Source organism: Suncus etruscus, chromosome 13 (assembly GCF_024139225.1).
Source record: "Suncus etruscus isolate mSunEtr1 chromosome 13, mSunEtr1.pri.cur, whole genome shotgun sequence".
NCBI classification, from domain to species: Eukaryota; Metazoa; Chordata; class Mammalia; order Eulipotyphla; family Soricidae; genus Suncus; species Suncus etruscus.
In genome coordinates, this window is record NC_064860.1 from 32,052,861 (window position 1) to 32,124,949 (window position 72,089).

At 40.1% G+C, this 72,089-nt stretch overlaps 2 protein-coding genes across 2 annotated transcripts; both read right to left on the minus strand.

The window, feature by feature from the left end:
* Positions 1–17,433: 17,433 nt before the first annotated feature.
* PLA1A (phospholipase A1 member A) lies at positions 17,434–44,044 on the minus strand. Its single transcript, XM_049785911.1, has 11 exons — positions 43,927–44,044; positions 39,617–39,818; positions 35,986–36,163; positions 35,394–35,502; positions 33,986–34,087; positions 29,925–30,014; positions 26,972–27,139; positions 25,691–25,780; positions 21,381–21,489; positions 18,929–19,093; positions 17,434–17,960 (listed from the first exon to the last, which is right to left on the minus strand). The coding sequence occupies exons 1-11, from the start codon at positions 43,997–43,999 to the stop codon at positions 17,876–17,878; spliced, it is 1,371 nt and encodes a 456-aa protein (XP_049641868.1). The 5' UTR covers positions 44,000–44,044; the 3' UTR covers positions 17,434–17,875.
* Positions 44,045–52,577: 8,533 nt separating this feature from the next.
* On the minus strand, positions 52,578–66,127 carry ADPRH (ADP-ribosylarginine hydrolase). The gene is made up of 3 exons (XM_049785924.1): positions 65,815–66,127; positions 54,581–54,941; positions 52,578–53,202 (listed from the first exon to the last, which is right to left on the minus strand). The coding sequence occupies exons 1-3, from the start codon at positions 66,125–66,127 to the stop codon at positions 52,788–52,790; spliced, it is 1,089 nt and encodes a 362-aa protein (XP_049641881.1). The 3' UTR covers positions 52,578–52,787.
* Between the last annotated feature and the right edge of the window lie 5,962 nt (positions 66,128–72,089).

Sequence of the window (72,089 nt, forward strand, 5' to 3'; positions counted from 1 at the left end):
GTGTTTTTCTCCATTTTATATTCACACATTTCTATTTTAATTTACGTATTTCCTTTGCTCTTTCTTTTCTTTCAATTTTTTGTCCACAACCTATGGTGCTCAAGGTCCACTTGTGTTCACAAAAGATATACTTTAGCTCATTTAGCTAAAACTCCAGTCCAAATTTCAGTTGATTTTAAATTTAGTCTATGTTAATGAGATTTTTTTTTTCTTGTTTGCGGATCATTTCTTTCTGTGTTCAAGACTTACTCCTGACTTTTAACTCAGGGATTACTCCTGGCAGTGCATGGGCTAGGAATTGAACCAGACTTGGCCTTATGTAAGGCAAGAACCTAACCCATGTATTATCTCCAGAGCTCCAGTAAAGGGATATTGTTAAGCCTAGGATTCTTTGCAGAATTGTATTTCTTTTCTTTTTTTTTAATTTTTAGTTATGAGAACAAAGATGCAAAGAAACAAAGATGCAAACATAGTTCTCAGAAGAAGTCATTTTGCTGATATCTTAACTTTGAACTTTCAGCCAAAGAATATTAAGATAAATAAAAACAGAATCTATGTACAATTGCTTTGTCCCTCAAGTCCCCAGATTGTAATACATTATAATATTTCTTAGCAGCAGACAAGGCAATCTAAAGCCATAAAACTTTTCTTTTTCGGGCCATTTTGATGCTCAGGGGTTACTCCTGGCTAAGTGCTCAGAAATCGCCCCCGGCTTGGGGGGACCATATGGGATGCCAGGGGATCGAACTGCGGTCTTTCCTTGGCTAGCGCTTGCAAGGCAGACACCTTACCTCTAGTGCCACCTCGTCAGCCCCTAAAGCCATAAAACTTATGAAACTCCTTAGATATTAGAGGCATAGTATTTTTTTTTACATTTCCATGTACATGCATATTAGTTTAAGTTAACCTCAAAAGTTTAAGTGGTTTTTTTTAAGGATTAGAGTCAAAGGATCACAGTAAAAATGGTGTTAGAGTGGCAATTGTTGTTTGCATAGGCCCACCAAAATATGAGGGGCATGGAAAGGAATAACCTTGGCCTAAATACAAGGAGACCCTACCCCTGAAGTTTCCTGGCATAAGACCAACTGTAGGCTCCAGGCAAGCTAGATCGTCCAATCCAAGACATTGTCTGTAGTGCCAACACACTTTTATTTTTCACATAGTCTCTGTTGTTGGTATCATGTTTCTGTATTAAAGATCCTGGAATCTGTATATCCTACATTGAAGTCAGGATGTGGAGTGTCCTCTAGTTTCACCTCACAATTAAAGGGCAATGCAGAGAGCCCTGTCCTGTAAGCAGGTCACTGTTGTTGTTAAGTCTTCTCAGTGTTAAGGGAAGTCTCTTTTGAGCAGGTTGATGTCTGACCAGTGGTAGGGTCTTCTGTGGTAGAGGATTGCTTCCAGGTGATGTTATAGACAAACTTGGATGTTTCGTGGATGGCTTCCCTGGTTCAGGGGTAAATGGAAAATGCCCTTTCTTCTGAGGTCTGTGCCAGGTTGTTATGTCAATGTTCAGGGTGTAAGGTCCCTTTGCACTACAAGATTTGTGTGTTCCCACCTCTATTAGATAAGATCTTATTTGTATGTATAGTATTTTCCCATTTTAATGTGCCTGTGCAAAAAAGGAACAATGCCACGTGGCATTATTGGCACATATGGGGGCCATAAGAACAAGTCCAACAATCCCCATGACATGGTTCAATCAACAGCATTAAACTGGGGGACTCTTTCACCAAAATTCCTTATTGAACAGCTCGCAAAGAGAAGATAAAAAGTGGTTAGAATCGTCACTGTATAAGAGAATATTTAGTAAGACTTATAGCTGTCAGAGAAGAAAACACATAAAATATTCAAAAGAAATACGTGTCCATTTTATGTCTTTTGAAATAGTTGGGGGTTGTTACACACAATGCACGGTTTTGTCTGTGATTAGGATTGTGCAGTACTGAAGTTAAAAAGAGTAATGTGGGTTAGTGATGTTTAGGGGGGTGAGAGAGTTAAGGAGTAAAAATGAGCTTCGTAGGGGTGTGGGAAAAAGCAGAATACAAAATGGACATTTTGGATACGCAAAACATAAGGATAGGGAATACTCTTAATACATGCAGTGCATGTGGGGGCTAGTGCCCCCTCGCGGTTTTCCACATGTAGACTGGTCAGAAATTGAAAGTGACAAACTTAGTGTGCAACCGAGAAAATCTCAGCACACCCCAAGTTAGGACCCACCATTTCTGGCAACCTGGGCTGGAACCCAGAGAAGGCCTGGAGGCCGGGGGCAGAAAAGAGGACGGCTGGGGGCCTATCAAGGTTCCCAGCGCACCCAAGTTAGGGAGAAGGCCTTCCACATGGGGTCTCCCCAAACCCCATGCCGGCTAGAGCTAGCCTCTAGATCAAGAAAGGATTGATAGAGAGCAAGAATTGTATTTCTACTTATTTTTATCTGGGGGGTTTGAGGACCATTCTCAGTGTATTTTGGAGTTACTCCTGGCTCTGTGCTCAAGGATCATTCCTGTGGGTGTTCAGGGGACCATACATAGTGCCAATAATCAAACCCCCTAAACCATCTCTCTGGCCCTGGAATTGTGTATTAGATATCCAATACACCATTAAACTCCTAGGGTTTTCACTGTACTGCATAAGCATAGTCCTTTTTGGCAGATAGCAATATACCTGCCAAACCAATTTACCAACTTTAGTTTCTTTAGTAGAGTGGGAACTCATTTACCATTTTCTCTGCTTCTTCAGTTACCAAGATTTAAAATATTTTAAGATACTGTTTATCTTAGCACATTATTAATATGTGATCACTTCTGCCTCCAAGATCACAACATAACTTATGACACTGAACCAGCTCTTATCCTTCACACCAATCCACTGTAAGACCAACTAAAAACTGGAATTATATTTGAATGGAGCATGGCTTTTACAGTTCAACTGATAGTGAGAGTGGACTCACAATTAAACACGGCTTCTTTCACCAGGCAGCACAATATGGTGCACTCACTACAGGGTTTTCCAGATAGACTTTTAACCTGCACATACTAAAATGCTTATTTTTTATTTTTGGGTTTTTGGGTCACACCTGGCAGCAGTCAGGGGTTATTCCTAACTCTGCTCTCAGAAATCGAACTGGCAGGTTCGGGAGCCATATGGGATACGGAAATCAAACCCGGATCTGCCTTCCCTCCCACTGTGCTATCTCTTCAGCCCTCCACTCTAAAATGTTTACATTTAGGGAGGCTAGCGTACAGTGGGCAGGGTGCTTGCCTTTCATGTTGCTGACCTGGGTTTGATCCTGACATCTCATATGGTCCCCTGAGCCCACCAGAATTCCTGAGAGCAGAGTCAGTACTGCAAGGTGTGGCTCAAAACAAAAACAAACCAAAAAATTCCAAAATATCCACATTTAATTCAGTGGTCATTCTCTGCCACATATCATTTCATTCCTTACTTGTAAGACATACTCTCAGTAAATACAAGCCTGGAGTGGTCCTTGTTAAGCATTTGAAAGTAGAGGGAAATATGGCCATTTTGTTTGTTTTCAAGTTCTGAAAACTATGGTTTGAAAGAAAAAAGTATATTGCTACCTTTCTCTTTTATTTAATTAAGAAATGAGAAATAGGGGCCAGAGCAATAGCATAGCAGTAGGTCATTTACCTTGCACATGGCCAACACTAGACGGACCCTGGTTCGATTCCTGACAACCTATATGGTCCCCTAAGCCTGCCAGGAACAACTTCTGAGCACAGTGTCAGGAGTAATCCCTGAGCATTGCCAGACATGGCCCAGAAAACGAAACAAGAAAAGAGGGACCAGAGAGATAGCACAGCAGTACGGCATTTGCCTTAAATGCACTCGATTCAGGACAGACGTTGTTTTGAATTCTGGCATCCCATATGGTCCCCTGTGCAATGTCTGAGTGCAGAGCCAGGGGTAATTCCTGAGCACTGCCTGGTGTGACCTCTCTCCCACAAAAAAACAAAACCAAAACCAAAAACAGAAATGAGAAATAGATGATAAGATTAAAGGTGAATGGACCAGGCATAGTATTTGGCATTTAGTACCGCTGCCTATTTCAGCACTATAAAGGGTAATAGGATTATGAGTCATCATGGGTCAGATAAAACATCATTTTTCTCTCTATAATTTTTTATGTTGATTTGGGAGGCCATGCCCAATGGAACCCAGGGTTTACTCCTGATTGTTTTCTCAGAGATTACTCCTAGTAGTGCCTAGGGGACCATGTGTGGTGCTGGGGATTGAATCAGGGTTAATGGCATGCAAGGCAAGGGAGTTAACTGCTGTACTTTCTCTCTGGCCCTCTATGAATTTAGAAAAACAACTCATTCCGTGTTAGGAAGTGTATATATATATATTGTTTTTGTGTTTTCATGTATAAATGGAAAGGACTGGGTAAATCCTGACTAGTCTTAATATTCTAGAGTAAAACCATTCAAAATTCAACACCCACACCATGTCAGGCATTGGATCCAGGTGTTTACAATGTTTTATAAACTATGTAAAGACCCTATGAAGTGCTCTGCAAGTATGCTGACATTCTTTTTTCTTTTCACAGCTTCTAGAATTCCTCTCCAGAGCTATTTTCAAATTATGACCAGCACTCTTGGTTCCAGCCCACAATCATGGACTCTGAGGATCAATTTTTTTTTTGTTGTTCTTTTCTCTGGTCACATTAATGGTCACAGTAATGTCAATGTCTGTACAGCTGGCTTCTCCACAGAAAGGCTCCCAGTTCCAGCACTGCAGCTATTCCATGGGTGCTGGGTAACTTTTAGGAAGTCCCCTCACCAACTACCCTTCCAGAAGAAGGCCATGAAAAGTACAAAAGCACTATTTTATCTTTTTTAAACTGCAGAATCTTGGGCAAGTTGCATAGCTTCTCCCAGCCTCATCTGTAAAGTGGGGATTAGGAAAAAATTCCTCTCACAGGGTCTTTGATAGGATCAAATGAGCTGCTTTAGGTAAAGCACCTGGGAGATGGCATGGCACTGGGTAAATGCTTAGTAAATCTTCTGGTCTTTCCCCTATGTTGAACTATCTGAAAGGATCCCTAAAATCAACAATACAAGATGTTTTCACTGTTTTTCTTAAATGTTATAAAATTAATTGTAATTAATTAATTAATTATATTTTTCCATGGAAAAAATACAGCTTTCCTCAAAGTTAATCTTGCCTTACAAAGTTCTTGTTCAATTTATGACTAGTTGTAAATAATAGTTTTTAGAGGTATCTTCTCAACCTTCATTAAAAATCTGTTTTAAAAAAATTGTTGAATATTTTCAAGTGGTTTATAAAGTACAGTGCATATTATATTTTGCTTTCTCCCTAAATACAGCAAGACTTACTCCAGCTACCTATTGTTGTGCAACGTTTATTGTGATGAATAGCTACAAAAAATTAATTTTGCTCTTGAAAGCCAGTCTGGAATGACTCAGCAAGCTGTTTACACTCAAGGTTTTTCTTGCTCTTGGCCTTCAGATAGCAGCTACAGCCAGAACACTGTCAAATGCTGCTTCAGAAAGTCTTCCAGGTCTGGTCTGGAAAGACTTGAGTATCTGAGGATCGGCCCAACAGGGGAACATAGGCATTTCTTTTTATCTCTTAAAAGTTTGTCCATTTCTGTTGCTGTACAATACTCTGTACTATTACTATGCTACAGTTAACTCATTCAACTATTGATGGTTATGTGGGTAATATCTAGCTTGGGACAAAAAGGAATTATGCTCTGAGGACCATTCTTGAACCTATTTTTTGGTGCACGCGCGCGCACACACTCACACACACACACACACACACACACACACACACATTCCTCGGGTATATACCCTGGACTGAAATTACACAGGCATTGGGTATGTTTATATATTACCAAAGCAAATAATTTTGCTAACTTATTGTAACAATAATATTACCTACTAGTTGTTCATAGCAGTGGTGTTACTTCTCATTCTCCCCAGTTGTTAACATTATTATTTTTTCTTTTCATTTCACTTTAATACATCATTGTGGTTTTACTTTCCATTTTCCTGGTGGATTATAAGGTTGAGTAACTTTTGGTGTTTTTATTAGCTGTCAAGTTCTCATATTGTGAAGAGTATTCTAGTCTTTGTCCATTGCTCTGTTTTTTGCATACTGACTTAAAGGATTAAAGTTTAAAATCCTGGGCTGGAGAAAGTTAATTTAATAGGCTGAGTGAAAATTTTGTGTGAAGAAAGCCTGAGGGGCCGGGCGGTGGCGCTGGAGGTAAGGTGCCTGCCTTGCCTGCGCTAGCGTAGGAGGACCGCGGTTTGATCCCCCGGCGTCCCATATGGTCCCCCAAGAAGCCAGGAGCAACTTCTGAGCACATAGCCAGGTATGTGTGTGGCCCAAACCCCCCCCCCCAAAAAAAAAGAAAGCCTGGGTTTGAGTCCCCGCACTGTATGGGAGCATAGTCAGGAATAATGTTCAAACACTGCTTGACTTGACTCCCAAAATCAGATAAAATAAAATAAGGTTCTTTTTTTTTGGGGGGGGGGTCACACCCAGCAGCACTCAGGGGTTACTTTTGGCTCTGTGCTCAGAAATTGATCCTGGCAGGCAGAAGGAACCATATGGGATGCCGGGATTTGAACCACCGTCCATCCTGGATCAGTTACTTGCAAGGCAAACGCCTTACCGCTGTGCTATCTGTCTGGCCCCAAAATAAGGTTCTTTTGCTTAGATATAGTCAATTATATTTTCCCCGTGTAGTTCTTTGTTTCCTCAAATTAGCATTTTTAATAGCATAAAATTTTTTGGAATGTATTTTTATAACACTTTGATTCACAAAGTAATAAAAATTAGTAATTTAACTCCAGTAATTTATTAGTTTTTTGCTTTATAAGTACTGCTAGTGTACCATATTTAGAAATATTTTGCAGATTTAAGGGTGAATGGATGTGACATCTATCTGTCATCCCATTTACTATCAGGGCTAATTCGGCTGACTGGCTGCCTAGGTGGGTATCTCCTTCCTCCCTCACCAGTTCTTGTGCATTCCTCCTAAAAAGTATGTGCTTTAAGGAAGAAGACCACCTTCCCCAATAAAGATGGGATGTTTTTAGGTGGAGCTGGAGGGGTGGCACAGCGGTAGGGCGTTTGCCTTGCATGCAGTGAACTTAGGACGGACCGCAGTTCGATCCCCTGGTGTCCTATATGGTCCCGAAGCCAGGAGCAATTTCTTAGTGCATAGCCAGGAGTAACCCCTGAGCATCACTGAGTGTGGCCCCCAAATCCAAAATAATAATATAATAATAATAATTATATAATAATTAAAAAAGATATATGAATAGTTGTGGTCTCTTGTTAGAACCTCCAAGAAATATTTACTTTTCCTGAAGATGTACCTCCATGCTACCATATAGACATTTTACAATTGATTATTTTCAATGGTTTACTAATTATTTACAATTGACCATGATTTGACTTTGTATATACTATGAGGCAAGGGTAAATTTAGATATTTTCTAGACTAACCATTACTGACTAAAATGATGACAGTATCCACACTAATGTTCAGTGTCTCCTTAGTGATAAATCAAATGTCCATATACCTATATTTGGTTTTGGATCTTCTACTCAGTTGCACTAGTCTGTTTTGAATCGTCTAGAATACTGTCCATGGACAGTATAACCTGGAAGTAACTATGTAACTGTGTATGTTTTGATACATAGTGGTCTTTAAGAATATACATTTATTCTTTAAGTGTTGGTTATCCTTAGCCCTTTCCTTTATATTTCAAAGTGAATATTATAATCAGTTTGTTAGGTCCCACAAAGTATAATTTTCTCAGGGCTGGAGAGATAGCATGGAGGTGGGGCATTTGCCTTGCATGCAGAAGGACAGTGGTTCAAATCCCAGCATCTCATATGGTTCCCTGAACCTGCCAGGAGCGATTTCTGGGCATAGAGTCAGGAGTAACCCCTGAGCGCTGCTGGGTGTGACCCCCCAAAATATATATATAACTTTATGGATATTTCTTTCAAATTATATTTACACTACAGAGCATATTAATAAAGAATTGATATTTTGAGTGGGAGGGATAGACTTTAGGGGTGAAGTTTTGCATGTGGTTGCAACAGCTGCAAGCTTGGTTCAAATTCCTGGCACCACATATGGTCTCCTAAGCACCATGAGGATTCACTCCTGAACACAGAGACAAGAATAACTTCTAAGACTACTAGGTATGGTTCCCAAATCCATATACTTTTGATATCAATATTTTATATTACCTTATCATGGATTTTCAATTCACAAGCATAGTATGGTACTTTATTAAAACTTTACTAATATTTTTAGAAAAAGTTTTATTTAACTAACATTAGATTTACAAGACTGTCTTTTGTGTGTGTGTGTGTGTGTGTGTGTGTGTGTGTGTGTGTGTGTGCGCGGGGGGCGTGCGTGTTTGGGCCACACCCGGTGACGCTGAGAGGTTACTCTTGGCTATGCGCTCAAAATCACTCTTGGCTTGGGGGACATATGGGACGCCAGCGGATCAAACCACACAGTTCGTCCTAGGCTAGCGCAGGCAAGGCAGATGCCTTACCGCTTGCATCACCGCTCCGGCCTAAGACTGTCATTTTAAGAGTACAATTTGGGGATTGCCCACATCCAACAATGCTTGGGATTTATTCCCTACACTGTGTTCTAGGATCACTCCTTACAGGGTTCAGAAGACCACATGAAGCTGTGTCTGCTCTGGGTTAGCTCCATACTCACTCTGTTCTTGAAAGAGAAATAAACCAAGCCATAGAAAAATTATGGTTATACCAGTCATATAGTTGAAAGCTGGCAATCTTGGGAGGAGAGCACAGGCCAATGACATCCATCATCCAAACTGCCATTTTGCTATGGCACTGCTTCACCACACCTCTATGTTTCTCCGTAGATACCAATCTGACCAAAAGCCAGGTATGCCGATATTTAAGCGAATATTACTAGGACTTTTTGGAGTGAGTACAGCCAACCTTCCTCCTGCCTTCTCATACTTCTGGGAGAACTGTCAGTCAAAAATATTCCCCACAAAAGTTGCAGTATAAGTAATAGTGTTTTGAATTCCTGAACAGACAACTTCATTTGTTTAATACTGTCATCCCCATAAGATGACAATTTAGATGCCAAAGTATAGCTGAAGGCACTTAATCTCTAGAAACAAATGAAATAACAGAATGGCCAGCTAGCATCAAGAGCTAACTAAACTCTGCTAATGTTTTAATGACCTCAATGATTTTCACAGATTTGCTTGTCACTGTGCTTCTCCCCACGCACTCTCCTCACTTTCTTCTATTATCTTTTTATTATTTTTTTCTTTCTATTCTTTTTACAATAATTTTGTTTTCACTTAACTGGAAACAAATGTTTTACAGTCAACTACATCAACTATGTGATACATGTTCTTTAAATAAAGTAATTAAAAAAGACCAGATGAAATGCCAAGGATCAAATACAGTGTCCAGCACCCCTTATGCTATACTTAAGTGTCAGGGGTTAAAAAAAAAGCCAAAATATATATTTTGATGTACTACTTCAAAATATATGTTGCCATACCACATTCGCTACCTAAGTACTAGTCAGTATCCCTCCACGCACAGACCATTGGACCTTGTCTCCCTCATCCCGCTGGCAACATCAGTTCTACAATCATAGTTCTAGGGTGTTTTTCTGTTTGGCTTTGTCTATTCCCTTGCTTGCTTCTCTATATCCTTGTACAACTGAGGTTATCTGCTATTTGTATTTTTTCCTCTGATCTATTTTATTTAGCACAACTTCTCTAGTTTCAGCACTTTGTTTTCTTTATCCTCTCTTGTAGCATTTTGTAGTTTTCCTGGTGGTTGTTCTTGCACAACTTTTAGTAGATTTATTCCTGGATATATGATGAAATGAATGCTATTGTTAATGCTATTTAATATTTTTTTACTTTCTATTTTTTATTCCTGGTAGATAAAAATAAAATTTTTGTATCATCAGCTTCCATGCAGTAGTCTTGTAAGTGCAGTAATATAAAATTCTAATCAGTAATTTGAAATCTTTAGTATTTTCATGTTTGATTATGGTAATGGTAAATCGTGACAGGTTTTAAATTTTTTATATTATTTATATATAATATATTATATTATTTATATGTTATTTTATATTATTATTTTTTCCTCATTTCTTTGTTGCCTTGTTGCACTGAGTAGATCTGATAGTTTAGGATAAATAGAAGGGATGATGAAGACATTCTTCTCACCTATTTCATTTTAAGAAAAACAGTTCAATATTTTATTGTTAAGTATCATGCCTACCAGATTAAAGAATTTTTATTCCTAATTTACTAGATTTTTGAAATCATGAATAGTATTATATTTTGTCAAATTATTTTTATTCACTTTGAGTTTCATTTTTCTTCTATTTTGTTAATGAGTTATATCAATAGTTATGTGAATGTTGAAATAATATTGCATTCTTGGAATAAATGCAATTCTATGATATCTTTTTCTCTTTATAAATTTCTGAACTTCATTGACAAACATTTTGTTTAGGATGTTTGCATCTACATAATAGGATTGTGAATTCTTGATACCAAGTTTATGCTGATATTGTAAAAAAGGCTTGAGAGTATTCTTCCCTTTTCTTGTGGCGCCTATTCTTTGATAGGGATTTTATCTATCCTTTCCCTTTCCTCTATTATATTGTCATGACAGTTGAGGGAGGGCTCTGCTGCACACACACACTGAATTCTTAGGAAGTGTAGCTCCATAAATATCCATACATGGGGAACTTGTATAGATGGAACAAAGGCAGGAGAATATTTGTGGCCATTCAAGTGGCATGTCAATTGTGAAGTTGCCAAAGGTGGGATGCCTGATGGTGAAGGAAATAGAGAGGTAGCAATGACAGGACACCCTCACAAGAACAGCTGGAGAGGGAGACTGAATATGTCTTGATGCCTCTGCATCAACTCATTGTGTTCATTACCTGCTCTTCTGTCCCCTTCCAGAAAAATCTCAGGGACTAAAGTAGAATGAGAAATGTTCCCAGCAATTTCACTTTTAATGATTATTGATTTCATGCACAGAGACAAGGCAAATCTCTCACTTAAAATTTTTTCTGAATATAAAAAAATTTTTTTCTGGATACAGTAAAAGTATTGCAAACCATGGTGCCTAAAATGAAAGAAGGAGTGTCTACCATAGAGGCAGACTTGTGGGGGGAAGGGGGACAGAAGGTCACATGAAGGAAACTGGGGACACAAATGCAGAAATGAACACTGGTGAAGGAATTGTGTTGGAACACTATGTGACTGAAACTCAACCATCAACTTTTTAACTCTTTATCTCACAGTGATTCAATTTAAAAAAATAATAAATAAATAAATTTTTAAAGAAATTTCCTTGGAGTTCATGGGACTTTCTTTCATTTCTGGTTCACTTTTCTGTTCTTTTCCTTGCACGAAGACCTTTTCTGCATCGCCAAGAGGTGACTGGACTTGCACTTCTGATATCAGCCTTTAGTGCTGCACTCTCTTCTCTCCTAGCTTGTACAAATATGCCTTTTCACCCCACTTAGTCTTCCCTGAACCACTGACAGCATTTATCTGTCCTCCTCTTCGGGATTTTCAAGTCCGCTGGGACAACCTTTCAACTCTCATCTCAGTCACTGGAGGCCTTCCCTAGATTCTTGTGTTCTAGGCGTATTCTTATTGGGTCCCAGTCCCACCCAAGCAGCCACTTTACTAGCTGATGTTTAGTTGCTAAATATTCTATTTTTGTGAAATTCGACTACTGCCATTTATCTATGGGTACATCAACACTTGGGATTTTAGAGTTTCAGTTCTACTTTCTAGCATTCTCTTGCCTTGATGATTTTGTCAAGTTAGAAGAACACTTTCTATTTTACTCTTGGGTATCTAAGGGAAAAGTCCCTTCTGTCTACTTTTCTCCAACCTCCAACCTCCACTCATTTCCTGCCTCCCCCTATACCAGACCAGCTTTTCACTGGTTCCTCCCTGGAGTCAGAAAAGAAACACCAGCTAATCCTCTTACTTGGTTTCTTCTTTCCCTAACCTTGTTTCTTGTCACTTGATTCCTCTTTTTATTCACTATTTATCTTCTATATCCAGTATCTTTCCTTCATCCATAATTATAAAACTATTTGAATACCTGCACTTCATCACAAACAAAAAATGTATTTTTAAAAGGGCAATTGTATTGAGTTAGCTTAATCTATAAACTCTATTTAAGAAGTAAACCTACGGTGTCGGAGAGATAGCATGGAGGTAAGGCATTTGCCTTTCATGCAGAAGGACAGTGGTTTGAATCCCGGCATCCCATACGGTCCCCTGTGCCTGCCAGGGGCGATTTCTGAGCATAGAGCCAGGAGTAACCCCTGAGCGATGCCGGGTGTGACCCCCCCAAAAAAAACAAAAAAACAAAACAATAAAAGATGTAAACCTACCTGTCTGTATATGTTTATGAAATATATGTTTATGAGCTACATATGTGTGTGTTTCAGGAGGTCTTTATTTGTGTGTGGTAGGGCAAGAGAGTAAGCTATTGGAGGAAACCACCCTGCTAACAGAGTCTTGTGGGTAAAACAAGTTTAGTAAGGGAAGGTGCAAACATCCATCAGACCTGTAAATGTGTGGCAAAGCAGAAAACATTATGATAGTTATCTATAAGCTTAAGTAGAATTATGAGAACTATAAATTATGTGGCCTATAGTATTCTTATTGGAAAAATTAGATACTCCCTTATATTTAAGATTCTACATTGAGTGTGTAGATTGGTTGTTGATCTACATATATATCCATAATATATCCATATGCTCCTGGCTATGTAAATCCCTTGTTCTAAAATGTATGTTTTAACTTATGGAGAAGAACATACATGACAGGAATAAGGGAAAATTGGAGGATCACTACATTAAAATTATAGCCAGGCAGCCCTTATTCGGAGCTGCTTAGGCAATCTCCATGCCCAGATGAACCACTGTATTTCATTCTTTGTGACAACTCTTGTGGGATAGAGACAACAAAGGTGGCTGCACATATATATTCTAGTCAAAGAGCCCCACCACAACATATAAAAACACCACCACACTACATAGGTTGCAGTCAGAAAACAATGAAGATCCCACCATACCTAGTGAGTGAAGATAGTGATCTGAAGACTCAATTAACATCAGCCATCTCTATACTTCTCTGATCAGGACTTTAGAGAGGAAATGTCAAGGCTTTTCAAAGAAACCATGAAACAGACAGCTCATAAGACTCAAGAGGATCTGAAAGTAGAAAGTAGAACATTTCAAATAAAAATATAAGGCTAGAAAAACTTGGTAGGTGAAATGAAAAACTCACTGGAAAACCTCACTAGCAGAATAACAGCTACTGAGGACAGAATCAGTGAGCTGGATGATGAGCTGTATAACACATCCATTCAACATGAGAAATTGGAAGAGTCTTAAAATAAATGAATAGAAGATGAAAAGTATCCTTAAAATAAGTGAATAGTCAATAGACCTATAGGATAAATTTAACAGGAACAACATAAGAATCACTGGGGTCCCAGAGGGTCAGGTATAAAACCCCAATGTAGAAGCAGAAGTCAAAGACATCATTGATGAAAAATTCCCAGAGCAGAAGAATGCTTGCATCCACATTCTGAATGCCCAAAGAGTATCAGCTAAAAGAGATCAAAATAAAATCACTGCAAGGCATATCTGAATCACAATGATTAAAACCACAGATAGAGATAAAATACTGAAAGCAACAGATTGATGAGGGGAATTACATTCAAAGAAGCATCCTTAAGATTTACAACAGTTTTATCACAAGCAACCCTCCAGGCATAAATATAGTGAATAAAAAAATATGGGGCCGGAGAAATAGCATGGAGGTAGGGTGTTTGCCTTGCATGCAGAAGGACAGCGGTTCGAATCCCGACATTCCATATGGTCCCCCAAGCCTGCCAGGAGCGATTTGTGAGCATAGATCCAGGAGTAACCCCTGAGTGCTGCTGGGTGTGACCCAAAAACCAAAAATAAATAAATAAATAAATAAATAAATAGTGAATATAGTGGGGGAAAAAAGACTCAATGAAATAAATAACTTACCAAGAATACTCCACCCAATCAAACTTTTATTCAAGTTTGAAGGAAAAATACACAGCTTCACAATTAAACAATAGCTCAGGAAATTTACAGACTCAAAACCAACCTTAAAAGAAGTATTTGAAGAAATTCAGACTCCACAAACATAGCAAACTTATATAAAAGTATGGCAAAAAAAAATCCCATGAAAATCATCTCTTTTAATGTCAATGAACTAAATGCACTAATTAAGAGAAATAGAGTGGCAAATTGATCAGAAAAATTGAATCCAATTTTTTTTCTGCCTGTAGGAAACACATCTAAATAGTCAGAGCAAACACAGACTTAAAGTCAAAGGTTTGAAAACAATCCTTCAAGCAAACAATTTCCTTAAAAAAGGCTAGAGTAGGGGCTGGAGAGATAGCATGGAGGTAAGGCATTTGCCTTGCATTCAGAAGGATGATAGTTCGAATCCCAGTGTCCCATATGGTCCCCCAAGCTTGCCAGGAGCGATTTTTGAGCATAGAGCCAGGAGTAACCCCTGAACGCTGCTGGGTGTGACCCAAAAACTAAAAAAGAAGAAGAAAAAGGCTGAAGTATTCATACTAATATTAAATGACATTGCCTTCAGGCTTAGAAAGGTTATAAGAGACAGATAAATCATTTCTTAATCAACAAGAGATGTGTACATCATGAAGAAATCACACATCTAAGCATATATGCACCCAATAAGAGACCATCAAAGTACTTAAAACAACTGCTAAAAGACTTAAAGACATCAATATCAACACAATAGTATTAGGAGACTTCAACACTGCTCTGTCACCTCTTGATAGATCAAACAGGCTAAAACTCAGCAAGGATATATTGGCTTTGAAGGAAGATGCATTCCAGAGATGTATGAATGGCTTATTATACACAAGTCAATCAATATAATACACCTATAACAAAAGTAAAAGCATATATCATATGATCATAGCAACAGATGCAGAGAAAGCATTTGACAAGATCCAGTACCCATTCATGATAAAAAAAATCTCTCAACAAGATGGGAATTGAAGGAACCATCCTCAATATAGTCAAAGCCATATACCACAACCCTATGGCAAGCATTATACTCTATGGGTAACAACTAAAAATTTTTTTTCTAAGATCTGGCACAAGACAAGATTTCCCCCTATTATCAATTCTATTTAATATAGTACCATAAGTACAATTCTATTTAATATAGTACCAGGAAAAAAAGATATCAATATAGGAAAGGAAGAATTCAAGCTCTCACCATATGGTACATAGAGGGAAATGTAGACAGAACACTTCATGACACTGAAGCTAATGGCATCTTCAAGGAAGAAATACCACTGGCCAAACAAGTGAAAGCAAAGATAAAGATATGGAATTAAATTAAACTGAAAAGCTTCTGCAACTCAAAGGAAATGGTGACTAGGATACAAAAACTAACAATAAAATGAAAAAAGCTACTCCCCCAATATCAATCTGATAATAAACAAAATTTACCAGGCCCTGGTAGAATTCAGCAAGAAAAAATATTCTAACCCCATTCAAAAATGAGGAGATGAAATAAGCAGACATTTCTTCAAAGAAGAAATACAGATGGCCAAAAGACACATGAAAAAAAAAAAAAAGCTTCACATCACTAATCTTCAAAATTGCAAATCAAAACAACAATGAGATATTTCACAACATAGAGACTGGCACACATCACAAAGAACAAGAACAAGCAGTGTTGGCATGGATGCAGGGAGAAAGGAACTCTCATTCACTGCTGGTGGGAATGATGTCTTATCCAGCCTTTTGGAAAACAATATAAATATTATTCAAAAACCTAGAAATTGAGCTCCAATATAATCCAGCAATACCATTCCTAGGTATATACACTAAGAACACAAAAACACAATACATAAAAGCCCTCTGCATCCTTTTGTTCATCACAGCCCTATTTACAGTAGCCAGAATCTGGAAAAAACCCAAGTGCCCCAAAACAGATAAGTGGCTAAAGAAACTGTGGTACTTCTACACAATGGAATACTGTGCAGCCATTAAGAAAAAATTAAGTCATGAAATTTTCTTATACATGGATGGATATGGAGAGTATATGCTGAGTTAAATGAGTCAAAGAGAGAGGAATAGACATAGAATACTCTGACTCATTTGTAGAATATAAGGGGGGAGATGGGATGGTAATAATATTCAGAGACAATGGAGATGAGGGCCAGAAATAGTGTATAGTGGAGTTAGGGTAGATAAGGAACACTATGAAAATGATAGTTGCAATTGATCAGTCCAGATAATAACTGGGAATCAAACAGAGATAAAGTGATATGCACAATACCCCTTCATTAACAATAGTCAAATCATAATGTCTAAAAAGAAAAAAAAAGGAGGAGAGAGAGAAAGAGAGGATTAAAATGCCTGCATTAGAGGCAGGCAGGGGGGAAAGAAGGAGGGAATCTGGGAAATGTTCATGAGTCTTTGGGTAGTGTACACTGTAAAACTAAAATTCAATCACGAAAAACTTTGTAATCATGGTGGTTAAATAAAAGAAATAAAAGGATAGATAAAAATAACATGAATAAAAATAAATAAAAATTTAAAAAATCAAAGTTTTGGAGACACTGTCCCAAAGAAAATTCATCTGTCTTCTCCAAAGATGTCTCATCCCATATAACTTTCAGAGATCCAGAGATAGCACTGGTGGGGATAATAAATCACCTTCCGGGGCTGGAGAGATAGCTTGGAGGTAAGGCTTTTGCCTTGCATGCAGAAGGATGGTGGTTTGAATCCCAGCATCCCATATGATCCCCGAGCCTGCCAGGAGCGGTTTCTGAGCACAGAGCCAGGAGTAACCCCTGACTGCCACCAGGTGTGACCCAAAAACAAACAAACATACAAAAAGTCACCTTCCATCCCCTCTCTTTTTTATAAGCACTTTTTTATTTTAATGATATTTTAATTTTAATATAAAATTTAACACTGATTTATCAAATTGTATCACATTTTATATATTATAGAATTTTATTTTAATAAATCAATAGAAAATTCATGGTTGTTGACTGTGTATTGTTGGTTTGGTTTGGTTTTCACTTTGGATGCCTTGCTAGGGGGCCACACCAAGCAGCTTGGCGCCACCCTCTGCTCAGTTCTCAGGGGTTGCCCCCAGGTCATGTGATGTTGGAGATGAATCGGGTCCTTCTGAAAGCCAAGCCTGCACTCAGCCTGTTGCTGTTTCTCCAACTCTGGTTATTGGTAGTGGTTTTTTTGTTTGTTTGTTTGTTTTTGTGCCAGAGGTGCTTGGTACGCAAGGCTTACTTTTGGATTTGTACTGAGGAAATATTCCTGGCTGGGAACTAGGGGTCCATATAGGGTGCTGGCGATTGAACCCAAGTTGGCTGCATAAAAGGCAAGCGCCTTACCTCCTTACTATCTCTCTGGCCCTAATCTGGTTGCTGTTTTAAAAAGCACATTCTTTGTATCTATTTCTCCTGAATCCTGTGTACAGATGCCCAAGAATTCAGTAATAGGTGATTAAAAATGAATAGGAAACCTAAATGCTTTTTGTGTTACACTCTTCAAACTGACAATGGAGCTAAATCTTTGCAAACTGAGCTACCTTTTTCCTTTGAAACAGTTACTTAGGGAGGAAATCATGAATAATTTTACCTTCCTTCTAAGTGATAATGATACAGAATAAGTTGAAACCTCCATCTTTGAAATCCAGTAATATATGTCCTGCTCATGCTCATGCTTATACTAAACACAATTTATGTTCAGGTCACAAGTAGCAACCAGTCCTGCTTGTAATGTCACTGGCACAGGTAAACAAGTCATATGGTCACTGCAAGAGAAGAGCAAAGGAAGTGTCAATGGATAGGGCAGGATCTTTGGTTGGTCACGATTGATATATGCTTTGTGTTTCATGACATCAGGTAAGTGGAATTGACTCGTAGTAACGTACTATTCATATTATCTCTCTGGACCAAAATAGAGTTTCTTTTTTTCTTTTGCTTTTGGGCCACAAACTGAGGGGCATCCTCAGGCCTTATTCCTGGTGTTGTGCTCAGGTATTACTCTTGATGGGTTCTAGACCGTATATGATGCCAAGAATTGAACCTGGGTTGGCTACATACAAAGCAAGTGCCTTACCTAATATACTATGACTCTGGTCCCAAAATGGAGTTTCTTAAATTAAGAAAAAATGGGGGGTCTGGAAAGATTACAGTGAATCGGGTGCTTGCCTTGCATGTAGCTATCCCCAACACTCCATATGAACCATCTGAGTCCTCAGGAGCAATCTCTTAGCTTGAAACCAGGAATAAGCCCTGAGCACTGTTAAAGCCTCTTCTATCTACCCCACCCCACTACACACATATACACACACAACTACAAAACAAAACAAAACCAAAAAACGAGGATGAGCAACTAAAATCTATCTACCCTCTTTGACTTCCTACATCCCACTCCAAGATGGCTCTGTAAGGAAGTTCCAGAAAACCCTGGGAATTTGTTATTTTTTGTTTGTTTTTGTGGGTAACATTCATCAGTGTTTGGGGGGTGTATTTCTGGTTCTGTATTCTGCACTCTAAGGAATCACTTCTGGCATAGTCCTATATGAGGTGCCAGATATTAACCCCAGGCTGGGCACATGCACACCCTGCCCACTGTGTTATCACTCAGGTTCTAATGTTGGTTATCTTTGATTTGAAGATACTAGTCATGGGGATGAGTTTGCACACCAGGTAAAACCTATTCATTCTGGGCTTACTCTGATAAACATGTCTGTCTAGTGTGATTCCTAAAACTTACTTGTTATTGACAGGTAGAGGGGCAGTGCAGAACTTCCCAACAATGATATTCCAATCTTTTCTCCAAAGCCGGGTGGAAGATTGAAATTTGAGTTTCACTTGGTTTATCTGACATTGTGGGCTGGTATGAGATATGACTCCATTTCCCTGGAGTTGGTGTCTAGGTCTGCAACCAAATAAAATTTAAAGTTACCATAGCACCTTTGTTTCCCTAAGGTTCCCTTGGGTGTACTGGCTAGCTGTTAGGCATGCACACAGAAAATATGGAAGATGGGACTACAGTCCTTTGTATCACTTTCACTATCTCCTTTGCCCATTTCCCCACAGCTTTATGACTCAGGAATTATCTGTGGACCCAAGGAAATAATGCACCTCAATTTAGAACACCTATCTTGTAAGGTCATGTTCTCAGTGTTACACATGAGCTAAGAACAATCCTTCACTCAGCAGTTTGAGTCTGGGAACTCTGATTATGCCATCTCTGGTCCTGTAAGCAATTTCTACCATACCACATTGAGATGTGTGTATGTACATATGCATGATAGCAACTCAAAAAGGGTGTGACACCCCCTATCAGCAATGACCACAATTGAGATATTCTAGTATTATATAGTGAGAGAGCACCACTCCTGGTGAGTACCACAGTCAAAAGTTTTAGACTTCAAATGAAGAGTGTGAGCCCTGGTAAGCATGTATGCAAGTACCATCACAACTAAAGAAATGAGCACCTCAGTGAACCCTGTGATCTAATGTGTGAGCACTCCAATGCATTGTGCAGGCACCAGAGAGCACCCCAGCTAATATGGGAGTGCCACTGGCAGGTGTGTATACACAACTTCCAGCAATGGCAATAACAAAGGGAAAAGACCAAAATTTTAAGATATCCTCAAAATAGGGTGGCTTCAGGGACTGGAGAGAAAGCTCAAAGATCGGGGGCACTTAGGGTTTCTCCTGGGAATCAGTCTTCCAATATCATCTGACTTCACTACCTTCACAGGCAGGCTCCATCTCCTTTCTCCTCCCAGCACTTGCTACCAATGATACATTTTTCTGTGAGACCCTGTCACATTTGTGCTTTTCCCTTTCTCCTGAAAAATAGATTTGTCAAGCTCCTGTACCCACCTCTGCCAAAAAGACTTAAGCATCTGCAGGCAGCTGGTGGTGGGAAAGGGACACTGGGCAGGGATTCCAGACCAGCTGCATATCTGCCTGCTTCCAGCTCCTGCCAGAAGCCTCCCCTGTGAGTATAGCTCAGAGCAGTGCCAACAGTTTTGCTTTGTCTCTCTGGGTTTGGGACATGCATGGTTTTTCGGGGGCTTATCTTTGCACTGCTTCCCCAACATCCTTTTCAATTTTTCAGCTCTCCTTGACACAACTACAATTTGTTCTCTTTGTTAAAAATCCTCTCATTAGACTGCCTGGCATGAACTTATTCCTCCTCTGGACACTGTTTTGCAAGGATTAGGAACTAACCAAATGCTTTTTGAAAGAAACTCTGTTCCCTGCCAGATTACACTTCCTGCATTCCTGTCACCTCAAGTTTAGGTTTATCAACTGTAGCCCCAGTCAGAAGGGAAAAGCTCAGCACAGTCCTGAATATCAGGTTTACCCATTTGGCCTTGTGCTGATTGTTAACTGCTTTCTAGTTGTCATTTTGTGTAGGAATCCATCCACCCAGGACAACTCCTGGGTTTTCTTCACAGGAGTTTTCTCCCTCAGGCCTAGAAGCTAAAGTTCTGTTACTTGTAGGTGGTTCCTGCCTGGATTCTTGAGAAATATAGAATTTCCTACATAGCTTCATCCCCATGTTCTCACTCCTTATTATGCCACTCTGTTACTTTCTTACCTGATCTGTTTTATTGCACATATGCTTGAACCAGTATAGATCCCAACTCAGGATCAGTGGCTTAGCCTATGTCTGCTGGTACAGTATGATTCATAACCCCACCCCAATGGTCTGAGCACACCCACCAGCAACCACACAGTGCCCCAGAGCTGGATAAGCATGTATGTACATATACATAAGAAGGCAAGGCAACAAATTAATTCTTTTTGGGGGGGGCACACTTGGCAGAGCTTAGGGGTTACTCCTGGCTCTAGGCTCAGAAATCTCCCCTGGCAGGCCCAGGAGACCATATGGGATGTCAGTATTCGAACCACCGTCCTTCTGCATGAAAGGCAAACGCCTTACCTCCATGCTATCTCTCCAGCCCCAACAAATTAATTTTTAAGAAGACTGGCAAGGATAAGAGAGATAGTTCAGAGGTTAAGGCATTGCCTCTTAAGCAGTTAACCTAGGTTCAATCTCTGACACAGTATATGCCAAAAGTAACCCCTAAGCACAGAGTAAGAGTAAGTTCTGAGGATCACTAGTGTGGCCCAAATCCCCAAATTAATTAAAATGATAAACTTTATTTTAAAAGGTTGGCTAACCATATGAAACACTTACTTACATATTGATAGTGATCTTGACTGAGACATTGCTGCTAAGGAAGGTGACTTCGATGTTAGTGTCCTTGTTTCTTGGTTCCTGCAAGTGGAACTCCACCAGACTGTGATGCACTAAAATAAAATAAAATAAAATAAAATAATTAAAGAAAGCAGACCACAAGTGCCAGGGTCAGTGGATTCAAGGTGCCAAGAGCTCCAGAGAGCAGCTTTAGGACACTAAGCTTTGCTTCACAGAAATTGTGTCACTTGGAGTAGATTTTCTGTCAACAAGATCCTCAGACTACTCAATGGGGATAAAAAAAAACCTACAAATCACACAGAACTGAGAAGTAAATGGTTCATGATTGGCTAGAGCATGTGCCCTGAATACTTGAGATCCTGGATTCGATCCCCTAGTATAGTCTGGTACCCTAAGCATCTCCCAGTCTAACTCTGGCAACTCTCAGCACCACTGGATCTAATCAGCACCACATTGCTGGGCCCCAAAGTCACATTCTCAGACCTATTCAACTAGGCCAGCAACCAGAGGCTCCAGAGCCGCGTGCGAGTCTTTAGAAGCTTTTGACAGCAGGGTCGAAAGCAGGGGGCAGGGAGCGGCATCACTTAAATTTTTGTGTGTGTGTGTGGTTTTTGGGTCACACCCGGCAGTGCTCAGGGGTTATTCCTGGCTCCAGGCTCAGAAATTGCTCCTGGCAGGCACAGGGGACCCATATGGGACGCCGGGATTCGAACCGATGACCTCCTGCATGAAAGGCAAATGCCTTACCTCCATGCTATCTGTCTGGCCTCCACTTAAATATTTTAATTGACGGTTAATTTGCACAAATATCTGTTTTACACTGTTAAGTGAAAAAGTTCTTTTTTTCTTCTTCAGATGGACAGCTAACTGCATGATCCTGTATATAGCGTTAAGATAAGAAACAATGTATGCAGTGCAATATTTGTTTTAAATGTCGAGATGGTTTTGTGGCTCCCAGGTTTTTTTTTTTTTACCTTCAGAAACAAGTCCAAGTGACTCTTTATGTCTTAAAGGTTGCTGACTCCTGATCTAGGCTCTGTGTTACTGGGGGTGGCCCCTGACCTTTAAGCACTTCTTGGAAAACCCTCACAAAAATAAGCAGACAAATGAAAAAAATAACTAAATGATTATGTATAGTTTCTACACAGTGTTTGCACCAAGCATATGTTCAATATGTGATGTTATCTCAGTGGTGATTTTTGAAGGGAGGAGGCCATCCTCAAGGATGCTTGGGAGTTACTCCCAGTTTTATGCTCAAGGGTTGCTCCCTGCATGCTCAGGCTGGGAATTGAGCCCAGGCCTTCTGCATGGAAAACAAAGCATATTGCAACTCTTGCAACCTACTCTCCTGACCCAGCCTTTCTTTATTAAGGGGTAATGTTCTGGGGTGTTCTGAAATGACTTCCGTCTTGAAGCGCTTTCACAGACTTGTTGGGAGACTGGCACATACATAGCTATAGAGACAGGCTTCCCCTTCATCTGCTTGCAGGCTTTCTTGGGTCATGCTTCATGGGTGCACATTGTGGAGGCTGGGGGGATGGGCAGAATCAAGTGAATATAGGGAGACTCAGCATAAGCTGCGATCTTTGGGGTCTTGAAGTTGTGACAGGGCTGTTGGCAGATGACAAGATGCCAAGAATTCACAAGAAGGAAAACACTGCGGACACATTCCTCTGGAGAACTCATTTCTCAAGGTCTACACCCCACTGTCTACCTTTTCCTCTTATTTCTTTTGGGGAATACATTGGGTGATGTGCAAGGGCTAAACTGGTGATAACAATTGCAATGGGGTGGCAGAAATGGGAGAGGCTAACTACAGAAGCCAAAGGAATCTTATTGTCTCAGCTGAGTTATATACATCACCTCTACCTTTGCCTCTAGTGCCATTGATGTCAAAAAGTTCCCAAAGAAAATTTTCTCTGGGGTTGAGCAATAGTACAGTGGATAGGTATGGTGTTTGCCTTGAATGTGCTGATGTAGGTTCAATCTCCAGCATCCCATATAGTCGTTAGTCCACCAGGAGTGATTCATTAAGGGTAAACCCTGAGGAGTAAGCTCTGAGGAGCTTCAGGTTGAAGGCCTCAAACAAACAAACAACAACAACAAACAAAAAAGAAGGAAAAAAAGTCCTCCTGTGTATGTAACTCAATGGTAGAGCATTTGTCTTATAATGTATTAGGTTCTAAACCTAACAAAACAAAAAATTTTTTTCTTAGGAGTATTTGGGCCATGGAGAGAGTTTAATAGGCTGAGAGCACATATTTGATGAGGAAAGTACAGACCACTGCTGGGGTGGCCCTCCAAGCACAGAGACTGAAGGCAAGCCCAAACATTGCTCAGTGTGCCAAGAGTCAAAAGAAAAATGGAGGGGCCAGAGCAATAGCACAACAGTAAGGCATTTGTCTTGCACGCAGCCAATACAGGATGGATCCCGGTTCAAATCCTGGCATCCCATATGCCCTCCTCAGCCTAGGAGTGACTTTTAAGTACAGATCCAGGAGTAACTCCTGAGCTCTGCCAGGTGTGACCCCCCCCCCCCAAAAAAAAAAAACAACAAAAAAAAAAGAAAAAGAAAATGGAAAGTTCTGCTTTTTTTTCCTGCACAATCCTAGAGGCTCCAAGAATATTATATGTCTATTCCCACTGGGTGTGCACTGAGAACCAGTTGCTATTTGCGCAGGGACAGAGCCTATACAGTGTGTCAGGGGATCAGAAGCCAAAATCTGGTGCTGCTGTCAAAGTTCTTGAACCTCCCTGTGTCTCTGTCTCTCCATCAATAAACCACAGTTCCCTGACATCACTTCAGAGAACATAGTAGAGGCAAATGAACCTACAGAAGTAAAGCACTTTGTGTTAATCACTGTTCTACAAGGGAAAGTGATATTGGTATAAAATTGCTCCCTGGAGAAGATTTTCTGTCCAATCAGATGCCTTCCTAGCAGGGGTCATGAAGGACCATGTGCTGGGCAAGCAACAGGCACTGCTAAGGGAGACCAGGTATAGAGGGCAGTGCTGTGCTAGCCCTAGGAGAGTTTAGAGGGTAGGACAAACTAGTTCCTAGAACCCCCTGAATGAATCAGTTAGAAATCCTGTGCCCCTGTGAAAGAAAGGACCCAGCATTGATGCTCAGCATATGCTCAGTAACACCTGAGCACTGCTGATATGGCCCCAAAACAAACAAACAAAAAGTGTCACATAAAGGCAGGCTGGTGGGTGGTAAGAAAACTGTGGGCATTGATGGAAGTGAACATACACTTGATGAAAGAAATCATTATTAGAACATTGTATGTTTAAAATCAGTCATAAATCTATAACTTTGAATTTTTATGGTGACTGAATAAAATTTTCAAAAAATTATTCTCCAAACACACATACTTTCTTTTGCCACATTTGGCTGTCTACCAGGGCTTACTCCAGCTTCTGCACTCGGGAATCACTTCTGGCAGGTTTAGGGGACAATATAGAATACCAGATGCCAAATCTAAGTCTTCAGTTTGCTAGTTCCCTACCTACTATACAATTTCACCAACTCTAAACTTTTATCCTATGTATGTGATAAGCCAGATAGGATTATAAAGTAGCAAACATAAGCCAGGAAGCTTGGTCATTATAGTTAGATATGAGTCACATAGGAAAAGGGAAGAGAAATTCAGCTTGTAATGTTCTCATAGTTTAAGACATACTTTGTCATCACATTTAGCATCTTTAAATTACTGGCATCTTAGCTTGAATGAAATGCAATGATTAAAAGTAGTGTTGAACAACTGGGACATAAAAATGAAGAAGAAAGGCAGAAGTGAGGTTTGGTGTTCCTCAAAGAACTCAACATAGAAGAATCACCACGGCGAAAAACTCATGACAGGGTCACCAAGGAGGGGTAAGGAGTATGCCAGAGGGGAGAAGCCAGAGGAAACTCCTTAACACCACTCCAGAGAGAACCCACACTAAGAGGCAGATTTTCAGTATTTGAGGATGGGGAGGGATCAGTATGTAGATGATAAAATGACCTAATTTTATCTCTTTGTCTATCCATCTATCTATCTATCTATCTATCTCTATCTATCTCATTTTATCCTCTACATTTATTATACCTCAAAGTTGAGGTCCTCATCTGTACAGCAATTCTTGACTGGTTTTGAAAGTTCTGATTCTAATACCAGTAGTAGCTACACATTTCTTCCATACCAATTCAGCTTTAGTTTTTCATGTCCCACCTTGACTCTCAAGCAGGGATGGATACCAAGCCTTAGATTCTGCTGACCAAAAGCCAACTAATGAGATCCATGAACTCACCACAGTATGGAGCCCTAGAAGTTGTTAGGAGGTAGACTTTGACTTCCTTGGGGGGTGGCTTTATCTTGATACCCCCTTGTTCCAACAGTCCTGGAAATAAAAAACAAAGATAGGAGATGGCCAGTACCAAGATACAAACAACTCAGTGCAGCAGGGACCAAATGCATAAGGGAACTGGAAATACACTCTTATATCATCTGGCTCATTTTCAGAAGACATTTATAAGAATTTGAGATCACATCTTGAACTTACAGAACCATTTAGATCTCAGCTGTTTTATTGTTAATATGTGGAGTAGGAGCACAGGGAGATCACTGGAGGTGAAGAATGGTGGTTGACAAGTGTGGAAAGTGCATTCCAGGCAGAGAGTAAGTAGTTTGGGCAAAGACATTCATGGTCAAGAAAGATGAAATACTCTTGGAAGGACAAGTAGTTTCATCAGGGGTTTTAATTGCAAGAGAAAGTGTGGTGTAAATTGATTGCTACATCAGCCATCTAAGCTCAGCTGGGGACAGTGGTGATTCAGGCCCAACAGAAGGGAAGTAGCATTAATTTACTTTATTATAGAAGCTAACCCACTTTGACATCTTGTCAAGCTAGTATTTGTTTCATTCATATAAACAGGAACAGGTAAGTCTGAGTGGCAGTCAAGGATGGGAAGAGGGGGCAGAAGAACAGTTTAGACTTCCTTAAGAGTTTTTTCCAAAACCCTCAGCCTGGAAAACTCCAGGATACATGCAGCATGGCTCTGCACAGAGTCCAGCTTCAACAGTCTTTCCAGAGCCAGTCTCCCTAGAATAGCCCAGATCATTCAGTAATGTAGCCCTGATGACCACCAACTAAGCACAACTCCAACTAGACTACAGCACCCAGATTCCCACAGTCAGATATGTCACTCTTAGAGACTGTTCTGATCACTTACACCAGAGAGACTATCAAGAGTTAAATAATGGTGGTCTAGCTAGGAAGGCTGATAGTAAGCCTTCCTTCTGAGAGTGAGGGTAGAGAATGGATTTAAAACGTATTTTTATAATGGGTTGAGTCCAGACTTTGCTGGTAATGAATGTATGTGCAAGAATGTGTTCAGTCAGCAGCAGTATAGAGAATGAGGGGTGGGGCACAGAGGTCAAATGCTGTCTTTTACAGCACAAATGAATTTCTTTACCCCAGTGGGTAGATTTCTTAACTATATAGGCTATCAGGACTAATAAAGAGATAATAGCTAGCAAGATTTGCAGTTTCCCCCAAATAATCAAAGGAAATCAAAGGTATAGCATTTACCAATCTTTGGACAGGAAAGAAGAAAAGGGTTAAAACAATCCACGCAGTGTCCATCAAGAAAGGCCTTGTAGCTGGAGCAGGGAAAGGCCATCAGTGGACAGGAGTTCTCCAGAGCACTGATGTAGAGGTGTACAGCTCTCATGTGATCACAGATCAGATAACTGTAGCCTGAAGAAGGAACAGAAAACACAACCTAGGTTTCAATTCAAGACAAATAAAAATCCCCAAGATATTTACTGTAACACTGCTGAATTTTTTATTACAAGAGGCTATATATATATATATATATATATATATATATATATATATATATGGAATATCCCCTGATCCCCTGATTAAATTCCCCGATTAAATATTTTAATCTCTTGATTAAAATATTTTAAAATTTTAATATCCATGGTCATTGCATTTTTCCTTTCTCTTTTTCTGATTTTCCAGTGTTCAATATATCAAGAAAGATGTTTCCTTCAAAATTCTCTGAAGCAGGAGCATATGAGTATTTTAGGATTATGACCCCACTGCTCAATATGCTCATCTGCTTGCGTGTTTGTACCATCTGCATCAACACTCGAACCATAAGTTTATAACCTCTTTATGTCCAATTCAACAATGAGATAATCAAAGGAGTTCAAGTCTTTCACCAACAAGCATCAAAAGTCAAGTCAGTGAGAGCTTCCCTCAGATGAATAAGAAAATACTAAGTATGTAAAATATTCTAATTCAACAACTTGGGTTTCTTGTTATTGTTTACTGTTTTAAAATGTACAGTGATTAACCTTGAATAAAATGAAACAAAGAATTCTTATGGTAGCAACAATTCTAGGGTTCTGGGATCTCCAAACCCTTTATTTTAGTACCCTACACCCAAGTTTGAGCTGTGTTTTGACCTGCCTTTCTGCCATACTTTGGATTCTCTGGGGCAATAGTCCTTCCTCAAGCACCAGGAATCTGAGCAGACTCAAATCAAGCCATTTGAAAATCACTTTTTCAATGCCATAGAAATTTAAGAAGTCTTTTAAAATCAAACTGTCCCCCATCCTTTTAAAATAATTTTTTGGGAAAATTTAATAATTGCTCAAAGAAGCATATATCTTAAAAATCAGCAAATCTGGTCAAGTGAAAAGTAGTTAATCAGTGAAATAGTCAAAAAGAATCCTGGTCCAGAGCAATAGTACAGTGGTACTTGCCTTGCATGTGCTTACCTTCCAACTCAGTTCTGCAGAGGATATAGCTAGAATGATCTGGGTCATGACTAGGCCAAGGAGGAAGAAGATAGAGTATGGTCATTGGTTTGGGTGATGTTAGATCATGAAATGAAAAGACAGGAACCGGACAGTCGCCAGATTTAATGTCTGTCTGATGTCTGAACCCAGGGACAGAACTTGAACTCCTGAACAACTGAACTCCTGGAACTGAAATTGTCTGCTGCAGTGAGATCGCAGGCCCTTTAACTGTGCTACCTTCAAGACTCTGGGTAAGAAAGTTGGCAGATCCCACATCTATCTGACCTTTGAACCCAAAACTGTGTGGATATTACTTCCTCTGCATGAAGATATTCTAATATATATCCCCTATTTCCAGGCAGATGGTCCATTGCACTTTTATCTCTTAGACAGTATACACAGTCTCAAAACTCAATTAACCCAACAGAGTAACTAGTTGACAATTTTCTTAGAATACCCAAATAACCCTGCATAGTAAGGAAAATAATCTTTATGAAGATGTATTATTAGATGCCATTTGGTAAAAACAAATCAACAGATCACTGCTCAAGTAACAGGGAACCTGAAACTCCAAAAATAACACACACAAAATTCAAAAAATATTGAGGAAACTGAGGAGATCAACTGCAGTTGCAGATAGGGAGAGAAACCTAGTCAAATCTTCAAGCTCATAAAAATGCTTGAGTTTGATTGAAGAGGACCTAAAATCAACATTCAATGCACTGGCAATAGAAATTAAGGAAGATTTCTCAGTAAACTCAGAATTGAGTTGCTATATGACCATATATGTATATATGGTATCTAACTCTTAGACAGAAAAACATTCATTCAAAAGGACATACACACTCTGCTATTCACCTCAGTACTTAACACAATAACTAAGTATTAAAATTAACCTAAATATCTGACCACAAATGAATGGATCATGAAAATATGGTACACACACATAATGAAATATTATATAGTTGTAAGGAAAGATGCAATCATGCAATTCACTGCACTATGGATGGAACTAGAAGATATCATGTTAAATGAAGTGATTCAGAAGAAAAATAAATATAGGATGATATCACTTACATGTGGTATTTAGAATAACTTTTGAGAGAATAAAATAGTTTAAATGGGACTATGAGAAGGAAAATAATAGTGTGGAAGAGGAGCAAAATGTGTAAAAACGGGATAAGAATCTAAGGGATTCAGGTATCTTTATTGGTGGTGGTAAGGAAGAACACAACTAAATACCCAAATCATGGAGTCAACAACAATAAGACCCAAACTTTCATGATCAAATTTAAAAAGGTGCCTGTTATGATGGCAGACTGGACAAGGAGAAATGGGTGAGGTATGGGATGGATTCTGCGAAAGTTAGTGAAGGCAGGTTTTTCTATTGGTGGGATTGGTGTTGAAACGCTTTATGTCTATAATATGATAACTCTGAAAATTATAATGCTTTAAATAAAATTATATTTAAAAAAAGACTTCTCATCAACCCTGAAAAAAAAAGTAGTAGAAAAATAGTTTAAGTATAGTTCAGACTTTAATTTTAGGCATGTCTATTTTATACTCCCTGGGCTCCCAAAGCATCTATTCTGTAAGTGCTGAGCAAGCACTGACAGAAAACCCCTAAAAAATGACACTCTATGGCCCACATGAGTTGGCTCAGTATAAAAGTTCCGATTAATTTCAATCTCTGGGATAAACAAATGCCCATTTCACCCTGGATTTCTGACCTGCATACATGAAGGTGGGACAGCCAGGTTGATCTTGGCCTCCATTGACAAAGTAGTCCACGTGTCCAACAGGAATTCGAATACCCCAATCTGAAAAGAAGTGGAATGTCATTACCTGGGCATATGGTTCAGGTCTCATAGCAAAGCCAACTATAGTCTGTATTACATAATGGGCCACCTTATGGGCACCTCCCTTTTATGTGCAGAACTAGCAGGATTTTCCCATGCTGCAAGAAAGCAAAGAATAATAAATGCATAAAGAGACACACAGTTAGGTCTAATATAATCAAGACAAAAATACCTCCATATAAGGTTTGATAAATTAAAAAATGCAATAGGTTTGAGACATTTTCTTTTTTGTTTGTTTGTTTGTTTGTTTTTGGGCCCCACCCGGTAATGCTCAGGGGTTACTCCTGGCTATGCGCTCAGAAATTGCTCCTGGTTTGGGGGACAATATGGGACACTGGGGGATTGAACCTCTATCCCTCCTAGGTCAGCCACATGCAAGTCAAATGCCCTATCACTCCAGCCACCGCTCCAGCCTCTTGAGACATTTTCTTAAGTAGATTCTATTTTGCCTCGAGCAATAACTCATAGAATATGCTTAGACTACATTCCTACCATTTTCCATGCTCTTATGATTGAGTACAAACCTTTTCAAGGTTTCAAGGGAAGCATTTAGTGAGGATAGGCCACAGTGATCCTCACTGGCCCCTCAGCTGGTGAGAGTCTTAGCTATCAAAGATCCTGATTTTTCTCTCTCATCTCATCCATTGATTATATTTTATTGATTTAACATCAACTTCCAGGAGTTCAGCAGTGACCTAGAAATTAATCCTAGAAATTTCCTCTCTTTCTCTCACTTCCAGTACACATCGCAGTCTGGTCAGCTCTACCTTCAATATGTGTTTCCATCTGTCTCAGTCTTTACTGCTATCACCTTTGCCTAAGACCAAGTCTAGGCATCTTCTGCCTAGACTGCTATTGTAAACATCTGTGATGTATCGCTCATAAAAATCTCCCTTTACCAGTATCCCAATCTCCTTAAAGCAGCCTCTGTCATCTTTCCAACATTAGTGATTGGGGAATCCCACTGCCAGATTGATCCTGCCCCACTTTTCCAGCCTCAGTCAATATCTCTGCTGCCTGCCAACTACATTCTTCCTTCCTCTCTCCTTCCTCCTAGTCTATGCTATTTTTTCTACCAATAATATTCCCCAGCTCTTCCTAGGGCTGACTCATTCTCATCCACTCACATTGTCTTGAGACATTCTCTCCTTGAGAATCCTACTTAAATTTTTACCCAATTCAACTTTCGTTTATTTTCCCTTTTTAATTTTGAGGATGGGCATTTGAGTCATGTCCATTGATACATTAAGGCTACTCCTGGTTTTGTGATCACACAGTACCAGGGATCAAAATATAATCATGTGGTACTGGGCATAAACCAGAATCAGACACATACAAGGCAATTTTTTGTTTGTTTTGGTTTTTGGTTTTTGGGTCACACCCAGCAGGACTCAGGAGTTAGTCCTGGATCTGTGCTCAGAAAACGCTCCTGGCAGGCTCGGGGATGCTGGGATTAGAACCATCCTCCATCCTGTATCACTGCTTGCAAGGCAAATGCCCTACCACTGTGCTATCTCTCTGGCCCTAGGGCAACTCTTTTGTTTTGTTTTGTTTTAGGTTTGGTTTTTTTTGGGGGTGGGGTTTGGAATCACACCCGGCAGCGCTCAGGGGTTACTCCTGGCGCTGCGCTCAGAAATTGTTCCTGGCAGGCTCAGGGGACCATATAGGATGCTGGGGTATGTTCAGATGGGATGAACCAGGGTCCATCCTGGGTTGGCTGCACGCAGGGCAAAACGCCCTACCGCTGTGCTATCTTTCCGGCCTCAATAAGGCAATTCTTAATCCCTTTCCGATCTCTCCAGTGCCTAGCTCATTCTTTTTCTACATGCTTTATCATCAGTCACATTGTGTTGCCTATTACATTGAATCTTTCCTTTACAGAAGCTAGAACAACTATGTACGTTAACACTACCACAACAGAGTGCATTTTTCTGCTCTCTCTCTCTCTCTCTACATATATATATATATATACATATATATGTGTGTGTGTATTTTATTATCAGTAGAGTACTTGGAACAGGAACATGTGCAAACCTTACAAATAACTCATGAAGGAATAGTTCATGAATGTTTTTCCAATTGGTCCCATGGTTAGAGTCTTAGTCAATGTGTCGTAGTGCATCACAGTGATTGTAGTACATACTTACCAGTTTAATGTCAGCTGAATTGATAGATGGGGAAAAATCATTTTATTTTATCTAAGGAGCACAATCAGCTAGCTCAAGTATTGCTCTTGGCTCTGTGCATAGGGTTCATTCTGGTGGGATTTGGAAAACCACATGTGGTGTTGGGAATTAAACCTGGGTAGGCTGTATTTGAGGAAAGTATCTTTTTTTTTAATAAATATGTTTATTTAAGCACCATGATTACAAGCATATTTGTAGTTGAGCTTTAGTTACATATAAAAAAAACACACACACCTCCTTCACCAGGGCAACATTTCTACCAACAATGCCCTCCATCTCTCTCTTCCCATACCCGTTGAGGCAAGTATCTTTTTTTTTTTTTTTTTTTTTGATTTTTGGTTTTTGAGTCATACCTGGCAGCGCTCAGGAGTTACTCCTGGCTCTACACTCAGAAATCACTCCTGGCAGGCTCAGGAGGCCATATGAGATGCCGAACCACTATCCTTCTGCATGAAAGGCAAACGCCTTACCTCCATGCTATTTTTCTGGGCCCGAGGCAAGTATCTTAACCCTGTATCATCTCTCAAGCAAATGGTTGTGTTTTAGGGGTTATATTAAGAAGAAAATCCAGTTTTGGATGTAACTGAGAGGCCTAGTCCATGAAATAGGAACCCATTCTGAGACCTATTCAGCAAATTTAGAAAGAGAAGTTCACTAGCCTAATGGCTGGGCAGAGGTTGATGTGTTAGCTTGTCTACCTATGAAATGAAGGTGGGTAGGAGGCTTGAATAATATACTGCCTGGGTTTCTTCATGAATCACGAATCTGCTGGCTTGGAGGCTAAAATCAGCCTTCTTTGTGAGGCTAGAGGGAAAAATGAGACACTCCTGGCAGGACATGGGGGCTATTCCTGACTTTATATTCAGGGTGATCACTCTCCATAGACTTGGGGAACTATATGTGGTTCAGGGTCAGTTTCATGCAAGATAACCAGTGTATTATCTCTCCGGAACCTAAAAGCAGATTTCTGATCAAAGGGATGGAGACAAGAACAGGAAATCAGGCACTTGGAATTCCAACTCTGCTTGTCAGAGACAAGTGTTTCATTCGGTAGGTTGGTTTTGGACTAAAATGGCTATCCTCAGAGCTTACTCTTGGCTCTTCATTAGCTTGTGGCAGGGATAGGACACTATAGTGGTGCCAGGGATCAAATCTGGGTTGGCTATGTACTTTAACTCCTGTATATCTCCCTGGCCCAGATGCTCTTTTTCCCTTGCTCCTTCCAGGTTGGATACAGGCCCTAGCATAGGCTTTTTGGGCAGAAATGCTAAAGTAATACTGATGTTTCACTGCTCCCACTGAATTCAGAGCTGCAGGAGGATAGTTTTCCCAGATTTCACTTTTGAAATGACAAGAAATCCTTAGTCTCTGCTTGAAATGAGTGATTGAATTCATCTCTAGGGACAGGGGAAAACCTAAAAGTCTGAGTTTATAAGATGAGATCCTTCCATCTCCTGTAGACTGGCACACTCAGTCTAATGCCCCACATGGAAGTGGGGCAGCCATGCCAACAAGAAATTACCCATCATAAAGCCAAATATTACGGCAGAGAAAGAGATTCACAATGAAGCATTTTGTGCCCATAAATGAGAATACTCCCAACAACTGTTGGCTAAATGTCAGACTCTTCCTTTCAGTTGTCAGAGAGAGCAGAGCCAAAAGAGACTTTTGCAGTCACACTAGTCATGTTGCCTCTAGCCCTGGTCCTGTGCTCCCGCCCCCACCCCATGAGGCACCCCAGCTTACGGTCTGTATCTGTGTGGATGGCTTCCACAAACAGGGCATCTCCGGGGTCCAGGCGCTCCTCCAGGCTCGCTCTGGTGTACTCGGGCCCAGCAGGATCTAGACCTGTTAGAACGCACTGTATCAGGGTCCAGGGCCTTCTGGGCCCACTGGCACTTACTGCTCTGATTAGATTATGGACTGCCCCTCCCCAGGCCCCACGGTGAAAGAATTGACTCAGAGCTCCATTTCAAGAACACCCAAATATGTTTCTCTAACCTGTCTTGGCTAAAAGGTGCCTGATAGATAACACAAGCCCTTTGGCTCAGGTCTATATAAAGAATTACTCCTTGTGGAGTAATTGCAAAGGCTGTATGTCTTGGAGCAGTTAGTTAGTATATATAACTGTGCTGGGCAGTTTTATACATTTATTCTCACAGCTACATGGTTTAATATCTCTTTTCATGCCACCTTAAAAAGTAGATCTTTCACTATGTGCCTTAAATATTTCTGTAAAAACAATTGTAATTCACTTTGACCACAATAAAATTAAAAAATATTCATCATTGAAAAAAAAAGTAGATCTTAAGTAAGAAAGAAATTTTAGTGGCTTACTTGGGAGGTCACTAAAAGTTTCATGAGAGAGTATCAGAAAACTTTGTGCCATACCCAGCTGTATTCAACGCTTATTCCTGGCTCTACACTCAGGGATCACTCCATATACTTAGGAAATCATATGTGGTGCCAAAGATTAAACCTGGATAAATCACATGTGAGGCAAGCACCTCACCCCCTGTACTATCTCTCTGGCCTAGAAAAAGAAAGAAATATTTGTTTTATTTTGTTTGGGGACCACATATAGCTGTGCTCAGGTTTATTCCTAGTTCTGTAATCACTCAGAGATTATGCTTAAATGTACTCTAGAATTAAACCAGTGTCAGTCAAGTACAAGGTAAGCCTTTGAGATTTTGCCAATATCTAATTAAACTATCTGGTGACTTCCACAGAGGGCCAGGAGCTATTCACTATTAGTAAGCTATTTTATAAATGTGGACACTTGAGGCTCAGAAAGATATACATGGCCTTGTACCCTAATTTAGAGACCACAACACCACTTTATTTCTGTGGGGTGTTCAGGGCTTACTCCTAGCTCTGTACCTAGGGATCACTTTTGGCCGGGGTCCAGGGATAATGTGGATCAAACCCATGCTTGCCTGTGCAAGGCAAGCATCTGACCTGCTGTACTATATCTCCAGCCCCACAACTCCATTTGCACAAAAGAGACAGAGTTATTATGGTTTAGTATAAATAAGTAAGACAGCTTAGTTCCATGAACAAAGCCTCCATACAACCCACTATGAGCCTCAGCCACGGCCTTTCCAGGGGATACCCTCTGTCTAGAAGCCTGGGAGGATGGGCTTGAAGATCTTACCTGTGATACGTCCTAACCGACCTTCGTAGAACCGTCCCACCATGCCTCCAACATGGGCACCCAGGCTAACACCAATGATGTGGACTGAAGACTCCGACACACCCAGCATCTAGAACAAGGCATTTCAAGTGAGTTCCATCTGGGCTGAGAGTAGTGTGTGGCCTGACAAGTTATCATGATCTCTATTCACACCCCACCAGGTTTCAAACACAGAAAGTTCTGGACATGAGTGTTCTATCTCCTATACTTCAGGGAAAATGGGACAGAATCCTCACCTACTAATCCCAGGCTTTCTTCCAAATTCCCTACTTGGAAGATTACAACCTTCCCAAAGGGAAAGATAATCCTTCCCCTTTGCTGACCTAAATATGGAAAGGCCACCCATTTTATTGAAGGACAATTAAAGTCTATTGGTATTCCCAATGGAACATTCCAGTCAAATTCAACAGAGACTAAAGCTGAGTGGTCAATATAAGACATGCAAGGCTGTTGGATGGCTTAGCTTCTGTCTTGCAGCTTCTCCTCCTGCATTTTTATTTTTGAGTCTTCTCTCAAAATAGCTAAAGCTTGTTCTGCATTTTTCTGCACTTACCATGAGTTTCTTCAGGAAACTGGAAATCTCAAGCCCCAACTTAACCACATTTCCCACAGCTGAAAAATATGCAACTGTTGAGCCATAAACCCAATCCACAGCAATCACATTTGCGTCAGTTGCCCGCAAAATGGCACCAATGACTTTATCAATCCAGGAAGGTTTTGTTCCCAGAGCCCTAAAATGGGACCAAGAGAGGAGAGGACAATTATCTGGTAAGTCAATCTCTTTTCTTTCCTTGAGTCACTCCCAGTGATTCTTTGCCAACTTGCAAACAGTTCAGTGGCACAGCAGTGTTGCTCAGGCCCAATGGTTCTAGAGCCCACCAAGGCATCAAGGCCATCTTGGTGGTTATCACAGGCCTCCACAACTACACAGACGGATGCTCAGTGGCCTCAAAAACCTCCAAAACTGCACCCTGCAAAGATCCAGAGGCCCTATGGTTTCTTGGATCAAACCAGGATTGGTGCAAGCAATGTATATGCTTTAACTTCTATATTCTCCCAGGCCTCTAAATCAGTCTCTTTTAAAGAAAACCTAGAGAACAAAAGGGCAGTAAATTACATAGTATTTTGAACATGGGGAAGACATAATTCCAGAGTAACCAGATGTTCTGCATGCTCTGAAGGAACCTTTGTGTCAATTATAATTATTATTTTATAATAATTTTATAATGATTTTAAAATATTATTATTATTTTATAGAGATGATAGTTCTTTGGGGAGTCTTCTGAATGTAGAAGGCCAGGGTTACAGCATCTTTTTGTTTGTTTGTTTGTTTGTTTGTTTTTTTGCATCACACCCAGCAGCGCTCAGGGGTTACTCCTGGCTTCATGCTCAGAAATGGCTCCTGGCAGGCTGAGGGGACCATATGGGATGCCAGAATTTGAACCAATGACCTTCTGAATGAAAGGCAAACGCCTTACCTCCATGCTATCTCTCCGGCCCTGGGTTTCAGCATCTTTATAAACAACTTGAGCACCACTTGGTATGATCCCCAAACAAAACCAACAAAAATTGGTAGCCTTTGTGCCCTTTAATGCAGCTTTGTGCTTTGAATTCAGATCATAATTGAGCTTCTCCAGCCCTCAGTAGGGCAATTGTGTACCAGGCATGAGCCATTTAGATTACATGTTCTATTCCTGACTGATAGCAAAAGAAAGGTTGCTTTGTCCTTTTATGCTAAGATCACATAATTTCTTTCATGTCTTTCTCTTCTTCCTTTATTACTATTGTTATGTGATGACCAAGATCACAAACACACCTGGCTAGAATACTCATGAAGCACCCTGGCTGTGATTCTCACTGGAGTGGGAGAGTCACACACTGCTTTATGGGGCTTACACACCCGTCATTGGTACTTTAAATGTGGTACTTGTACACATTACATTGTTCACTAGGGTCACATTCTAAGCTAAAACTCATAATGTACAGTTTGTGTGCTCCCTGGGGTTCAGTGTAGTGTGTGTCTATCCAGGGTGGCCCATCCTTTCAACCAGTGCCAGGGGCACTTGTAACAAGCAGAGAACTTTACTAAAAGCAGGGAGTCCTGAGAAGTGTAACCACTTAAGGCTTAAATAAAGATAATAAGAGCATAGAATTTTAACCCTGGAAAACTGAGTCTAACTTATTTGAAGTCCCCTTATCTGTACATTCTGACCCCCTCACAATGGACCCTGTTATCTAGGTATTCCTATCTGTTCAATGCACCTATGACATAATGCGTACATGCAAAATTCTGCCTGCATAAGGTATTTTAGCTAAGCCTTGTGCTTCAATAAATGGAACCCTTCTCCCATTCTTGTCTGTCTCTGTCTGTTATTTGTTCTGTGTAGAAAAAGTAACCCACAATTGACTGGTGTTCGCTACAAATCAGGACTCTCCTCCTACATCTGGTTAGGTTGTAGCCAAAAAAAAATCACAGATAACAAAAATGCCAGGATTGTGCATGTATTACTATGGTTTTCAACTTTGTAAACATACCTTGACAATAGAGTACAAGGCAGGCACTCTAAGCCACTATACATATTAATTCATGAGGCCCAGGATTTTTCATCCAATAATTCAGAATAAATCTAGAATAAAGACGTTTTCCATGTAACAACTTTCATTTTTTATCCTTTTATTTGCTTAACAGATAGACCAGGAAATTTTCTGAGAAATATACAGTGTATTCCTTATTCGTTTGGAACTTACAGTATAACAGGGTTTATTCTCACCTTTGTGCCAGAGATCACTCCCAGTGATTCACAAGAAATTATATAGTCCAGGGGTCAAACTTGGGTTTGTTGCATGCAAGGAAAACACCTTACTCCTATTTAATCTCTCCCATTCATAGTAGAACTTAGAAGAGTGTTATAAAAATATTCTGAACCTTTCTAAGAGCAAGGGGTTGTATAAGAAAGGTCTTCGGTGACCCACAACACAGGTATCATCAGAAAAGACTCCAAAGCCTCAGTGGAGCACAGACTGCAATGGACTCTGCAATTACCATGCTGATTAGACATCCCAACCCTCCAGCTCTGCTGGTGCTTACTGGACTGGGCCACACACTGACTTGGGTAGTGGCTGAATATAAATGGCCAAAAAGAGAGCCTGACTTAAGAATGATGAGATGCTTAATAAGGTTGTGGTTAGGTTCCAGGAATCTGGTGGTTTGAGAAGCAGAGAGAACCCAGAAATTAGGAACTAACAATTCTCTGTGACATGCTATGTGCCTTTTCTCACTGTCCCCAGATCTGATTTCCCTGGATGCTACTATTTATCACATTCTCTTCCTCTTTCCTCCCAGAAACTTCTCTGTTTCTCTCCTCCAGTAGACTTTGGAGGGAAGATGGTGGAAGGATTATATATGGATTGAGACACAATGACTACACATCACAACAAAACTTGGACTGTAGAACTTTGAAGAAGTTGAAAAAGAGAAATGTCCGTTAGCTCTGAGAAATACCAAGCTCATTTTTATTGGGAGGTGAAATGAAAAATACTCAGAGAAGTTTCTTCTTTTGGAGGGAGGGCATTTAGGCCATACCTGAAAGTGTAAAGGGAATATGGCACTGCCATATCAAATCAAAGTGGAATAAACTTCATGCAAAGAAGTGCATTACTCCCTGAATTATATCTCCTGACCCTCTTAGGACATAAAACTAAGTAAGAAGAGAGGAGGAAGTAAAAACCTTTTCCACAAACATCACATTGTCCTCACATTACTCATCATCCTCATTGGATTTCACAAGGCCTATGGCTTCATTGGTTGAAATGACTCATTAAGAAATAAAAGGTCCTTAAGACCATCTCTACAAACTTCCTTTTACTTACTTATGGAAACAAGGTTCTATGTAGTCTGGCAACTTATTTAGAATCAGAAGAATGGAATAGCTGAGATTGTATAGACAAAAGAGAGTGGGAATTGTGTATACAACTGACATGAACAAATGACCTAATGTGAGGTGATGTCACTATGAGACACCATCAAAAATGGCAGGAAGTGAGAATCAAAAATGTGATGGTCAGTCAGTCCATTTCTCCTCATGTCCATGGCTAGCTTTCTGAAGCACTGTGGACCCTTCACGAACACTAGATGGTTGTGCTCATTCTAATTGAATGGATTCTATTGGTTGATTAATTCCCACCTAAATCCATGGATAATTAGTTTGGTGTCCAGCGAGGCATTGAACCCAAATTGTTGGATGTCGCTCTTTTCTGATACAAGTTGCCCACAGTTAGGGTTCTTAGAAGTGAAAAGAAGAAACTGGACTTTGAGTTTGGTGCCTCGGAGTAAGCTGGCATTCTGGAAATCCGTGCACTTTGGAGGTGGAGTAGGAGGTTCAGCTCCTGGGGAGAAAAGCAACAAGCAACAAAAGAAGAAAAGATTCAAGATGGGGCCATCAGTGCTTTGGGGAAAAAATTAAGAAAGCTGTCCTTGAAACAAAGACCTGGGAGTCTGCAGGCACTCTAAGTCAGCTAGTGCAAGAATTGGACTTATTAAATATGGTGTCTCTGTAACTGGTATCTAAGAATATTTCCTCTGTCTAAAGGTAAAATTACAGAAAAAAATATGAACATTGTTCACGAGTCCTAAATGATCTTAACCATCTTCCCTGGAAACCACTTACCTGTAAAACTACTACATTTTTATTCCCTTATTCTTCCCAATGTAGAACAAATATCCCACTCTCCAAAGGCTTTTGCTTCAGTGATTGCTTCACTCAGCATGTCTTCTTGGCCTCCACAGGGTTAATTCCTACCCTTTCTCCCAATCTTCAAGAAATTATCAAATGGTTCACCTCACCCTATTATTCAGATTATTGTCTACATATGTTCCTCTTTTCTCTTCTCTCAATCTTCCTTACCCTGATCTACTTGTTTACTTTCATAGCAATTGTTAGCTTCAAATCTACTATAGAATTTATTGCTATTTCCCTCATCATGAATGAACATGATGGAATTTACCAATTTATTTTTTTCTTTTGTTTTTGTTTTTGAGCCACACCCGGCGGTGCTCAGGGGTTACTGTTGGCTGTCTGCTCAGAAATAGCTCCTGACAGACACGGAGGACCATATGGGACCCTGGGATTCGAACCAACTACCTTAGGTCCTGGGTTGGCTGCTTGCAAGGCAAACGCCACTGTGCTATCTCTCAAGCCTGAATTTGCCAATTTATTACTAAACTTTATTTCCCCATAATAAATTTTGGGGGGAACACATTTGGCAGTGCTTGGGAACCACTACTGGGGGAGTTACTTAGGGAAACACATACTACCAGGGATCAAAACCAGACATTCTCTAGGCAAGGCACATACTCCAGCTCTCAGAGTCTTCTCCACAGCCTTGGACTTTGTTCATTTTTGTTTTGGGGCCATACCTGGCAGAGCTTAGGATTTATTTTTGGCTGTGTGCTCAGAGATCACTCCTCGGAGGCTTGGGGGACTATATGGGATCCTGGGAATCAGGCCCGGATCTGTCCCAGGTAGGCCGTGTGCAAAGCAAATGCCCTACCACTGTGCTATCACTCTGGCCCCAGGACTATACTTTTTAAGAAGGCAGGAAATTTAACCCATTTTGTTTATTTTACTGCTTAGAATAGTGCCCATCACACAAAATAGACCCTGAAAACTAGTTCTTTGAAAATAAACTAAACTAGTTTTAGTCTTGATAAGACAGAGAAAATAAAGAGGAAGTAAAAATAAATAATACAAAGAATAAAATGAGGATATGAATATATACGTTTATTTAATCAGAAAAACATGTTTATAGCTAACAAAAACTTAAGAATATAGACATTTTCTTTAAAACTGGACTGTTTCCTAGAAAAAAAAAATTGCAACTCACCAAAACCAAGCCACGAGAGAAAAATAAGGAAACCAAATGTAAAATGGTGGCATTAAGGAACTGAAATAAAACTTTGAATCACACCTAAAGGTGCTAAGTGGTTTGGGGCAGGGGTGCTTTTGAGAGCTAGCCCATTTGCAGTACCAGGAATTAAACGCACATACAAAACAATTGCTTCACCCTGTGAACCACATCCCAAGACCCTGACACAGTTGCTTTAAGTCTATCTATGGAAACACTGCCAGAGAGTTCTACAAAAAGTTCTACCAATATTCAATCTCTTTTCAGAAGAAAATGGTTGCCAAATTTCAACTTTGTGAGATAAATGGGCTCATCAGAAACCCCATGTCATGGGGATAGAGAAGGATGGGGTACAAGGCCACCTATACAGTCAGTAGGCAAGTGATAAAAATCTCACAGATCAGTAAAGAAAGATAAAATTCAAACCAAACAAAACCCAATTGTGTCCCTTTTGTCTGGGGCTACAGCTTTTCTATTTAGGATGCCTCAATAAGAATGAATGGGCCTTGGGAAAATGAAGAGATCAGTATTATCCTTTACATGGGGGAAGAGTGGGGAGATACTAAGCTATTGTATTAGAAATAAAAACAAGAGCTACCTTTGGGGTTAGAGAGACCAAGAGAAGAAGCAGCAAATGGATTTTAGGATTTTTAGTAACACTTTATTCATCTGGATGATTGTTGCACAGATGCAGTCACTAAAAATTATCCTCTGTGTTTTAATAATTTGTGTTCTTTTTTGTAAATATGTTATACTTTTAATAAAAGGTTTATTTTAGAGACAGGGATAGTAAAGCACAACAAACGAGTTGGTTAAGTGGAGAATGCAATTCCTAGGACAACCCCAGACCTGACTATGGCCCAGACTTAGCAGTGCTGCTGTTTGGGATCTCCTGTGCCACAACAAAGTGTGCAAGAGCTACACAGCTAAACTGTGCAACCCCCAGCTATAAACACCAAAAACAAGGAGAGAATGTGTGTGTGAAAGAGATAGAGAAAGGAAGAAAGTCCATTTAAGGCAAGAGAGATGACCCACAGATTAAGACAACATATTCCTTGCATGCTACCAACTTCAGCTCAATCTATAGCATCACATAGTTCCCTGAACACCACTGGATATGACTTCTGAATGTCAAATTATTGGTTGGGAATCCCTGGGAGGGGCACCAGACCTTCCCAGCACCTTTTAGGAGGCCCAGCATCCCAAAATGTAACTTAAACGTTTACAATGTCATTCCATCATTTTCTTTGCAGAATCAAGTGGAGGTTAGCCTGACTCAGAGCCTATGTTGCAGTTTCTGCTAACCTATAGCTGCCCTGAAGCAGTTGTACTGGGTGTAAATCTTTGAGCACCTGCCAGTCATGGAACATAGTGCTCAATGTTCTACAAGAGGTAAAATTCCCCAGAATCTCACCTTTTGGGAACAATAATCAAGATAGGATAGAGCAATCAGGAACTCAGCAGCCCCCTTCAAAGTTGTCTGATAAGTGAGGTTAGCCCAGCTACTTGTGTACACAGAACTTTGGAACAGGGGGAGAGAGCCAAGTGGAGGAATCAAGCATTGAAGTATAATAAACACTAACGACAGGTGGAAAGAGCTAAAATAAATGAACAAAAGGGCTAGAACATCTGCAGGCAAGATACATTCTAAAGTCCGTGATGGACTGAAATCTTTTAGATGAAACAGGAAAGGAGTCTGCTGTCTCTGCAGTTGGGAAGAAAAGGGAGGGAAGCTTCTCAAAGGCAAGCCACTGCTGGGACCTGGAGTGACTCTTTACTGAGAATCTCAGTCACTCCGGAGTCTTCAGCTCTCTTAAGCAAAGGGCAGTGGCTGGTAGGTTGGTCTTTTTTGTTGTTATTTGTTTTGTTTTTACTCTGGCATAGGAAAAATGCAAATAACATCTATAGTAACTAAGGGCAACAGTAAGTTACTCATCAGCCAGGAATGATGAGAAATCTGAATTTGAGTAAGGGTGGAAAGAACATAAAGATCGTACCAATCTCACACTAGCTGTGAGCTTAGAAATTTAAAATAAATAGTGACCCTTTATAGAGTGCCATAACTAATTTTTGAACAGATCAACTTTTCTTTACTTAGTGCTATCCTGGCAAAGCAAAATGAAGTAATAGGTTTTAAGAAAATGGGGGGGGGGAGTGGGAGGAGTTGGAGGGGTGTCAGAGCAGAAGCGCAGCGATAAGGAGTTTGCCTTGCACAGCACACACTAACCTAGGATGGACTGCGGTTCAATCCCCCAGCGTCCCATATGTCCCCCAAGCCAAGAGCAGTTTCTGAGCACATAGCCAAGAGTAACCCTTGAGCGTCACAGAGTATGGTCCAAAAACGGAAAAAGAAAAAAATTGAATAAGGAAAAGTTTAAATTTTTTGGACTTGAGAAAGTGTCCTGGTTAGCATCATTATGATTGTGGGGTATTTTTATTTTTTCTTAAAATTTACTTAGGGGGAGAGCTTTTAGGGGACCTTCCAAAAGGTCCTGGATAGCCAGATGGTTTGTGAAACACAAGTTGATTGAAAAAAAGTTCCACCCACCCCAGTCCTTCTCAAAAAAGAAAAAAAAAAAAAAAAACTTACCTGAATTTCCAATGCTAAGCCATAAAAGGAGTCCACACCAGCCTAACTGTCTCCCCCAACAGCTTGGGAGCATCCTGAAGGCCAGAGTTTAAGAAGTCACTTACCCAATGCCAGAGAGCTCTTATAACCCTACTGTCCCTGGTTTGAATATAAAATACTTCCTTGGGTCTCACTAATCATTAACTGACCTCATGACCTGAAAAGAAAAATAAACTGCTCCTATTTGCTTAACTTCTACGGTTTTTTCATTTTCTTCTTCTCAATGAAAATAAATGAAAACATTTTTGTTTTCTTTCTGTTTTGTTTCCCAATTAGGGGACATTGAAACACATTGTCCTTCCTCTGTGTGTGTGTGTATGTGTGTGTGTGTGTGTGTGTGTGTGTGTGTGTGTGTGTGTGTGTGTGTACCAAATAGTCTAAAGAAACTATTTCCTGAACCTCTCCCACTTCCCATTATAAAATATGAGGGAAAAATAACCTGGTGGGTTCTTTTTCATCTCTAGGAAATCCCAAAGACTTCATTGTACTGGAATTTTGTGGGCAGTCTCCACTTGAGAAGAAGACTGCGTGACTTTAGTTCACACACCTCAGTTCTGTTTTGAATCCCTAGGGCCTAGCCAAGTAGTCAAGCTGAGTTACATTTAAGAGAAGCTGAAGATCCAGAGAGTCTCCCTAGCATCACCTATGGTCCTCTGAGCCCCACCAGGAGTTAGCCTTCAGCATAAAGCCAGAACTAAATCCTGAATACCAGCAAGTGTAGGCCCAGATATGGGATGCATGCTGGGAACAGGGGTGGAGGGAGGACAACTTTGGTGGTGGGAATTCCCCTGATTCACTTTCAATATGTACCTAAAATATTACTGTGAAAGATATGTTACCCACTTTGGTCAAAATAAAAATTATTATTATATTTAAAAAAGGGAAGAAAGAGGAGAGAGAGATAGAAAAAGATTAAAAAAACTATAGGTATGGCTTACAAACAAACAAAAAGATGAGAATTAGCCTTTCCTAAAATCTTGGTGCTAGGAATAAAATACTACTTCTAAAAAAAATAAAGTATTACTTCTAAAAATTGATGTTCAAAATGAAAAAACAAGCTATACAATTGTTGAGAAGTTGCTGCGTGAGGAGGTTGCGTGGAACCAGGGTCTTTCCAGTAATCAACATGGTCTCTACCTAAAAGAGTGGCATAAACCACAGAGAGGTGGATCCGAGCAAAGCAAAAGGGAGGGGGAGAGCAGGACACTTGCTTAGCATTCTTTCAATTATAACCAAGCTTTGAAATCACCAAACAGAAACAGGATAGAATCTGGAGGTGAGGCTGGGAGAGATGATATTAGTCTCATCTGTGTGCATTTCACACAGTAGGGTCTAGAGAGGCTGAGAACAAGAAATGGAGACCTTGCCAGGTAGAGATCAGATATAGGACCACAGAGCCTCAACTGCTGTGGTTTATACTCAACTCCTGGCAAGCCCACAAGAGATGCCACACCACGCAAACATGGTTGAACCAGACTTGTCAAAGATGAAGACAAGTCATTTTGGAAGGACCAGCCCTCATTTCCTTGACATGATCTCAGACATGGGATCATGGGCCCCTGCAATTTGAAAGACAAGAAACAGGGCACTGCTGAAAAATTCTGACACCAGAGCTCAGCCAGGAGCTTTGTGATTGGTACACAAAGAAACATGCCATGATGGGATAAACTGTGCAAAAGATTTATCGGGGTGGGGGTGGGGTTATACCCATAAAGCATAAGGGGGCTGGAGAAGGCTGTGGATCAGAGGCAAATCTGCACGTAATAGAATGGGTGCGGAGTGTGGGGTGGAACTGTCTCATAATTTCCCCAATATTCTGGCAGTGCCAAGGGGGAATCCTCAAGCTTTATTCTGTTAAAGCCATGGTATCTTCTTACAGGAATCTACGTCTGTTAGCAGCCCCACCCTACCAAGTCAGTCGATAGTGGGGTCAGTCTCAGCACAGAGTGAAGGCTAGATCCAGAAGATGAGCAATCACTAAGAAGCCCAGAGGCAGAGGCTACCTTCTCCTGGATGCCAACATCCTGGGCAAAGCTGACATGCCAGTGACTACCATCATTCAGGATTTAATGATATCTGAGATCTCTTTCCTTTTGAGGGGGTTGGTTGGGTTATCCCCTTAGATCTGGGTTTAAACTCAAGTCCAAGGTCTGTGGGTAGAGTGTTGGCCTGGCATGCGGTAACTCCAAATGGTCTCCTAACCTAGTAGTGATCCCTGAGCACACAGCTAGGAGTAAGCTCTGAACACCAACAGATGTAGCCCAAAACAAACAAAACAACTCAAATCTATCTTAGCTGTGTGATAATGATCTTTTGAGCAGTTTCTCCCTTTATTAATGATCCATGTATATATGCGCCATGTGTATAGTAATTTACTCTTCCCGCCCTTGTTTTTCTTCTCCCTCCAGAAAAGACTGTTACCTATTCCCTAGGCATCAATCCCCTCTCCCAAACACACACACACACACACACACACACACACACACACACACGCACGCACGCACGCACGCACGCACACGTATTTACGGCAGGCGGGTAGGCAGAGAACATGAACCCAGACGCAGGGAACTGGGCAGAGATGGTGAGGATATGTGCAGTTTTCTCATCTTATAATTGCATCTATTTTCTCAAAGAAATTCAGTGTCTCGGAGGACACATATTTAGAGTCAAGTTTTGGAGAAGGTGATTAGGTTTAAGAAAAAGAGCCTGACAATCTAAAGTCTCTAAAGGGTATCAGTTACACAGAGTGAGAATCTACAAAGCAGATTACAGATCATCTAAAAAGACTTTGGTTTATTGTCACAAATGGTGTTCCAAATGCTCTTGGAAAACAAGAAACGCTAAGTTCCCAACTTCTTTCTCCCAAATTCCCTGACTCCCACTTCTACCAGCACATTCTGAATAGACTGTGAAATAGTCTCTGGAAAGAGACTTTATTTTATCTTATTTTACTTTATTTATTTTGGGGGGGTCACATCGGGCAATGCTCAGGGGTTACTCCTGGATCTACACTCAGAAATAGCTCCTGACAGGCTGGGGGACTATATGGGAGGCCGGGATTCGAACCACTGTCCTTCTGCATGCAAGGCAAATGCCTTACCTCCATGCTATCTCTCTGGCCCCTGGAAAGAGACTCTTGCAGTACTTCCTAGAAAATAACAGCTGCTCTGGAATAGCTTCCTCCACTCCCCCAGCTAACCTAGGGATTAGAAACATCATGAGACTCACAATCTCTGGTAATTTCCCTTCCCATATGTAAAGGGAAAAGAAAGCACTGACCACCAGCAGAAATGAAGAGTAACCATGCAATGATGTCTATTTCTTTACTTTTTTTTTTTGATTGCTTTTGGTTTGGGAGCCACAACTGGTGGCACTCAAAAATAGCTCCTGGCAGGCTTGGGGGACTATATGAAATGCCAGGGATCAAACTCTGGTCCTTTCTGGGTCGGCAGCATGCAAATCAAATGCCCCACCGCTGTGCTAGCACTTTGGCCCAATGGTGTCTATTTCTTTTTTTGGTTTGTTTAGGGTTTTTTTGGGTCACAACCAGCATCACTCAGGAGTTAATCCTTTCTCTTCACTCAGAAGTTGCTCCTGGCAGGCTCAGGGTACCATATGGGATGCCAGGATTCAAACCACCATCCATCCTGCATCGTCTGCTTGCAAGGCAAACGTTTACCGCCGTGTTATCCCTCTGACCCAATAGTGTCTATTTCTAATTGGAGGTCTTCGAGGCAATCTGTTTGCTGTATGAGAAAGGCACCATGAGAAAGTCATGGTGAGGAAGGAGGTGGGGGGCTGGGGCTGTAAGAGAGGGTAAGTAGAAATAGAAGTGGGTAGGGTGGTCCACACCTTCAGAAGCTTGAACCTTCAGAAGACCAACTGGTACTGCCCATTAGTTAAGGATGTTCTCAGGGCAATTCTGGAAAGGCAAAGAACCCCAAAAAAGGGAGAAGAAGAGAGGGGTAAAGAAAGAGTCTATTGGAGCCGGAGAGACAGCACAGCGGTGTTTGCCTTGGAAGCAGCCAATCCAGGACCTAAGGTGGTTGGTTCGTATCCAGGCATCCCATATGGTCCCCCGTGCCTGCCAGGGGCTATTTCTGAGCAGATAGCCAGGAATAAACCCTGAGCGCGCTGAGTGTGACCCCCAAAAAAAAAAACAAAAACAAAAACAAAACAAAACAAAACAAAAAAAAAAGAAAGAGTCTATCAACCCAGTTTTTTTTTTTTTTCCCGAGTTCCAGGCTCAGACTGAGGGTAGGAAGGAGGGAGGACATGGCTGTTGAGTTATAGAATTTATTAAACTGGAATGAGATTTTCACTTCTGGTGTAGAGTTAAAGAAAAAAGAAAAAAACAGGAACTGGAAGAGTTCTCTGTGTTCTCAGCGTTTGTAGCAGCAACATTCACAATTATCAAGCTGTGGAAACAACTTAAACGTTTGTCAATGCATACAAAGATAAAAATGTTCTATACTATTTTTCAACCATGAGAAAGAAGGAAGTCTTGCCATTTGAACCTCACCGGATGAACTACAAGAATATTATGCCTTGTGAAATAAGCCAGAAAGAAAAGAAGGAAAATAACAGAAGGGCACATGTGGATCACTGACACATGGAATTTTTTTTCAATATAATTTTTATTTTGATCATAGTGGCTTACATATTGTTGACAATAATATTTTAGGTACATATTTACATAAAATCAGGGGGGATTCCCATCACCAAATTGTCCTCCCTACACCTCCATTTTTGTCCTATCTCCCATATCCTCTTCCCTCACCCCCAGGGTTGCTAGAATATGTGGTCCCCTCTGTATCTAGCCTACTACTTAGTAGTCTTGCACCTGTTTGGTCCTGATGCCTCCCTTATTTCCCCCTCTAACTGGGGGGCCGGACTAGCTAGTTCAAGTTACGTGATTTTGTTTGAAGGAGAGAAAAGTAATAAACTGGGGTAAAAGTCTAATACGCCGAAAATAAGCGGAATTCTTCTAGAGGCTCTCTCATCATCGGTTTGAGAGGTGAAGGAGAGAAAGAAGGTGAAACACTCCACCAGTACAAAAAGAAGCACATGGAATTTTTTTTAAGTCAAATGTATAGAAACTAATAGAAAAATGATTTTTAGGAGCTGTTGAGAGAGGCAAAGGAAAAAGCCGGTAAAAGATACAAACTCCCAGCTTCATCTGATGAAGAAATAAGGTTTGAGATTCTGATCTAAAATAGGATGACTGTGGTTAGCAAATATTGTTCCACACAATTGAAATTTAACCAAAAAGTAGAATTTTAGTTTATGATGGGACAATAAGCAATAAATAACTAAATGAAGAGGATAAGGGAAAAGAAGTTAGATATAAGGAGATGATGGATGTGCTCAGAAACAAGATAAGGAAATCTTTCCACATTGTCTACTTGTATCAAATCACAATGTGCACATTTAGTCTTACAATTTGGAGAACAAATTGTCCATTTTGTTAATTTTTCAATATCTTCACAAGTTGACTTTTTTTCTTTGATAGAGGGTTGGAATAATAATAATAATGATTATTATTATTATAATTCAGAATATTCAGCCAAGGAGGCTATTCATTCAGTGCTAGGACACAAGGATGCTGTGCTTCTCAATCCCTATGGTACTGAAGACTCACGGGGCCAATTTTGGGGTGTCTCTGGTATTGCACAAAATAATTCTAGGGGTATCGTGTGGTTAAATGGGTTTACCTGTTTTTTAAATTTGTTGGTACTAGTCATTTGATAGCAAAAGTGTAGCATATTTTTGAGCAGCAAGTCGATGCTCAAAGGTGCAGTAAGGAGTAAAGCATCAAGGTGATAGTTCTATGCCTCCATATGTGTATTAGACTCACGGCACCTACTGCGGATTTCCAGTGCCATCTCACTACCAGAAAGACTTCCACATCAAGTATCTTCTTGGTATTTTATGGTTTGGGGTCTAACATTCCTACCTGTAACCCATTTTAAGTTCACTTTTGTAAAGGGTGTCTGGTTTCTTCATTTTTCAATTTCCCCAGGACCATTTGTTAAAAATGTTTTCCCTTCTCCATTGTTGAGTCCTGGTGCCTTTGTCATAGATTAGGTGCCCATATGTGTGTGGCTTTGATTTTGGACTCTCTGTTTTATTTCAATTGTCTACCTTTTCTGTTCAAATCACAAATTATTTAAATTGTAGTAAATTTGAAATATAAGTGTTTTGTTCTATGGAAACCACTCTCAGTGGTGCTCAAAGACAGGTGGTGCTAGAGCACAGGGCCCTGCACTGGCCAAGAATGTGCTCTATCACCTGTTCTATCTTCCAACTCCATGTAAGAAAGTTTGAATATGGGGGCTGGAGCGGTGGCACACGGGGTAAAGCACCTGCCTTGCCCGCACTAGCCTAGGACGGACCGCGGTTTGATCCCCCAGCGTCACCTATGGTCCCCCAAGCCAGGAGCGATATCTGAGTGCATAGCCAGGAGTAATCCCTGACATCACTGGGTGTGGCCCAAAAACCTAAAAAAAAAAAAGTTTGAAGATAGGGCAGCTAGTTTTCTTCATTTTTCTTATCCTTCAGAACTGCTCTGTTTCTTTAGAGACTTTTGTAGTTCTAAACAAATTTTAGAATTGTCTGCTCTATTTTCTTAGAGAACTCCAATGGCATTTAATAGGGAATGCATTAAATCTGCAAATTGCTTTAGATGGTCCTTCTAATGCTTACTTTACCAACCCAAAGTATGGAATATTTACTTCTTTTAATATTCCTCTAGCTGTGTTAGCTATATGTATATATATACATATAGGTTTTTCATCCTTTTAAAGATTTACTCTAGGTATTTTTTCTTTCTAAATGCATGAATTGTAATTCTCCCCTCTCCCAAAAAACAAAAACAAAACAAAAAAATAGCAGTATTATGTATGAACCAGGAAATGTAGCTTCATAGTATATATGAAGGTAGTAATAAGAGAAGAAAAACATCATTTCTTGTTGGTTACTCACTAAATTCAGACCATTCATCAACCAATAATGCATATTTTTTATAAAATGGGCCATATTATAGATTATACTTGTTAATATTCTTTTATACCCTTTTCTAAATTCTGAGATTTAAGCATTTCAGGTATGTTATCATTTGATTAATGCTATAATAGAATTCTAGTGTTCTGCTTTGCAACTATTACTCTTCCTACAACCTGCTAGGAAAAAAAAAGTCAAAAAGACCACGGATGAGAACAACATTCACACTAGCACAAGTTGATGAAATAACGAAGTAATTGTTTATTGAATGCTTCCTTCCTGGTCAGAGAGGAAGGTCATACAGAAAATAAGGCAAAAACCCTTAGTGGGAGACTGAAATTGACCACAGATGACACAATATCATTTCTCAACAGGATTCTTGTGGTACAAGGTCTGGGGGTGCAGAGAGGTGACAGTGACCAGAGCTTGAATAATAAAAGCAAAATTTACCAGAGTTGGAATTTGAGAGATGAATATACTTTTACCAGGTGAACAAAGGAAGGGAATAATCTCTGAGAAATGAAGAAAAAGGATCACGTACTTTGGAAAACAATTAGAAAGTTGATGTGATCGAACTGAAATTCATAACAATAACTGCAGGTCAATAAGGCAAAATTAGAGGCACCAGATATGAGCTAATTAACATTTGTTTCTCATATGCTGATTAGTATCTGTGTCCAGACAACTTTCCAATTATCTAAAAGAGAATAAATATAACCAAATGAGTAACAACAAAATCAGTAATACGTTAAGGGCTCTGCAAATACAGAGCATATATCTCTTTAGGAGAAACATCTTGAAAACTTGCAGAAATACAGATGGATTGCAAAAATACAGATGAAAAAAGCCTGGAGCAAGAAAGTAAAAGAAGAGATAGATTTAAAGGCTGTTCAGAAGGCAGAAAATTGTTCCAGATGCTAATGGGCTCCCACATGTAAACAACAAATGTTCCCGTGTTTATTACAACTGACCATGACAATCATGTAAGTCTTTACTTGAAGACATACATGTTTGCACAAGAAGAAGGCCAGAAAGTGTCAGGGTGTCAGCATCCCTGGGCATAATCTTCAGCCAACATTAGGTGAAACTCAGTAGGAAATACCCCAGGTATTTCCCTGATGTGGGCAATTCTGGGGATGCAGATGAGTCCCAATTGCAAACAGTTCATCAGCTCATCAACTGCCTCATGTTGGCTCTCTTCCATGACTGCTTATTTCCCCATTCTCCTAACTGTGCTTCCTGGAAGCATCTCCATAATAAAGTACCTTACTTCAATCTTTGTCTCATATTCTATTTTGGGAAAAATGATAACTTGACTTTAACAGAAAAAAATATATAGCAAAAGATTAGATGATAAAAATGAAGCCTGAGAGGCCAGAAAAATAGTAAGGATAAGAGGCTTGGCTTTCATGGCTGACCTCTGATAAACATAGATCCCCTCCACCCCAGGAGTGATTGCTGAGCATGGAACTAGCACTGCCAGGAGTGATTGTTGAGCATGGAACCAGAAGTATGCTCTGAGCACCATCAAATGTGACTGAAAACAGTCCCCCTCGTTCCAAAAATAGGAGACGAAGACTAAAATATGAGCCTATAAGGCATAGAAGACAGTGACTTTATCCTTAGCAACATTATTTAGGATTACAAGAGAGATAGTTTGGGGGAGGACAGACTTTCAGAAGACTGACTTTCAGGAGCCAAAGAACTTGGCTACCTCAAAATTTACGGAGTACAAGCTTAAGATTCTTTACTCTGAAAAAGTGACAATAAAATAACCAGTAAAGGAACTGAACAAGAGGAAAAGCCACCAGAAGTGAACATCATAATTCCTTTTCAGCCTCTTTCTTTGACCCAAGAGCATAGAGAGCTCTTGCTGTCCCTTCTAGCCGGCTTCTGTACTCAAGTTTTTCATAATTGGAAGGACTCACTCCTTTGAAACCATACATCACTCCCCACCAGCAACCAGCAATGGCAGCTGTTGAATCACTGTCTCCGCCATGAAAAAAGGCTCTGTGGGCAAGTTCTTTCCAGGAGTCATCTGCAGCCAGGATGGCATCATAGGCAATCATAGGGGCATCGTGGCCACTGCTGCCACCCCACCCAGAGTAGCTCACAGATGTGTAGAACTGATCCCTCTCCTTCACACCAAAAGGGTTGGGGAAGATAGGGGCTGATTTGCCATCCAAAATTCCTCTAAGTTTTAGGTACTTTTTCCACTGCTCTTCAAAGTAGGACCTATAGCAAGGGGGAAAAAAAATTGACCATCAATTAAAAAAATTAAAAAAAAATACAAGTCATAAAAGGTGTTATACTGCAGATGATATGTTACAGGGAAAATCCCAAGATAATATCAGTATCTATAATCTCGTGAAAAATGCAAAGTTCAAAGTGAGATTTAAAAGACATTTACCCAACACAGTTTTTTGCAAAGGACGACAAGTCACTCTGCTCTGTGATAATATAAAGAAGCTGTATATGAAGTTAAAGGCAAAAAATAAAGGGCTTTTTTTTTAATGCATTGAAAATAATGTGTTATCTTTTAAGGAGAACTTGAGTCTGTCAGAACAGCTTGTTATTTATTTTTATTAATTTTTATTTAACTTTATTTTTTTCTTTTTCCTTTTAAAAAGCTTTGGGGTCACACTCTGCAGTGTTCAGAGGCCACTCTTAAGAGGTGCTTTAGGGGAACATGCTGTGCTGGAGACAGAAAATACTGTGCTCAAGCTTATCACATGCAAAGCATCTCCCAGGCACCTAAAATTTATTTTCTTAATAAAAACTGTACGATAAAAATAAAATTTGTTTTATGAATAAAAATATAAGTATAACATGTAACTTGATATGCATATACTGAAATTATTTCTATAGTCAGCTAATTAACAGATACTCTTGGGCAGTCAGTTTTTCTCTTTTTGAAGAGAAAACCATGAAAAACCATGACTAAGGGTGCTTTCAGCAGAAAAATCTCTGGACTTTTTCATTGTGAGAAAGATAATGCAACATAAACTTACACACAAAAAAGTTGTTTGTTTGTTTGTTTGTTTGGGAGTTTTTGGGCCACACCCGGCAGTGCTCAGGGGTTACTCCTGGCTGTCTGCTCAGAAATATCTCCTGGCAGGCACGGGAGACCATATGGGACACCGGAATTCGAACCAACCACCTTTGGTCCTGGATCAGCTGCTTGCAAGGCAAACGCCGCTGTGCTATCTCTCCGGGACCGCCAGAAACTTATTAATTAGAAAAACCTAAGCACTTGGTTAGTCTAACCAAGAGTTCAAAGTAGTATTTATGGGCCAAGACACTGGGAAAACAAGTTTCAGGAAACAAGTTCATGTCAATAGAGAAGAATCACAAAAAGGAGAAAAGTTGGGCTACAGAACAACATCCAATACAGAAGGGAGAGCCCCATCTCTGAACTAGCTCACTGAGGTATTAACTTGGCTACTTCAAGCAACCACTGGGAATTGATACTGAAGTTCTTAACAGTCGGGCAGGGAACTGCTGGACATGGGTGATGACAGACCAGGATGACAACCACTATCCGTGAGTTCTATGAGTTCTCACCAGAGTCGCCCATTTTTCAGCAGGAGTGTGCATCTACTTATAAACTTACCAGTGTTGAAGATTCTGTTCCACAAAGTAGCCAGATTGGACAATGTACTTTTTAGCAGCCGGTAGCACTTCCATCAATCCTTTGCCCCACTGTTGGGGTGGCTTGCCATTCACAGCATAAGCTGTAAATAGAGCAGACACCAGGGCCCCCAAATAGCCAGTGGGATGGTGGTGGGTCATTCGGCCACTCTCGATGCTCACTTGGATCAGAGTGTCCAGCTGGTCATGGTGAGGAAACCTGAGACCAATGCACATGGCCCGCATTGCAGCCCCACAGCCACCCTCATGGGTATTAAAAGGAATCCTCCAGCCATTAGGCTTGTGGGGCTCCAGTCGCATTGCATTCTGCATTGAGGCACCGCCTAGGAAGAAACATATGGATGAGGCCTGGGTCAGCTTACCCAAAGCTAAGGCCTAACAGGAGATACTACAGCAGGTAAGGTGTTTGCCTGGCATTCAGTCGGGTTGGAGTTCAATGCTCACCACCATACCAAGAGTAGAAGAAGTAAGCCCAGCGGTGTAGCTGCAGAACAGAGTCCCTGATCCATAAAATAAAACAACTACAAGTTGAATCGCAGCCACCCAGGCCCCGCACCCATACAGGAAGGAAAGGCCTGTGTGAACAGCCCCAAACGTCCACACTCCATCCTTGTGGACCCTAGGTGAGGCATAGGACCACCGTGTCACCCCTTAAATCCAGAGCAAGCGCAAAACAGCCTTCTTCCACCTTTCCGTCTCTGGACCTCCAGCCACCACCACCAAGTCCTGAGACAGCACAGAAATGAAAGACCATTGATCTCCTGCCCCGCAAACCTCACAGATACTTCAGCTTATACCAGATGGTTCTAGGCAGAATGGGCTTAATATTTCTTTCCCTTAGAAAATATACAGCCCCAAACCAGAATAACAGCCCAACAAAATAGTGTACACCATTTCTTTCATACTTGGGAAATGTTGCTTACCTAGAATAAGTAGACCCCCAAACAGATATACCCCCAAACACCTCTTGAATACAATTAAACAGACCACTCTTTTTAAACACCCTGAAACTCTGGCACTCCAACCCACCCAATACAAAAAACAATAAGGAAACTAAGGAAGACATCAGCAGCTGGGAATATGGAGAGAAATTCTAGCAAATTTCCAAGTCTTTCAAAGCACACAAACCTTATAGATGAGGACATAAAAATCAGCATTTAATGTCCTAACAATAGAAGTCAAGAAATTACTAGCCAAAGAAGTTAAGAAATCTACAGACAAATAATTCAACCAAGTCAAAGAAGAACTCTATCAGAAGATGAGAGAATCCATATGAATGAAACTAAGAAAACTAAAATCCAGCAGAATTACATACATAGAGAGTCGCATGGATTAACTTGAAGAAAAAATACAAGCCAACAACAACAACCAAAAAAGCAATAGCACAGCAGGAGGGCATTTGCCTTTCATGCAGCTGACCAACGACAGACCTGTATTTGATCCCCAGTGTCCCATATGATCCTTTAAGCCAGAAGTGATTTCTGAGTGCATAGCAAGGAGTATCCCCTGAGCATCATCAGGTGGGACCCTTAAACCAAAAAAAAAAAAATCATTAGAGAAGAAAAACATTGAAAGAAAATGTAAAGTACTTATTGAACAAGGACAAAAGCAAAAATCTACAACTAATAGGAATACCAAAAGGGGAGGAAAATACCAAATACCAAAAGGGGAAGGGGAAAAAAAAGTAGTGAGGGAAATAATAGCAGAGAATTTTCCCACTCTCTGTAAAGAGGCAGCTATTCAAATCCAAGAGGCAAAAAGAGTACCAAACAAAATAGACCCTAACAGATCAACACCAAGTCATATAGTAATTCAAATGGTAAGAGAGAGAGAGAGAATAAGAAAAAGAGAGAGAAAGAGATTAATTCTTCAAAGCAATAGGGAGAAAAAACTCAAATACAAAGAAAGGAATATAAGAATCAAACCATATCTTCCATTTGAAACAATTCAGGCAAGAAGACAGTGGAGTGACATATTTAAACTACCGAATGAAAGAAACTTCCACCTAGAGTTTACTACCCAGCAAAACTCTCATTTACATGGCAGAGAAGGGTAAAAAACATTCTCAGACAAAAAGAATTTGCAATATTTGTGCTAACCAAACTGACTCTAAATGAACCACTCAAAGATCAATTATACAAACCAAACATGCAATTGTAACAACAACCCAACACAATATAACAGCACAACAATCCTCTGTGTCAATAATTTTCTTAAATAGAATTTCTTAAATAGAATAAACTCTCCCATTAAAAGGCACAGAGTAGAGGGTTGGATAAGGAAACAAAATCTGGATATCTGCTGCTTGCAGGAAACACACTTAAAAATTCAGTAAGACACAGGCTGGGAGTAAAAGGATAAAAATTAATTATACATGTCACCTGGAGAAACATGTATGGAAATGTGATTGCAGTGGGAGATTTCAATACACCATTATCCCTACTAGACAGATCTACTAGGCAGAACACTAGCAAAGGCATAAGAGCCCTAAATGAAAAACTAGAAGAACTTGGACTACAAGACTTATACAGGGCCCTCTATCCTCAGAAAGCAGAATACACATTCTTCTCAAGTGCACATGGAATCTTTTCTAGGATAGGTTACAAATCTAACTTATATAAAATCACAAACATAAGTATTATACCCCCCCAAAAAAAATTATACCCATTGGTTGGGGAAATGTTGCAGTAGTGAAGGGGGTGTTCTGTTTGTGACTGTCACCTAACTACAATCATGCTTGTAATCATGGTGCTTAAAGAAAGATTTTATATAAAAAAAGAATTATACCAAGTACCCTATGAGACCACAACATAAAAAAGATCAAGATTGACTGTAAAAAGAAGATGTGGAGAAATCTAACACCTAGAAATGAAATAACATGCTGCTCAACAACAGCTGGATCAAAGAAGAAATCAAGGAAGAAATAAAAAGATTCCTTGACACAAATGACAATGAAGAAATACATTGCCAAAAATCTATAGGACACAGAAAAATCAATAATTAGGGAGAAATTCATAGCCATACAGGCCTACATTAGGAAAGAGGAAGAATCGAAGAGACCAGGAACTGTTTCTTTGGTAAGAATAAACAAGGGACTGGAGCAATAGCACAGTGGTAGGGCATTTGTTTTGCATGTGGCCAACCCCAGACAGACTCTAGCATCCCACAGAGTTCTCCAAGACTGCCAGGAGCAATTTCTGAGCACAGAACCGAAGTAATCCCAAAAACCCCTCTCCTACAGAAAAGAAAAGAAAGAAAGAAAGAAAGAAAGAAAGAAAGAAAGAAAGAAAGAAAGAAAGAAAGAAAGAAAGAAAGAAAGAAAGAAAGAAAGAAAGAAAGAAAGAAAGAAAGAAAGAAAGAAAGAAAGAAAGAAAGAAAGAAAGAAAGAAAGAAAGAAAGAAAGAAAGAAAGAAAGAAAGAAAGAAAGAAAGAAAGAAACAAACAAACAAACAAACAAACAAACAAACAAAGAAACAAACAAAGAAACAAAGAAACAAAGAAACAAAGAAACAAAGAAAAAGAAAGAAAAAAGAGAGAGAGAAACAGAGAAAGAGAAAGAAAGAAAGAAAAAGAGAAAGAGAGAAAGAAAAGAGAGAGAGAGAAAGAAGAAAGAAAGAAAGAAAGAAAGAAAGAAAGAAGTGAAGAAAGAAAGAAAGAGAAGAAGAAAGAAGAAAGAAGAAAGAAAGGAAGAAAGAAGAAGAAAGAAAAAAGAAAGAAAGAAAGAGAGAAAGAAAGGAAGAATGAAAGAAAGAAAGAAAGAAAGAAAGAAAGAAAGAAAAAAAGAAAGAAAGAAAGAAAGAAAGAAAGAAAGAAAGAAAGAAAGAAAGAAAGAAAGAAAGAAAGAAAGAAAGAAAGAAAGAAAGAAAAAGAAAGAAAGAACAAGATAGACAAACCGCTTGCAATACTCACAAGGAAAAAAAGGGAAAACACTCAAATAAATTGAATCACAAACGAAATGGGAGAGATTACAACAGAACCTCAAGAAATATCATACACATCATGAGATCTTATTATGAACAACTGTTCTCAGCTAACTTAGAAAACCCAGAAGAAATGGACAGCTTCCTGGAAAAATATCATCTTCCAAGACTTAATAAGGAGGAAGTAGAAAGCCTAAAGAGACCAATCACAACTAGGAAATTGAAGCAGTAATTAAGAAACTCCCCGAGAAAAAAAGTGCAGGACCAGGAGGTTTTACAGGTGAATTTTATCAAACATTCAAAGAAGAATCATTACCATTGATCCTCAGATTCTTCCAAAACATTGAAAAGACAGGAATCCTCCCTAATTCCTTTTGTGAAGCTAATATCAGGTCATCACCAAGGCTGACAAAGATATCACCAAGAAAGAAAACTACAAACCAATCTCACTAATGAACATGAGTACAAAAATCCTTAACAAAATCTTAGCAAACAAAATCCAACAACACATCAAAAAGATTATACACTATGACCACGTGGGTTTCATCATGGGATGCAAGGATGGTTCAATATATGCAAATCAATCAACATCATACACCACATCAACAAAAAGAAAGACAAAAACCACATGATCATATCAATCAATGCAGAGAAAGCATTTGACAAAATCCAGCACCCATTCAGGACGAAAACACTAAGCAAAATAGGGTTTGCTTTGCAGCTGCGCACATCTTCTAGCCCATGAACCCCATCACAACATGTAGTAAAAACTACACTATTAGTGTGTTAATGGGGAAACAATTCAGGACCATGCATAGAGAATGATGATGGCAGCTTTGATGATCCCAAAAAGTACCAATCACCTAGTTAGTCTCTCAGATAAGGTGTTTAGAGAAGAAATATGGAGGATGTTCATAGAACTCAAAGAAAGTATAGATGAGCTGACAGACCACAAAGATAGAAATCAGAAAACTCCAAACTGAAATAAGAGTACAGAAAATCTCAGTAGATGAAATGAAAACCTCAATGAAAAGCCTATCCAACAAAGTCACAACAGCTGAGGACAGAATCAGTGAGCTGGAAGATGAGATGCAGAACAACTCCATACAACAGAAGAGATTGGAAAAGAACCTTAAAGCAAATAATCAAACCATGGAAAAATATGCAAAGAATGTGAATAGATGAAAATAGTTGTCTTTGATAAACTCAACAGAAACAATATAAGAATCATTGTAGTCCCAGAAACCCAGGAAGAATCAACAGTCAAAGACATCATTACAGAGAAACTTCCAGAGATATAGAAGACATACAACCAAATCCTGCATGCCCAAAGAGTACCAGAAAGAGACCTGTAAAAAAAAAAAAAAAACACCTCAAGTGTTCTGTTTATAACTGAAACCCAACTTGTAATCATGGTGATTAAATAAAAATTTTATATATTAATCATGCTGTATATATATATGTATATATAAACAAATGTGTTTATATATGTAATCATGGTAGTTAAATAAAGATGTTATATATTAAAAAATAAGGGAATAACAAATGCCCCACAGCAACAGAAACTGTGAACTGGTCTTCAGTAGAAAGTTTGTGTGAGCAAGGGGCAATGAAGGAGGGTGGGGAATTAAGATGTTTGTATGGGGAAACACTGGGACAATTGTTGAGGAAATGGATGCTCTGAGACAGGATGTGGTGCTGGATTGTGTTATGCATGAAAACCTACCATTAACTGTACTGTAAACCACAGTGATTAAAATAAAAGAATTTTAAGGATTAAAAAAAAAAGCACCCGAAGACACATCCTAGACACAATGATGAATCCAACAGATGGGATAGAATACTGAAAGCAGTAAGATCTAAAAGGGAAATTACATTCAAAGGAGCATCCTTAAGATTTACAAAGATCTGTCACAAGAAACCCTCAAAGCCAGAAGGCAATGGAGGGATATAGTGACAAAACTCAATGAAATGAATGCTCTGCCTAGATTACTGCACCAAGCCAGACTCACTTTAAAGTTTGAAGAAAGTATAAATAGCTTCACAGATAAACAGCAGCTCAGAAACTTTACAGACTCAAAACCTGCCTTAAAAGATAAACTAAAAGGTCTACTTTAAGACAAGACAGACCCACAGACACACCAAAATTATATACAAAATTAACACACAAAAATCAATGGTCTTCCTAGATACCAATAATGATATTTTTTATTATTAAAAAACAATTAAACAACAATTAAAAAAACAATCCCGGGGCCGGAGAGATAGCATGGAGGTAAGGTGTTTGCCTTTCATGCAGAAGGTCATTGATTCGACCCGGCATCCCATATGGTCCCCTGAGCTTGCCAGGAGCGATTTCTAAGCATGAAGCCAGGAGTAACCCCTGAGCACTGCCATGTGTGACCAAAAAACAAACAAACAAACAAACAAAAACAATCCCATTCACTTTCGTGCCCACAAACTCAAAGACTTTGGAGTCAACTTAACTAAAGAGGTGAAGGGCCTATATAAAGAAAAATACAAAACCCTGCTTCAAGAAATAAAAGAGGACACAAGTAAATGGAGATATGTACCCTGTTCATGGATTGGGATGATTAATATCATTAATGGCAATATTCCCCAAAGCTTTGTACAGATTTAATGCAATTCCACTAAGAATACTCAGGATAGGGGCCAAAGAGATAGCATGGAGGTAGGGCGTTTGCCTTGCATGCAGAAGAACAGTGGTTCAAATCCCAGCATTCCATATGGTCCCCCAAGCCTGCCAGGAGCAATTTCTGAGCTTAGAGCCAGGAGTAACCCCTGCGTGCTGCAGGGTGTGCCCCCCCAAAAGAATACCCAGGATATTCTTCAAAGAAGTGGATCAAACACTCCTGAAATTCATCACAATAATCACCCACGAATAGATAAAGCAACCCTTAGGAAAAGGAAGATGGGAGGCATCACATTCTTCAACTTTAAATTGTACTACACAGCAATAGTCACTAAAACAGCATAGTATTGGAATAAAGACAGATCCTCCGATCAATGGAATAGACTGAGTAATCAAAGAATGTTCCCCAGACATACTACAATTAATCTTTGATAAAGGGGCAAGAAATGCAAAATGGAACAAGGAAAGCTTCTTCAACAAATGGTGGCTGACCACATATAAAGAAGCAAACTCGGAACTCTAACACCCTGCACAAAGGTCAATTCCAAATGAATTAAAGACCCTGATATTCGACCCCAAACTAAAAGTATATTGAAGAACACATAGGTAAAACATTCCATGACATTGAAACTAAAGGAATCTTCAAGGAAGAAACAGCACTGTCCAAACAAGTGGAAGCAGAGACAAACAGAAGGGACTAAATAGCACTGTCCAAACAAGTGGAAGCAGAGACAAACAGAAGGGACTAAATAGCACTGTCCAAACAAGTGGAAGTAGAGATAAATAAATGGGACTACATTAAGATGAGAAGTTTCTGCACCTCAATGGAAATAACGATGAGGATACAAAGGCTACCCACAGAATGGGAGAAACTATTTACCCAAAACCCATCAGATAAGGGGCTAATATTTAAAATATATAAGGTACTGACAGAACTTAACAAGAAAAAACCATCTAACCTCATAAAAAAAAATGGGAAGAAGAAACGAACCGACACTTTGTCAAAGAAGAAATACAAATGTCCAAAAGGCACATGAAAAAAGTCTCCACATCACTAATCATCAAGGAACTGCAAATCAAAACAATAATGAGGTACTATTTCACACCACAGAGACTGGCACACATCACAAAGAATAAGAACAATCAGTACTGGTGGGGGTGTGGGGAGAAAAGAACTCTCATTCACTGCTGGTGGTAAATGTTGTCTAGTCCAGCCTTTATGGAAAACAATATGGAGATTCCTAAAAAAAAAACTGGAAATTGAGCTCCCATATGATCCAGCTATACCACTCCTAGGGATATACCCTAGGAACACAAAAAGGCCTTCTGCACACCTATATTTATTGCACTATTTACAGTAGCCAGACAAAGCCAGAAACAACTCAGATGTCCTACTACAGATGAGTAGCTAAAGAAACTGTGGTACATATACACAATGGAATAGTATGCAGTTGTCAGAAGAGATGAGGTCATGAAATTTTCCTATACGTGGATGGGACATGGAATCTATTCTGCTGAGTGAAATAAGTCAGAAGGAGAGAGATAGACACTAGTCTCTCTCATCTATGTATTTTAAGAAAAGTTAAAAACATTATTGTGGGGCCGGGCGGTGGCGCTGGAGGTAAGGTGCCTGCCTTGCCTGCGCTAGCCTAGGACGGACCGCGGTTCGATCCCCCGGCGTCCCATATGGCCCCCCAAGAAGCCAGGAGCAACTTCTGAGCGCATAGCCAGGAGTAACCCCTGAGCGTCACAGGGTGTGGCCCAAAAACCAAAAAAAAAAAAAAAAAAAAAAAAAAAAAAAAAAAAAAAACATTATTGTAATAATACACAGAGACAATAGAAATGAGGGCTGGAAGTTCCAGCCCAGGATATAAAGCTTGCCACTGAGAGTGGTGAGTTCAGTTGGAGAAATGACTACCCTGACAAATACCATAACAATGGTAGTGAGATAGAGAAATATAATGCCTGTCTTGAATGCAGGTAAGGGGTGGGGGGGGGGGAGAGATAGAGGTCATTGGTGATGGGAATGTTGCACTGGTAATGGGGGATATTCTTTATATATATATATATATATATATATATATATATATATATATAACTGAAACTCAACAACAAACTTGTTTGTAATCATGGTTCTTAAATAAAGATATGTATTTAGAAAAACAAAGGTCAATTTAAAATCACTGTTATATTTCTTGCTGATATTAATGAAATTAGTATATAAGGATTTACTGAGTTGTGATAGGTGCTAGTTGCGCCTTCTGTGTTACTACTCACTGATCTTGACAGATTACTACATAACTTTCCCATCAGATTTCTTGTGATACTCCTGGGCTGACACTACTATCAAAGTTTGAGATGACCTGAAATGACTACAATTGACAAGTGATCCAGAATTTATATATCTGAAACAAATTTTGTGGTTTGACAGTTAGATGAGGTCTAGCTCAACAATTTCTGTTGATGGGCATAAGGTGTGAGTGAGGTGGGGTTGCTGTGGTTCCGTCAGAAAGGAAATATAACTCCCAACCCTTTTGAGAAAAAGATTTAATGGGTATATAGATATTACCTTTGTATGTTTATTTCTTTAATAGTGAAAACTCTTAGTGTGTTTATTTCTGTATGTATAGGTAGCCTACTTCATCCCCTCTCCATTATTTTTGCTTGTTTTGGTTCTGCTTAGTAAGAAATTCTAGTAGAAAAAGTCTTGCTTAGGATAAAAGCTCAGGTCAAAAGCAGGGCACAGAGATTATAGCTTGTTATTTTTACCCCTCCCCCAATGTACCAATAATATAAGATGGCATTGTTCCTTTTGGCATAGGCACACAGAAATGGGAAAATCTTATTATAGAAAAGAAGTTATTATCTAATAAAGATAAGAATCCAGGGGCCAGAGAGAAAGAAAGGCATTTGTCTTTTGGACCATGGTCATTGGTTCAAATCCCGACATCCCATATGGTCCCTCGAGCCTGCCAGGAGCAATTTCTGAGCATGGAGCCAGGAGTAACCCCTGAGCACTGCCAGGTGTAACCCAAAAACCAAGAAAATAAATAAATAGAAGATAAGAATACAAAACTTTTATAATACAGGGGCTCTTTACACCCTGTACATTTGTCTTAGACTTGATATTAGTCTTCAAGTGATCAGACATTGACCATCCAACTCTGAATCCCGGATCCCAATCTTAGAACTGGCACAGTTTCCTGCAACAGCATCAGGAATCAAAGTCCCCCCATGAGAGTCCCTAATACTGCTCTGGCACCAACTTGTGCCAGCGTAGGTTCATATAACACCCTGACACAAGGAAACAGCAACAACTTGATCTAAGGGCAGGTTGCCCTACCTCATTACCTAACGATTAGATGAAATCAAATAATCCTCCAATCTAGGATCAGTGCAAAAATGAAGTTCAATAATTACAGAAGACTGACTACAACATCTGTGCGTGACTGAGCAGAACTTTTCCTGTCACCATAGAGAAAGACCTTGGGGTTTGACAACTATCATGTCTAGAACATGTAGTCAGTCTCATGACAAAATGCTTCAAGGGTAGAGACATTCTGTATGGTTTAGGCCAAGGGAATTTCCTTTCTAATTTCCCCCCCCAAAAAAAAAAACAAAAAAAATCAACAACTTGCCACATCTGCCCCCCATTTTTTCCTCTCTTTTTACTCTTTTAATTTTATTTATATTCATAGCTTCTAAATATGGGCTCCTGACTTTTTTATTTTTTACAGAACCATAGAATATGAATCATCTTATTCTGCCTCATATTTCTATGTCTTCCTACTAATTGAGAAAAAAAATGTGATTGGGACCCAGGGGCCAAGTGGCCTCAGGAGCATTGAGTAAAAATTAAAAAGTTATCAGACCAAAATACCCAAACCAAAGTCAATGATATGAATCAAGAGAATATGAATCAAGAGATATGAATCAATGAATCAAGAGATCCAAACAGTAACAAGCTAAACACAAAATGGACCTGTTACTCTAGTAGTCCACGGGGCTAAGGGTTGAGGTATGGAATGCATGCTGGGAACTCTGATGGAGGGAGGTCAACCCTGATGGTAGAATGGTCCTAATTCACCGTCACTATATGCCTGAAATACAATAGTGAAAGAATTGTAATTCACATTGGTCTCAATAAAAATTTAAAAAAAAAAACCAATTCTATCATATCTTTTTTTTGGGGGGGCCACACCCAGTGATGCTCAGGGGTTACTCCTGGCTATGTGCTCAGAAATCACTCTTGGTTTGGGGGACCATATGGGACACCAGGGGATCAAACCGCGGTCCATCCTAGGCTAGCGCGGTCAAGGCAGATATCTTACTGCTTGTGCCACCTCCTCCAGCCCCTATCATATCTTTATATTTAAATTTCCATCAACAATTTTTTATTTGTTTGGGGGCCACACCCAGAAATGCTCAATGGGCTGTTTCTGACTCTGTCATGAGACTGACTCCTGGCAGAGCTTTGGAGAACATATAGTGCTAAGGATTAAAACACGTGTGCAAACCATGTATAAACATTAAGCTATCTGTTCAGCCTCTCTCTTAACATTTGAATGCAACCATGAATTGTCTGATTATCTACCTGCCTGGGATCTCTATTGACTGTCTCACCTGGAGCCCGGCCATTCATGTCTCCCATGCAGTCTTGGTAATTCTTTGCAATGAGGGAATAGAGTCGTGACAAGTCTAAGTCTTCGCTGGCTTCCACAAGTGCTTCAGCTGTGGCCAGATGCATCACCGTGTCATCGCTGACTCTCCACTTCTCCACATCTATTGCATCCAAGCCCCCAAACTGGGCCAGCTGTTGGTGAATCTTTTCCCCATCTTGGAGGAACTCCCACTTTGAGTTGAAGTATCCCAAGGCATCTCCAGCTGCACTCAGCACCATGGCGGCCACGTATTTCTCAATCAGCCCCATACACATGGTGAAGGCTGTCTTATAAGAAAAATTCAGATATGCAAAAAATTAGGAGAAAGAATCACCCCCCCAAGCATAGATCAATCCATATTTCATGGAGCATTCACTCCTTACTGGCACTAGCTTTAAGTGTATATATTTGCTATTCACATGGGTACAATAAAGTATGTGTTAAGACCATTTTACAGATGAGTAAATCACAGGAGACAAAGCTATTCCAGAAATGTAAACTGTCTTGTCCTCAGTCATGAGCTAATGGTAACAAGGCTGGAATTCCTAACTGTGATCTATCTGATCACAATGCTCATAACCATGACTCAATTCTGGCTTCACTTAGAGTAAACCTACAAAAATCTGCAAATCAAACCAAATCTGCTATATATATATATTTTTTTTAAGTGGGAATTTGGCCTTGGAAGTGCATCATACATTTACTTCAATAATACTTTCTACTGGTGTCATCAATCCCGGGGACAGTAGTAGGCATGGATTGTAATAAGTATTTCACAGATAAAGTAAACTGAGAGTGAGTAAGAGTGTGTTCACACAACCAGCAAACAGTGCTACTGGGAAGCCATATTTTCTGGTTCCAGATGGCTTCACATTAGCACAAAGAAGTGCTTGCCTTGGGCCACCTCTGTGCTTCATAGACTACACTGATCTGTAAAATAGTGATAAAGAATAACACAAAACACCTGGGTTTGTATGGAATAAATTATTTTTGTAAAGCACTTGGCACACAGGAAACATTATTTTGATTGCTCTTATACAGCCAGAGGAAAGGACTGTTATACAACCAGGGGAAAGTACTGAACTACAATAGTTTCTCCTTCTACCTCTAATCTTGGATTCAACAACAACATTTAAATCTTGTTATCCTTCTATTCAGTTGATTTCTAAGTCTTGGCATATTAGCCAATAGTCCCTCCACTGAAGGAATCCTTGGTAAAGTCTGGTTTCTCTGAGGGTGCATTTCCATATCCCTATTGTCCCTATTCCCTGTAGCATTGTTAATCACAGACTCCTGCCCCCCCCCCCCCACACACACTCCTATCTATCCACATGCCAACACACATTTGACAAGGCTGGGAGACTAGTTCCTTCACCCATCATATCAAGTTTTTCCACTACTCAAGAAGCTCTTTCTCCATTAAATGGACACAATTTATGCAAAGTTTAGTTCCAAGTCCTAGGACCCTCAGGAGTCCTTCCCCAGGGGCACTGCTGCACCTGACAGTTTATAGGCTGCGTCTGCAAGATCTGTGAAGGGTAAATGATGATTTTGAATTCAACACACTGGGTCTAATATTCAACATAAAGACTACTTGACTATTAAAGACTTTTTTTTCTTATCAAAGAATGAGAGTTCTGAGTGTCAAGAATCTGTCATGTCATGCAGCTCATCACATAGAGTGATGAGTGCAGTTGCAGAGATGACTACACTGAAAACTATCATAACAATGTGAATGAATGAGGGAAGTAGAAAGCCTGTCTCGAGTACAGGTGTAGGGGGGGTGGGGAGGAGGGAGATCTGGGAAATTGGTGGTGGGAATGTTGCACCGGTGAAGGGGGGTGTTCTTTACATGACTGTAATCATACAACTATAATCATGTTTGTAATCACGGTGTTTAAATAAAGATAAAAAAAATAAATATAAAAAAAAAGAAAGAAAGAAAAAAAAAAAGAATCTGTCATGATAGTGAACAATCTTCCTAATCCTAACAATGATTTTCCCATCTGTAAATGGAAACTTTTGGGAGTTTTGGGGGTCCCATATATTGTTCCCTGGGGTGCTTAGTCCTAAATGCTGCAGCTGAGAGCTTTGGAAGAACCAGGTAGGTTCCAGAGAAGTTATCCATAACCAGCCCTGGTCCGCTTCCCCAGACTTTAGCTTCTTTCTGGACCTACCAGAAGGGTATTTTGGGAATAAGAACTTAGACCAGGAATTCCTTAGAAATTGCATGCAATTTCCGACCCTCCCATTCTAGCCTCTGGCTCACAGAACTGCGAGCTTCCTTGATAACCCGCTCAACTTGTACCTGGATTTTCTTGTTCCAGAACTAAATATTTTCTTTATAGCTATATATATCTATATCTATACACCTATCTATCTATCTATCTATCTATCTATCTATCTATCTATCTATCATCTATCTATATCTTTATTTAAACACCTTGATTATAAACATGATTGTAGTTGGGTTTCAATCATATAAAGTACACCCACCTTCACCAGTGCAACATTCCCATCACCAATGCCCTAAATCTCCCTCATTTTCAACTATCTCTTGAGCTTTCAGACTGCTCCAGAGACCCGAACATGCAGTCACTGTCAGTTCCCAGCAAGTGTCGGGGATTACCGGAGCCAGGGCAGCCCTGGAGGGATTGGGGGGAGGACACCCACGGGACTCTGAATCAGACTTCTCTGAAACCCGGGTCCACCAGGTCTGGCTTACACCCCCTCTTCGAAGTATGACCTCCCGGGGCCTCCTCTACTTAGATGGTCCGGCTGGCGGAGCAGAGGACGAGGGCTGGAGCGCCGGCTGTTCAATTTGCTAAAAAGAGGCCTTAGCCAGTTCCTATAGGCTGGGCCCGATCACCCCGGGATAGACGAGCGACGGGAGGGATGGGGTACCTGGTGTCCAGAGCTGGGCAAAGCGCAACAGTCGCGACCTTTCGGGGGAAAGTTGGGGCGCAGTGGCTGCCACAGATCTGGCAGGTGCCGTCAAGTTGGGGTTCCGGGAAGGGACCCGGTCCCTGACGAGCACCGCCCAAGACGAGGGTGGAGCCGGGTCCGCTCCGGGTCACGTCACTCTGCAACCCAACACCACCACACCCCGCCTTCCCTGCACCCCTGGTAGCCTCCTGGGGACCCCGCGGGCCCCTGGGTGGTGGGGAAAGAGAGCGGGGCACGAAGGTTCTAAGCGTATCTAGACGTTGGGTGACCCCAGATGCAGTTGGCGGGGGGTTGTCTTGCCCAGCCCGGCCCTGCTGTTTTGGGCCCCCAAGAGAGGAAGAGGCGCTCAGTCTGCACCCCGCACCCCCCAAAGGCAAAATAATGCAAAATAGAGACCCCCCTTCCTTGGGTGTTGGAGAGGAAGCGGCGAGTTTTCTCTCGTTTATTTAGAAGCACAATAAGATTGTTTTTCATCTAGATAGGAAATCAAAGCAAAGAGAAATCAAGGGGATTTATTTATTTATTTTTTATTTATTTATTTTTTTTTGTCCTAGTAAACATCACTTAAAAGAATCTGGCTGGTTGTACAGAGGGGAGGGAGAGAGGACACTTGCCTTTCAGGCAGCTGACCGGGGTTCAGTCCCCGACACCCAAATAAATGGTCCCGAGTCCCTCCAAGACTGATTCCCCCCCCCCCCCTTGAGCGCAGAGTTGGAAGGCCAGATCCAACCTCACCGCCAGGAGAGCCCCCCCCCAAAAAAAACCCCAAATTTTTAAAAGGATTAGAATCATCATTAATACGTTAATACTTATCAAAATTTTTAATTTGCTATCTTTCTCCCTTTAATAAAGACTTTTTGGTGATGGGAATGTTGCACTGGTGAAGGGTGGTGTTCTTTGCATGACTGAAACCCAGTTACAATCATATTTGTAATCAAGCTGTTTAAATAAACATATATAAAAAAAATAAAGACTTCTCCTTCTATACACCAAAAAAGCACCGAGGGGAGAGTAAATGATCATGCAAGGAGTATATAGTTAATCTCATGACAGTATATTTCAGGGGTGGAGAAACCCTGAATCTCCTAGGCCAAAGGAATTCCCTCTATAATATCCCCAATAGTTACTGTGCCTATGCAGGGAGAAAAAGAAAAAAAAAGTACAAAATAATCATTTTTCCACATATAAATTTATTGATTGATCGATTTTTATTGACGTCTTTATTTTGGTGTAGATATTGAAATTGATGTCTCCAATTTTATTTTACTTTATTTTATCTTTCTCTTTCTTTTTGTACTCCGGCATGGTTTGATTTTAGAACCGAGGCCATTGTGTGGTGCTTGTCTTTATTGTTGTAGTGCTCACTAGATATTTAATTTGATATTTCTTTCTGTATTGATGTGGTGTTTCAATTACCTTTTTCATGTCCTCGCTCAAACTGAGATTGAAAGCATCTAAGGACTCTGCCATTTTCAGCTTATTTTTTTCTTATTTTTTTAATATATTTTATTTAAACACCTTGATTACATACATGATTGTATTTGGATTTCAGTCATGTAAAGAACACCACCCATCACTAGTGCAACATACCCAACACCAATGTCCCAAATCTCCCTCCTCCCCAACCAACCCCCGCCTGTACTCTAGACAGGCTTTCTATTTCCCTAATACATTCTCACTATTAGGATAGTTCAAAGTGTAGTTATTTCTCTAACTAAACTCATCCCAGTTTATGGTGAGCTTCATGAGGTGAGCTGTAACTTCCAGCCCTTCTCTCTTTTGTGTCTGAAACTTATTATTGCAAGAACATCTTTCATTTTTCTTAAAACCCATAGGTGAGTGAAACCATTCTGCATTTCTCTCTCTCTCTCTCTCTCTCTCTCTCTCTCTCTCTCTCTCTCTCTCTCTGACTTATTTCACTCAGCATAATAGATTCCATGTACATCCATGTATAGGAAAATTTCATGACTTCATCTCTCCTAAGAGCTGCATAATATTCCATTGTGTATATGTACCACAGTTTCTTTAGCCATTCGTCTGTTGAAGGGCATCTTGGTTTCCAGAGTCTTGCTATGGTAAATAGTGCTGCAGTGAATATAGGTGTAAGGAAGGGATTTTTGTATTGTATTTTTGTGTTCCTAGGGTATATTCCTAGGAGTGGTATAGCTGGATCGTATGGGAGCTCGATTTCCAGTTTTTGAAGGAATCTCCATATCGCTTTCCATAAAGGTTGAACTAGACGGCATTCCCACCAGCAGTGGATAAGAGTTCCTTTCTCTCCACATCCCCGCCAACACTGTTTGTTCTCATTCTTTGTGATGTGTGCCAATCTCTGTGTTGTGAGGTGGTACCTCATAGTTGTTTCCATTTTACTAATTGTAGGGCAATGTGGTTATGAGAAAGAGTAAGATGTTGGAAGAAGACATAGCTCAGGGCCAGAGAGATAGCATGGAGGTAAGGCATTTGCCTCGCATGCAAAAGGTCAGTGTTTCAAATCCCCGCATCCCATATGGTCCCCGAGCCTGCAGGAGCGATTTCTGAGCATAGAGCCAGGAGTAACACCTGAGCGCTGCCAGATATGACCCAACAAAAAACAACAACCAAAAGAAGACATAGCTCAAAGTGTGGAGCACGTACTTTGCAGGCAGGATCTCGGATTTGATTCCTAGTGGTCCCCTAAGCACCGCCCAAAAGCAAACAAACAAACAAAAACTAAAATGTTAAAATCTTAGTTTCCACACCATTTTTTCTGATGGCAGCATCACTGGTGTAGACAGAGAAAACCAGGTGTGGCTGACACAATGTTTATTTGGTAACAAACTTATTTTTGTAAACCAGAGAGTACAGATTAAGGTAGTAAGCCCAAACTGTATTCCTCTGGGATCTTTGGGGATGAGGTATCAAATTAAAAAAAGGAAAAGAATGGGGCCGGCGAGGTGGCGCTAGAGGCAAGGTGTCTGCCTTGCAAGCGCTAGCCAAGGAAGGACCACGGTTCGATCCCCCGGCGTCCCATAGGCGTCCCATATGGTCCCCCCAAGCCAGGGGTGATTTCTGAGCGCTTAGCCAGGAGTAACCCCTGAGCATCAAACGGTGTGGCCCGAAAAAACAAAAACAAAAAAAAAAAACAAAAAAAAAAAGGAAAGGAAGAAGAATAGGATCGCAAATTTATTTAACAAGAATTAGGATGAGATTACATTTCTTACCAGTTATTTTAGGTCAAATTGACCTTGTTAGAGAGAGAGAGAGAAATTCTCATTCCCCCACCCACAACTGCAAGAAAAATTAAACAGG

What these genes read in the sequence shown, in the direction of transcription:
- ADPRH (XM_049785924.1), bottom strand. Translation starts at nt 66,127, where the DNA reads ATGTGTATGGGGCTGATTGAGAAATACGTGGCCGCCATGGTGCTGAGT. An exon ending in CATGAATGGCCGGGCTCCAG is followed by an intron (nt 54,942 to 65,814) that starts GTGAGACAGTCA and finishes GTTTCTTCCTAG; the next exon opens with GCGGTGCCTCAATGCAGAAT. An exon ending in GAACAGAATCTTCAACACTG is followed by an intron (nt 53,203 to 54,580) that starts GTAAGTTTATAA and finishes CCCTTGCTATAG; the next exon opens with GTCCTACTTTGAAGAGCAGT.
- PLA1A (XM_049785911.1), bottom strand. Translation starts at nt 43,999, where the DNA reads ATGCTCCCAAGCTGTTGGGGGAGACAGTTAGGCTGGTGTGGACTCCTT. An exon ending in TCCCACCTTCATGTATGCAG is followed by an intron (nt 27,140 to 29,924) that starts GTCAGAAATCCA and finishes TTCCTTCTTCAG; the next exon opens with GCTACAGTTATCTGATCTGT. An exon ending in GTCAAGATCACTATCAATAT is followed by an intron (nt 19,094 to 21,380) that starts GTAAGTAAGTGT and finishes ATTTGGTTGCAG; the next exon opens with ACCTAGACACCAACTCCAGG.